This window comes from Epinephelus moara, chromosome 5 (assembly GCF_006386435.1).
Source record: "Epinephelus moara isolate mb chromosome 5, YSFRI_EMoa_1.0, whole genome shotgun sequence".
Classification (NCBI taxonomy): domain Eukaryota; kingdom Metazoa; phylum Chordata; class Actinopteri; order Perciformes; family Serranidae; genus Epinephelus; species Epinephelus moara.
Genome location: NC_065510.1, coordinates 28,007,044 through 28,078,614, shown reverse-complemented (window position 1 = coordinate 28,078,614; position 71,571 = coordinate 28,007,044). Strand labels below are relative to the sequence as shown.

Genomic DNA, 71,571 nt, shown 5'->3' with positions numbered 1-71,571 from the left:
GCTGCTCCACAGACAATAAATGAGAGACTGATTTTGTGGACCCGCCGAATATTTGTTTTCTTTTTTATACCCAAATGAGCTTCATTCTATTGTAGCATTCTCAGCTGTGCAGCCATACACTCAGAACATTCCCCTGTATGCTCTCTGTGTTGTCTATACCATCTTTCACTATTCATTGTCTATGGAACAGCTCCAGACATTATACCCTATGACATCACAGCTTTGTGTTTTCGCACGTTTTTGGATTTGAGAGTGAATTGTTAATGTTAACTAATATTTTTGGACTGTCTTAGACCATAGGAATAACATGTATGAATTTTGAAAATGGATGTAGTTCCGCTTTATCAACTTTTCATATTTTTTATTCCTGCCACATATAGTCATGATCAACATGTGTAAATGTTGCCCCCAACAAATAAAGAACTTGTGTCTTGAGCCAATCAAATTTGAGGCTGTCTATGCAGCAGAAAGACACAAATACGTCTGAAATTGTTGCTATATGACCAGAGAAAACAGAGAAAAAGGGCCGTGGCATTCGTATTTGTTCAAGAGGTAGAAAACTTACAACTACTACCAGAATGCACTGCCCTGCCACAGAACCATAAATGCTCCCATTGGTGGGCAATGTAATGTAGCTTTGTCCATTTTGACACAGAAAATGATATGGCTGCTGACTGGTAAAAACAAGTTGAACAGTAAGTAAATATGTAAAGTATGTTTCTGAAACCATTATAGGTGTGAAAAAGGCAACACAGTAAAAGAATCTTGGTTCATATAAAGTCAGCACTGCTTAGTTTTACCGTTTGATCCCAGTGTTATTACAATACAGGAGACAGTATGGCTCTGACTTATTCCTGTCAAAAGAATTCTCATATCCAGCCAAACAGTGCACTAAAATATGTTTCTGGAGACATTTTAGGTGAGAAATAGGCAATACAGTAACAGAGTCTTGGTTTATATTTGATCAGCACTGCCTAGTTTTACAGTTTGATCAAAGTTTGGTCTGCCTTTGAGACAGAAAGAGAGAAATGGAGAAACATCCCCCTGCAGAGCGGGAGAGCCACCGTTTTAGATGTGCCCATGTGCGAGTACCAGAGTCTCAGTTGTATGTTGTACAGAGAGATGGCTAAATACATATTTTAGATCGTTGTAAAAAAATAACCTTGCGTTCACAATTGCTTGTTTGAAGCAGAAATAGAAAACTTCTACTACCTAGTGCACTGGCGCACTAGCTCGCTAGCTAACACTGTCTCCTCATCAGCTTCTTAATCCAATAGAGAATATAGCAACTTTCACCACAGTTCGTTTTAGGAGGACCACTCCAAGGTGGACACGAGGACACTTGTTTCTGGCTGCTAGCATTAGCTAGCTGAAAATGACTGACAGGTACCCCACCCTCTCGAGACCACGCATGCGCACGTCTACAATGGTGGCTCTCTGGCTCTGTAGGGGGATGATATTGGAGAAAGGGGCGGCTCTCTCTCGAAAATGTAACATCCAATAGTTTGAGCTGGGAGATAAGCAGGGAGAGCTGGGTGCTGGTAAGATGGAGGGAAGTTTACCATAGTTCATTTACACATTCCACCCACACTGTTATGACACAAAGCTGGCTGAAAACCGGCAAAGTATCCCTTTAGAAATTCTTGAAAAACATGATTAACTTTAGAGTGAAACAGAGGACAAGCCAAAAACACTGCAGCTGTAATGGATCCTCTCATTGAAGGCACAGAGAACAATGCATGACTGATGGAGAAGAACTTCAATTACTTTGCACTTACTGTACAGAGAGTTTCTCATCCGCGTCAGCTATGAACATGCTGCCCACCTGTGGACAGAAGCAGAATCAAGCAATCACATACACTGTGGGAAAGAACAGCTGCCCCAGTCAGGAGCTGCACATCAAACTCTTTGTACACCAAATATATGCTGATGGAAGAAATAAAAATATATTCAAAATAGATCTACTGTGAAGTAAGAATAAAATCCTACCATACTGGTGAGGGTAGAGAAGAACCCGCCCTGGTTCTCCTCCTCTTTGTCTTTGTACTGCCTAAAAATCAAAAAGAAGGACAAAGACGGAAAGAAGTGACTAAAGGAAGTGGAGAAAGTGACAAATAAATTGAAGTCCGGTAGGACTGCACAGCAGCAGAGGCAGAGATATATGTTCTCACTCAAACATAGCACTTGTAACCTAACACACATTCACCTAACATCTCCTTCCACTCCCTGCAACGCATTATCTAAGGGACACTCGCTGTATACACAAAAACAATGAACTGTATGGAGCCACCATCCATCACTTTGATTTGTCTGTCGACGCACGCAGGCGGACGAGACCTCCTTCACAAACAGCATTTTAATTCCCAAACCTTGACTCATCCAAAAAACATTACCGGCTGCCAAAGAAAACTGTCAGATATAAATAACTAAAAGTATAAAGGGCCCTTTTTTTCCAGGAGAATAGAAATAGCACATTTGCGGGAGACATCAAACTAAAGTGATGACGCCAGTGGCCTCAGCACATCGTGAACTGCATCATTAAAAACACGTTTTCGACACGCGGACATTTTTAGATCTCACCTGTTATATTCTGTCAGAGCCTGGTGGACGACCATACCCATTCCCTGGAAGAAAAGAACATCCAGTGTGTCAGTAAAACCTTTGATGATCTGCTTGACGTGAAGGCCTACATCACACTGGCTATGTATTATTCTGGCGTTAAAAAGAGACAGGAAGTAAACAACATACTTACATCTAGTGTTGGCTCATCGTCCACAATGGAGAGCTTCACAATGTATGGATTCACAGACTGACAAACAGAGAGAATTAGTGAAGTTAGAGGCAGTTTGTCAAATACTTGACAAAAAAAGTTAATACTTCATGACCCTTAAAAGGAAAGTTCTCTTTTCAGTTTTTCCCCGAGCTCAAGGGGGTCATCTACAGATGTGAACATGCATGCATGGAGATCAGCTTTCTTGTAGACAAACAGGGAAGCACAGACCATGTGATCCTGGATCATAAAACAACTTTATTTTTATTAGTTGGATTATTAGCAGTATTTTTCATGTACCTAAAATGCAGACTGTTGCAGCACACTTCAGCCAAGTCTTCTGCATTTTACTAGACTTAATTCTCCTTGTGTCGCTGCCTGCTTTGCTGACATCACAGGGTGCATCCAAAAACCTCACTCCTCTTCCATTTATCCCCTCCCACGCCGCAACTCTTATCCTTCCAGGAAATAACTGGAGAGGGGAGTGAATTGGAAGTAATTTCAGAGAAAATGATTGCTTCTCTCTCATCTAAATGTAGGACAAGTGCGTCTTTGATACCTGACCTGATCGGGTCAAAGTTTTTATGTTCATCTGGTGCCAAATAGAGATGTCATGTTCAGCTTCAACAAATAAGCTTGTTGACGTGTTCATGGATGAATCAGTGGCTCAGACTACAGTGATTTTACCCATCTGTGCTTTGCAACATTCCCTTTGTGAAAATTAAAACAGAGCAATTAAATCTTACACTCTTATTATTCTCTCGTTTCCCTTGGGTGTGGTGCAACTCAGAATTAAAAGACTTCCAAGTGACAACACCTGTACTTAAAGGTTGGGCTGGTGTAAAAACATTCAAACTGGTTTGATATAACAACAGCAGACTGGAGCAGTGAACCAAATATGACTGTGTCGGACTTGGCTCAGCAGCCGCTCCCGAATGGACCATAATGACACTGTGGCCCAACAGCAAATGAGCGTCCAACTATCATCTAACATTGGAACTCTCTGTCCACACTGAATCCCTTAAATGTGCACTTCTGTGACATCCCCCCCCCCCCCCCCCCCCCCCAAAAAAGATGTGCGAGTAGCCTACTTGCCATCTTTCTATGTTTGTAACGTTACTTTTTTTTAAATCAAAAAACACGTTCTATGTTGTGATATTTACTGTAAATAACATTTCATACAGCCAACAGTAAGGACAGTAGGTTGTTATGCCACTGTGTTTTGGTTTTTGTCGTAAAATATGAAGGTGTCCGATAATGCCTTGTCCACTGCGGCGCTTTCAAAGCGAGCGACAGGAATAAATAGAAACAGAAACAGAGTCAAAAATGTTGCCATAATGGCACAGTTTTAGTTTTCTTGAGAGACTAACTCTCCTCGTCTCCTCTTGTCACCCCAAAAACACACATGACCTTTCTAGTAAACAAACACAATGTGAGCCACTCTGCCCCTACCACCTCTACTGAAATTTGATCTCCATGCAGCCATGCTCACGGCCTGTCAGGCTCCGTTAGTCAGTTTATAAAAAAACTTAATATGTTAATCACATTCTTATACAGCTGGTTATATTGCTATACAAGTTGGATTTAGCCCCATGATGATTAACATGATTCATGATTAACACAAGGTGCTGATGTAGGCTACTGTTGTAATTTTTCTTGTCCATTTGTATGAAGGATGCTCATACAAAATAGGTGCTGCTGGTTCAGCAATTTCCCTTGGGATGAAGGTCTACCTTATTTTATCTTTATCTCTTTATATTCATTTTCTTTAAAATCTTCACATCAATGAATAAGTTATGTGCCTCAAACTCACTGACACTGCTGCTTTGCTTTACTTTTACTGCTGTCATCTGATCCTGAGGGCGTTTTCATATCAGGTACGACTGATTCACACTGTGCCCGAGTACGACTGCCCATCCTCTCCACTCTCCCGCTGCTCAGGTTTGTTCTGTGCCCAAAACTCACATCATCATCTACGTGACATTTTTATTGTGCTGGAGGATGAGCAGCTACTGTCGGGTGTGGAGCTCTCTGCCTAACACCAGAGCTCAGACTCAGACACCAACTCTGGTGTTTATACCTGATGCGTACCATACTACATGATCCACACTCAAGACCATCTTTTCAAGTGGACTCGGGCATGGACTGGCATAGCAAGCCCGGGTAAGGTACACAGTGTTTACACTAATCAAACAAACTGGACTTTGGGGTCAAGCGTACTCAGACCAGGGCCTAGGTGAAACCCCCCTGAGTCAGCCTAATCATCATCCGTTACACACACAGCACAAGTTTTTCTCTCATCATCAGCGCTGATCACAGGTCTTTTAGGATCCATTCCGGTATTACATATAATGATAAACTGACCTGTAGACCCATGAAGACCTCTGCTGTGCATCCTCTACTAAAAGAGACTTATAGAGCTGCTTCTGTTGTATCCTCTACTGTTGGGACAGCAGCATCGATATCAGTTTCTGACTCGTGGCAGAAAGGAAACACAGTGGAGGACAAAAGGACTGATCTCTGGAGATTTGGGATGCACTTCCAGCATCTATTGAGTGACACCTTAAAAGATTTTATTAACCAGCTTATTAAAGCTTACTACAGCTCCCTGCTGCTCAAAAAGCTTTTCAAATCGACAAGTACAGATTCCTGTGAGTACATGTACACACCTCGTACTTCCTGTAGTTGACCAGCAGGGCCAGGAGGACCACAGCATCATAACCATGCTGCCCTCTACTGGACACATCGGACAAAATCTGAGGAGGGGAGCGAGGGAGAACACAGATTTGTTTGTGAAATAAAAATCCCTAAATTACAGTAGACATAGTTTTACTCTAATTACTTACCTGTAAAATGGCTTCGAAGATGCTGTTGATCATCACATATTCCAGGATGGTGTTCTGACTAATATTGTCCGTTACCTGTAAACACATTTTTCATATATTTGTGATGTTTAGACTGCAGGATGACTGTCACATTACAAGTCATCTTCATTGATATGTTTTGTCTCACCGTAACCAGACACAGCAGCAGCTTGAGACAAAGGCTCTTCAGACTCTCTGAGCCGTCTCCACAAAGAAGGCTGTCCAGTCTCTCCATCAGGTCCTACAGGAAAAAAACAAACACAGGATAAATATAAATCATTTCTTTCACTCCTTTTTGTCCCCCTCTCAATGTACTTTCAACACACCTTCATCCTTTGCTCAGCCTTGTCAAAGCCCATGAGCATGTTGATGATGTCAAAGCCAGACGCAGACTTGTTCTTCTGGTGGACCCCACGGAAAAGTGCACAGAGTGTCTGTGGGGAGAGGCAGAGGCACGTAAACACACACAAAAAAAAAATCATCTTTTTAAATGGCGACACAAAACTGAATCCAGGAATCTGACAAACCAGATTACAGTAACAGGATTATCAGCATACTTCAGGTGCTGATAATCAGGTCCTTCTGAGCTTTTGGTTTGGTTTGGTTAAGTTCAGTTTGGGACAAATTAAAATGGTTATTTTTCCTTTTCTATTGTGAAAATTTGTTGACGGTAACAATAAAACTTTTCCCTACCATCACCATTTTTCATTACCCCCCTGTTAGGGTACCCAGCACACAGATCTGGTACTAAAAGGTGGAGCTGGACACACTGCAGTCCGTTGACTGGTCAACAGAGAAGCGTCACCATTGCTTCGGCGTAAGGTGCGGCTGGTTTCGAAGCTCATGTAGCCAATGTTCATACCGTGGCAGGTGTTTGACACATTACTTATCTATAACTATAAAATGAAAGGATGCTTTGCTGCCTCTAGCAGCAGCTATAGACTGACAAAAAATAATTTAAATCACCCTGCTGTTCAAAGGCTACTGTCAGCAGCTACTAGCAACTTTTAAGGTGGAATAGTCAGTGCATTATGACTTAAATCAATGATGATTTGTTGTTACTGCCACTCTTGAATTACATATACTTAGGCGATAATTGGATCTCAAAGTGTTTAAAAAATGTTGAAGAATTTCAACTGACTTATTTGAACCGCAAAATCTATTTCTTCACTTCGACAAAAAACATGGCAGAGCATTGTTCCAGTGGCTACGGCAGCACTACACCTCTGCTCTTTCTCAATAAGGGCTCAGTGTACAAACCCGCTGTTGTTAAATATCCCATCCGAACGGACTCTCACTCCAGCCTGTTCTTTTTTGTTTTCAAAATGTAAGCGTGCCAAACCTGTTCTGTGGACAATGAACAAGGTGCAGACGTTTCTCTGCATCACTGGAGAAGAGGAAATAAAGCAAGAACTGAGCAGGGCAGTGAGTAACAACAACCCCACCTTCATTTAAGAGTACTGTCTGCAGTGGAAATGCTAAACTGATCTAGGGTCTGGGGTACACTTTCTGTTCTAAAGGTACTATACCGAAAGTTTTGGTACACATGCGGTGTTAGTTACCTGCAGGGCATTGACGACTTTAATCTGGTGCTCCTCTCCCAGAGCCTGAACACAGTGGTGGAACAGAGAGTTGATGTTGTCCTGGATCCGCTGAACTTCCTCCCCATCTACACTCTCCAACTTGGACTCCAGGTACTCTAGGTTCACCTGAAACATAATAGGACAGAAATAAAACAAAAAACACTGAGTGAGGAAAACATTATTTGGAGTGAATAGAAAAGGAAGGATGGTAAACATGCATTGGAGTGGAGGATGATTAGGACATTATTAGGGAGTATTTGATTGACAGTTTAACAATACCCTTTTGTCAAAACAGCATCATCTTAGCCAATTAGAAACGTGGTGAAGGAGAGCAGCTTCACATGCAAATTAAACCACTGGATGACTTTCACAGTCCTATGCTGTGGACTAATCTGTGCAGTACTTGTTTGTACTGTATCTGATTTATGCACATCACTACTTCCTCTTTTTCTCTACATATGGTGTGTGCTGTCTTCAGCCACAAAATTTGTCACGATTATGAGGCTGAATGTGACCACAGACATCAGTGTCATTTTTCTGTACATGTTGCCAAGATGTCTCCATCTGGAGTTTTTAAAAAGCTGGACTTCTAGTACTTACAGGTTCTGCATGTATTATCAAGAACACTCACATTTTCTGCACATAGGTAGCCCCCTCCCTTTAACGAATTAACAGATTTATGCACATATAAATACAATAATGTCAGTTTTTCTTTGCATTGCAGGCTGCACACATTTTTCATTACTTCAACAGTTTTTGGCAGACTTTATTTTGAAGAGTATTACTGATATTATCCATATGTTTCAGTTAGTGTTACTGCTACCACTGCTGAAACATCATAATAATACACTGAGAGTTCTTCTTTTATGTAGAACACATGTCAACAAGACGTTCTCTGTCAAGTATTTTTCTCTTTCACTTTACCTTCATGAGAAACAGCTCATCCCAGAAGCGGGGGTTGTTTTTGGCTGGGTCTTCTTTCTAAATCAAAGAAACAGACAAGACTTTGTTTACACTTGCACACAATTTTACTTGTCTTTACTTTCCATTGCCGACATTCCCCCATTGTGATACTCACTCCGAAAATCTCATCATACATCAGCACCACCTTCTCTTTCAAGGGTTTCTTAGAGGACGACGTCCTCCTCAGCAGCCCTGCCTTCTTCTCCACCTGAGACATGATTAAGTCTGAGGAAAGAGATGCAATAGGCTCAATGAGGATGCACATGAATGATGAAAAGAAATGACATAAATTACCTTGACTTCCTATGGATAAGGATAAGGTGAGCAATATATATTTATGTTACACTCAACAACAATGTGTTTGTTAGTCTGACGTTTAGTCATTTCCAACTACCCCAGCCTGTGTGTGGCTCACAGCCCCAAGCCCAGGGTTGAGCATTATGGAGAAAATCAAATACTACAATATTTACAACCAAACCCCTTGATATTGACATTGCAGTGATTTTACAGGGTTTACTATTGGTGCTTTTTTCAAAATATTTACACAATGAGATTTTTTTTATATGTTTTACTTTATTTTCAGATTTTAACACAAACAACACAAATAAAAGTACAAGTCAATAAAAGTACAAAAACAAAAGAAGAAGAAAAAAAAGCTCTTATAGGTAGCATGATCAGCAAGAAGTTCAGCACCAGCTACAGAATGATGTATGTATATGCATATAGTACGAGTAAGATTACAGAGCTGAGGGACGCATTGTATCTAGCTGTCTCAGTGTGTTACAAGTTGGTGATTTCTGCCAACCAGGTCTTAAAAGAAGGCACACCCTCACATTTCCAAAGAGTTAAAATATTCCTTTTGGCCACAACCATGCCGAATTGTATTGTCATTTGTTGCAAGTGGGATATGGCTAATACACAATGAGATTTATGATGAATAATCATCAGTAATGTGGACATAATGACGAAATGGGTAAAAGCCAATAATATAACACCTCAAACAGTCTGGTAAGTTCAGAAAATTGCATCACTTTACTGTAATTCAGCCTTTAAAACTAGGAAAAGACAACACTCATGATACTAAAATATTGTCTCATATCCCTGTTATTGAAATTATATCAATATATTGCCCAGTCCTACACAAGCTAGTTGTTTCCTAATAAGACATACATCTTAAGAAACTGGCACAGATATATAGCTTTATATCTAAATAAGTAAATAGTAAATAGTGTAGTAAATAGTGTGTTTGACCAGAACTATTTTCAGTAAGGGATTTGGTTCACAACAGAGTCCTTTACAACACCATGTGGAGTTGACTGGAAGTTAACTACAGTGCCCATGTTCATCATTAAGAAGAAATATGTCAGCCAGCACAACAATGTGGCTCATTAATGTGTTTTTAGTAGTTTCTGGACAACAATGAAGGTCTATGAGACAAAGGAGTGAGACAAATAAGGCCTTGGCTGTGCAGGCAATACTTGTTAGTAGTATCAGTTCATTAATGCTTGCTTACTCATGATCACTACAGTCTCTCCAACCTCTTCTGTTTGCAGCAACAGATTGAAACTCCAGTCATGACTGCTCTCTGAGGGAATAACTCCTTAATTCATAACCTAATTTGCCAGGTCCCCAGAGGAAGACGTATCTAGCATTAATGACTGCTTTACTATTTTAATTTGCTCAGAGTGACAGATGAGCACTGTGCTTGGAAACAAGTCTAGTAACACACAACATGTATAGTAAAGTTAAACTGGCTAACAGATTTCAGTCACAGTGGCATACCGGTTTGTGTAAAGCTAGTTAACGTTACCTGCTGAACGTAAACATTTAACGCAGCACTTTCTCCTGTCATAAATAAAGTCTGGATAATTCAAGTACCGGTATTACGTTATCCAAGTAATTATCTGCTGGCATTTGCTCAAACTGATGGCACATGATAAAACAGCTAACCTGGGTAACTCAAGTGCAAGTTGGGATGGGCTGCTAGCTCGTTAGCTCATATTAGCTAACTCACCTATCGTCTGCTAACTGGGTTCGACTGGTTAACGGCTAACGGCGACGTCGTCACGTTAACTAACTGGTTTTGTATTGTTTCACAGTCACCACACGAGGAACACTAAGTTTATTAGAAGTTAGGTCACCAAGCGTAAATATACTAAACGGTTCAGTCTTCGCAGCTAATGCTAACGCTACCCACAGCTAGCTAATGTCTGTCAGACAAGGATCGTAACGTTTGTTTAGCGTTAGCTATTTAATTCACGGTGCGATTTTAACAACGTTGCTACGTTACATGAGCTAGGTAAGTATAGCTTAGTTGGCAGTGTGGTTTGTTCTTACCTCAATAAAAGTATTAAAATCTATGATGTGAATGTAGTTCATGAATCCTTGTGACAGCACTAGCCTCTGCTAGCATAATGCTATCAACAGCCTCTCACTGGTCCGCAGGGTCCTAGCGCCCCACGGATACCCCTTCTGTCAGGGTCATCCTCAGTGTTCACACCCTGTTAGTACAATAAGGAAAAGTATTTTACATTTGATCACTGGGGAACAGTAACATGTGTAATGTGATTATTTAGACGTCACATGCACAGACCAGTAAATTAATAAACAAATAAAAACATACTGCAAAGGCAACAGCTCAACCCTTCAGAGGAAAGAAGCATTTAAAGGGCTTGTTGCTGCAAATTGTTGACCAGCACTGAGGTCATTTTCCTAGACCATAAGAAGAGAGCCTGTATTTGTGTTACCAGCGTTACCAAATGAAAAAAATAATGAAAAACATAGCCTTCTAGATGACACACCTATACCTTTACACCTATACCTTATTTTTTTCACATATACCACAGGGAAAAAAAGAAATCAATCTCTTATCTACAATAATTTATTTTATATGTTGAGAAATTAAATCTCTGTAATGAAAATAATTTACACTTGCTTTTAACACAGAAACACACACACAGGTGCCCACAACAAACATGCATGTCTCCATACTGAAGGGCAGTGTAAATTGAAATATATCAATATAAACTTAAATATGTTATACTGGGATGATTATTGTTTCTACTCTGTTGAAAGCGTTTCATTCAGTGCATCACTGTGTCTCCTTTGACAGTCTGAGCATCAGAACTTCTGCGTTTCATTGTTAAAGGAGGGTGTACATCTATATTGCATCTGCATCATCATGGAAAAACAGACCTCGAGTGAGAAGAAGTCTCAGCATTTAAAGGAGATAGTTTGGCTTCTGTCTAGAGTAGCCTGTTGATGTTTAACGGCAACAGGCCTTAGAGAGCAAAGTGTCGGGCCCTCTACATTTCCATTAACACTGATGATTAAAGGTGATCTGATTCCAGTGGAGAAGACCTTAGGCTCAAAATAAATGAGTAACAAAAGAGAAAGAAGCCATCTGTGTGATACTGAAGAGGTGCAATGATTAGTTAATCCTAGACGGGATCAGCAGGGTATGATTTGGTGTCATGACATGACCTTTGACTCCGGTGACTGTTGCCACATGTTGCTGATTTGAAGCACATTGGAGGTAGAGGATAGCAGATATTTCTATTGCTGCTCACTTCCTCACATATTTACCCACAAGTTACAGAATGTTTTTAGATATATCTTCAATAGATTAAAATGACATCTCAGATGTGTATTTTTGCATCAATTACAGTGTTTTAATGGCAGTTTTCTGTCATTTTTACATGGCTGCTTCCTGATCAACCACACAGAGGAAATTAGACAAGTCAGTCAGATGCAAAATAACTGCTTTTTAACGACCGCAGATTGTTGATTCACATTTTTCAACATTTGTGAATGAGTAAAAGACTGCAACCCTCTCCAGTAAACCCGTCTCTCTGCACCTAGATACTAAATCACACAATGGTTTTGCCTCCAATTTAAAGCAACAGTTGATGCTTCCATGTTTTGACCTCATGAGTGTCTTGGTAAATTAACTTTACCATCAAGGGTCTTGTATTTCTGGTAAAGACTACATGGAGCGCCTCAATTTTCAGACCAAATGAGACGAGCTCTGCTTTTACCGTGTCATTAGACAGGGAAGGAGATGAGGCAGGAGAGAGGAGGGAAAATCAGAATATAATGAGAGAGGTAGAGGAGGAGAACATCAGCTGAGGGGGAAAGAGAACATTAACTGACACACACAGACAGGTGGGTCGGCGGAGTTACACACTAACTGTCTGGATTACTGTAGCTACATCATGTTTGTGTGCACTAAACCTGATGAATTACAGTTGTTGTCAGCTTTAATACAACATTTGGGGAAGCACTATTAAGTTTTAGATAAACTGTCTATAAAATCTTGGTTTATTATTCTTGAATATGGTGATCTGAGTGAACACACTTTGTTGTGAGGGAGTAAGTTACATCTCATATTTTATCACAGGCTATGCAAGTATCATTAAATAAGAGTTATCATAAAGAAGACAGCTCTTTAAATATTCTCCCCGATGTGCACTGGAGTGTGATTTATGTGCTGTGATTTTCTTTTAGAAGAAAACACAGAAAAATGGAAGACCAGTGTTTCCAGAGTTTCAATACATGCTCATCAGAATTAAATACATCGCATAAATCTTCTCTAACAACCACACTTTATTGTCCAAACATGTTCGCCTTTTTAACTTCCACTGGATATATCATTTAGACAGTATCAGCAATACATTCTCCCTTATCAGTGCCTCACCAATCAAAAACACTGAAAGATCATGAGACTAATAGTTTTAGTTTTTCTTCAGCATATCACTTGATGTCTGTGAATTATATTTGTGAGTTAATCAGTCATGGTTGATGCAAAACATTAACATTTTTACTTGTGAAACATGACAGACAGTCTGGGAGCTGCATGTGTCAAGTGGCTCAACACATTGTTAATAGATGACTATTTAACATGGTTCACCAGAGTACAACAACAACATAGCTTGATACTTATGGATTAATGGACCTTTGCACCATACAATATGATGTTACTTTTATGTTAAGTGTCAAAGGCCACCCATAAAGGAAAACTTTTTATTAATTAATCAGCAGCTGATTCAGGTTATTGTGATTAAATCAACTGCTGACATTTTTATGAAGGCCTCTGCTGAAATGACAAGTGGGCAGTTTGAGTTGGAGATGGGAGAATAAGTGCTGAGGGACAAATAGGGAACAGAAAAGAAAATAGGGAACAGAAAGGAAAGAGCATGGGAGGACAACAAGAATGTCCTGCAAGGCAAGACAAGTTTTGACAGCACCATTCAGACACAAGGCAATTCAAAGTGCTTTATAGGGGCATAGAAATGCACTCACTTTATTAGACACACCTAGTACCGGGTTGGACCCCTTTTGCCTTCAGAATTGCCTTCATTCTTGGTGTCATAGACTCAACAAGGTGCATTCCTCACAGTCCATACATTCCTCAGAGATTTTGGTCCATATGGACATGATAGCATCACACAGATGCTGCAGATTTGTCGGCTGCACATCCATGATGTGAATCTCCCGTTCCATCCCAAAGGTGCTCTATTAGATTGAGATCTGGTGACTGTGGAGGCCACTGGAGTACAGTGAACTTATTGTCATGTTCAAGAAACCAGTTTGAGATGATTTGAGCTTTGTGACATGGTGCGTTATCCTGCTGCTAATAGCCATCAGAAGATGGGTACACTGTGGTCATAAAGGGATGGACACGGTCAGCAACGATACTCAGGTAGGCTGTGGTGTTTAAACCATGCTCAGTTGGTACTAAGGGGCCCAAAGTGTGCCAAGAAAATATCCCCCACACCATTACACCACCAACACCAGCCTGAACCATTGATACAAGGCAGGATGGATCCATGCTGTCATGTTGTTTACACCAAATTCTGACCCTACCATCTGAATGTTGCAGCAGAAATCCAGACTCATCAGACCAGGCAACATTTTTCCAATCTTCTATTGTCCAGTTTTGGTGAGCCAGTTTCTGAAATACTCAGACCAGCCCGTCTGGCACCAATAACCATGCCACATTCAGAGTCACTTAAATTACCGTTCTTCCCCATTCTGACGCTATAGTTGTAGGTTAAATAAAATGTTATGCTATTGGAAAGCCACAGTGAACAATAATGTTTTAAGCCCTGATTTAAACGAGTTACCAGTTTCAGCAGACCTCGGGTATTCAGGGAGCTTCTTCCATAGGTGGGGAGTGTAGCATCTAAAATGCTTCACCTGGATTTGTTTTGTTCCTGAAAATGCTGAGTAAACCTGTCCCAGATGACCTAAAGGGTCTGGATGCTTCGTAGTATACAAGTAAATCAGAAATGTGTTTAGTCTTGAGACTGTTCAGTACTTTATAGACAAGTAAAAGGATTTTAAAATCCATCCTTTGACACACACAAAGCCAGTGAAGTGATTCAAGGACCGGTGTGATGTGCTTCACTGTCTAGGTCTCTGGCAGCAGCATTCTGGATGAGCTGCAGCTGTCTTATTGATTTTTTTACTAAGACCTGTGAAGACACCATTACAGTGGTCTAACCTTCTGGAAAATAAACGCATGAACAAGTTTTTTGTATCTTGTTTAGACAGATGGTAGTGATGTCATTACTGTCTTTATGTGGCTGTTGAATGTGGCTGCAAAAGCAAAGTAAGCAACTTGATCCTGAGCTATGAAATATGTGAATGCTGCTCTTTTTTTGTGACATTTTTTTTACATATCCACTCTCTTTTTGCCTTTTTGGGGCTCTCAAATACTGCTGACTACCAAACAAAGAGCTTGGCAGTGTCAGGTGGTACAACAGCCAGAGTGAGGACAAAGACTGTCTGGTCTTCCATGGAGGTGAGAGTTTTCACTGGATTGTTACAGCTTTATTTTAACCCCAGGAGACACTCAGTGTTTCAGCTGGCTGCAGGCTTTACCGACAGCCTTTACAGCTCTGCGGGTACAGTGTGACACGGGAAGTGGAAGAAATGTCTGAAGAGAAGGAGTGTTAGTTGGCAGGCAGATGTGTGAGTGAGGCGGCGGATGTGCCACAGGGCTTTGCCGTGCAGACCCAGTACTTGAGAGTCTGTGGCCCTTTGCTTCTCATTCTACTGATCTGATTTCTGTCAATATTAAAGGGACACAAACATATCGCAAATACATTAAGTGTTTTACCGTTTGAAAATGAAAAAGCTTTTGATGCAGACAGGATAAAGAAGGCATTTGCCAACATTGATTTGACTCTCCCCTGGGATGACCTCACCAACCATGGCCTGTGTGCTTTCCTGGTTGTTACAGGAACAAAGGATGGTGAGGTGTTGTTTACACGCACACAAAAAAGTTCCCCATTCATCTACTCACACCAGCCACACCTTGCTGCCCTGTTATGACAGAGTTGTTTTGTTGCACCAGCCGTGACATCAGTTAGTTGTTTTATAATAGGGAGAAGCTTATGTTACCTTAGCCAAAGTAAGTCGATGGCAAAGACTAGCAGTATCATAAGTTAATATGAGATCTGCTCCACTGACGAGGCCTTGAAGCTCTGGTCTGCAATCAGGTCCTTGGGGGCTCTTCCATCATTCCTGCCATTTTCATTCAAGCTGTCTATTCAAGGACTGATGCAGACCTGCATCAACAGGTGAGAGCAATTAACCATCCTGTAGGATAACATAGCAGTAAGTTAAACTTCACTGACAGGTTACAGCAGTCAGACTGCAGAGGGACGGGACGACCCAGAGGAGGGGTTTGATTCAAGGTGAGAGGAAGAAGAGAGACGTGCACCACAGCAGTCAGTCAAAAGGAGGGAGAAATGGGAAGGAGCTTTATTTTTATCTGTACATCTTCCTCTCTCATTATGATCACTCAGCCTTTGAAAAAACTTGATGTCATCGGGGTCATCTCGGCCTTGGCTTGCACAGTACACATTTTTAAAGGCTGTTTTGCAGGCTGGTGGATGTGAATTGTGCAGGACATGGACAATTACCAAACATGATACACTGCACAGTTTCATTATGGGATCTGTTGGATCACAATTTTGAAGCTTGATCAATACAAGTCTGGTTATCTCAGCTTGTGCTGCACCACTTCCTTGCTCTTTTTTTTTTTTTTTTTTAAATCTGTCATTCACTGACAAATACAGAAAACACCTGTTATTTCCACTGGTTAAAGGTCCAGCGTGGAGGAGTCAGGGGAATTTATTGGCAGATATGATATATAATATTTGTAACTTTGTTTTCATTACTTTCTCATGCAGCCTCACTGCTAGATGAAACTAAATCCTACAAACTAAACCTTAAAGTCAATGTTCTGTCACAACCACATAGCAAAAACAAAATTTCATAGTTTAAGCATTCAAATTATTATGAACCAAAAAATGCAAAATGTATTAAATTACATGCTTAAAAACTTGCGGATCTTGATTTTAAAACTGCACAGATAATGTACAGAGCAAAACATCATATGCTTTCTAACTGTACTCAGAGGCTGTTTGAAATTACGGAGAGCAGGTATGAATTCAGGGGAATAGGTGGATCATATATCGCGGTGATTTCAGCGGTAAAGGACAAACAAAGAATAGATGTGTATCTGTCAAAGTGGCTTGCAGAGTGGTTGTGACAAGGAATCAAAACTTTGTGGTTGACTTGGTAAACAAATATAAAAGTGGGGTGTGATTGTGCATGAAATGTTTTGGAATTTCGATATCATTTCTGTTTTATTGTTGTTGCTGATTGTTCTTTTCTATTGTATAACTTAAACTTAGCAGTAAATAAGTTAGAGGAGAATGTGCTAAGTAAAAAGGGTGCTTATAAAACTACACCTCTTCTATTTTATTGATTGTTTTAATTCAATGCCTTGTTATCTATTCTTTAGTATGTGCATTCCTTTTGGAAAATTGTTAACAAGGACTGGAAGAAATTTCCAGTGAACTAAACTGGGCAGCTCAGTCCTGTTTGTGTGTGTATTTCAGACCTGTGTATATGTTTATGACAACGGAGTGGGAAAAAAAAGGAATTTCCCCTTGTGGATTGATAAAGTAAATGAAATCTTAAAAAAAAAATAAAATAAATAAAAATAAAAATAAATACCAGTGGTTCCCAACTGGTCCAGCCATAGGGTCCAGATTTTTCCTTAGTCATTAGCTCAGGGTCCACACAGTTTAATACATTCAATGTCATACTTTTGTTAGGCCATGTGGTTGAGCTAGTTTGCTGTCTCTGTCAAGTAGCTGTCCATTAGTCACTCACTCTACAGCAGAAAACAGCACTTTAAAAGAAGAGTCCTGTGCTAGAAATTAACTGTACTTAAAAATAAATTGGAATTATTACAAAACAATCTTTTAAAGTGAAAATGTATCTTTTTATTGGTACCATACATTAATTATCAAGGGCAGAAACTAACCAAATCAAAAAATATATATCAAACAATGATTCTTCTACAGGGATTGAAGAAGGTACAAGTCACCATTCAAACTCAGTCATAACTGTTGCTGGAATCAACTGTAACAAAATGGAAATGTACAAAACAAACGGAGCGTCAGCTGTTTTTAATCAGACTTCACAGACTCAGCTTTGCTACTCAATATGACGGCTGAACTTAATGTTAAGCTGGCTTTAAGAGATGTTTGGATGACTGATGGGATCATTCTGTTGGTAATGACAGACACTGCACAAATAAAGGCAATTTAGCCAAAAACTATTTTTTTAAAAATCTGTTTTAGCCAGTGATGAAAAATGAAATTCACCAGGTAACTAAAATTCAGTGAGCACATTCACTTGACATCAAGTTGAAAGTTGCAGTACACAAAATTGTGACGAATGTTAAGTGAAGAAAAAAATCACTTCCTGTATAGATGAAACACAAGTGTGAATTTCTAAAATTTCCAAAATAAATACAAAGAAAAAAAATCTGAAACAGTAAAATTATCACGCCATGGTGCCATTGTACCCCCGGGGGTTTTTGTAATTTAATTTACACAAGTTTTAAAAAAGAGGGAGGAGGAAAGAGCAGGTGGGAAGATAGAGGGGACGGGTTCATGAGTGTTTTTTCTCCTTTTTCCTATTTTTGTTTCTTTACATTAGATCGGGATGGCTTTAGGTAAATCTAAGTAAGAATACATTTTATTACAGTCAGACAGAACTTTGCTACTACCTTAAATATACAAGCACAAATACACAAAAATTTAAATCTCCAAAAAAGGAACGAAAAGACAAAATAAAAACATCCACACTAAATTATTTCTCTTTTATAAACATAAAAGATAAAAACAATATATTTTAGAGGGGGGAGGGATAAAAGTCCTGTGTTGCTCCTTGGTCTGTAGCTTTTCAGTATTGGTAGAAAATAAAAAAGTAACAATTGAAATGAAGGCGTTTAATACAAATTAAAAAACATTCTAGGGAAATATATACTGTATAAAAACTCTTAAAATGTGTTACTGTGTGTATGTGCATGTGTGTGTGTCTGTATGTGTTGTAAATGCTCTCTGTTCGAAAGACTGCATCCATTGTAGTCTAATCAGAGATGGCTCTGGCACTAGGGGACTCAAAATCCTTCAATCATTATGTTTATTAGTGTGTGTATGTATATGTGTGATGTTTCCCTAGTGCCACATTTCAGCTCTCCTACGAGTGTGTGAATTTCAATGGTTTTATAGACTGGCTCTAAATTCTGCTCTGTCGGCTTCGGCAAAGCCACAAATAAGCTCACGCTGCCTCTTTTCTCTCCTCACACACTTCTCACACACACACACGCGCACACACATATACTCTATTAACAAACATTACGAGCGACTTGTGCGTCACCAGAGCAGACCAGAATTGAGAGCCATGTTTAGAGGACGGGTGGACAAGTGGTCCCTAAGCAACTCGCCACCATCTTCAACCCCCGATGCCACCATCCCCTCCACCCCGCCCCTTCCTACATGTGGACTTCGGTATGGATGGTTTAGTGTGCACAGTTCTCCTCTGGATTAAATCCCTGCGCCTCCTCGATCGCATCTACCCGGTCGCTGTCCGAACTGAAAAGTAGCGAGAGCAGATGGGACATTTTGAGTGTGAGATGAGGGAAAGGGAGACAGAGGTGGGACGCGGCGCCTAAATGTGGGGAAGTCACAGCAACAGGCATGTTGATCTCCCTGCGGCCACCAGTGTGTGATGGATCAGAGCTCTATAGTGACGTCTGGGTTGGTGAGCAGGCGATGGACTGTTGCTGTTGCACTCGTGGCTGTCGGGGTGGGGTGGAGTGGGGTTCTGAGGAGTGGCAGAGAGGGGTTTGTGTTGAGGTTGCGGGGATCTGGGCTCTACTGCGATGCCTGTGAGGTGGGGTTGTCGCTCTTGCTCTCCTGGCTGGAGGGGGCCTTGTTGTTCCAGGGCGAGTTGGAGCCCAGCGCCGGAGAGTTGTTGAAGCTGTCCTCGTCGTCGATGCCATTGGCCGCATCGAACTGTGTGTTCTCCAGCCGTGTGATCAGACGCTCATCTTCGTCGCCAAACTCCCCTCCCATCAGTGTGGGCTCTCCCACTACCATCACATCCTGCAGAGATGCAAAATAGAAGAGCAATCAGTGTACTGTTGTAGTGCGGAGGAATGGGTGTAACAGCTGTCTTGTCAAAGAGAAGGTGAACTAATCTCTTCTTGTGCACAAGAACAAACTCACCCATCCCCATCATGGAGCCTGTTGGTGCCGCCACATTGTAGTGTTCCTACTGAAGTGCATTTACTTGGCTTACACCAAACAGTCTTTACCATCACAGCCAAAATGCTCACTTTGGTCTCATTAGACAGTGTAACTTTCTTCCACTTAGCTTCATCATCTCCCACATGCCTTCTGTCAAAAACTAGCCCAGATGTCATGAGTTTTTTTTTTTAAACAGGCAATGTGTTCAATGCCTCTGAAAGGAGTAATTCACCCACAAAATGACCATTTGTAAATCAATCAGTCATGCTGTGCTACCATGAATTAGTTAAGAAAACATTTTTCTTGCATGCCTCCATGGGAAATGGCAAACATATTGCTTTATTGATTGATTGGGGGCCACCTTTAACAACAACAACACTACATCCAAACATCTGATTACAAACTCTTATACAGCTCATGCAGTGTAATCAAAGTCTCATTTATCCAGTCATACGATCAGTACTTCCCAAAAACATTAATTATGAATAAAACCCATAGAGTTGGAGTTTAAAGAAGTACGGTTTTAGTGAAAAAGTGTGTTAGGGAAGTACTGAGCATATGACTGCACGAGTTATGTGAGAGTTTGTAAACTGATGTTTTGATATAGTTAAAACCAACCCCAAATCAACTAATAAAACAACATGTTTGCCATTTACCGTGGAGGCATGACAAAAAAAAAAAGTTTTCTTCACGATTTCAAGGTAACACAGCATGGCTGATTGGTCATTTTGTGGGTGACGTTTTTCTTTGAACTTCCCTGTATTCTTTCCCTCACTAATGCTTGCAAGTTTGTCACAATTTTTTGTTTATGATGTAGTTTTTGCATGATATTGACCAAATAACTGTTAGACCTTAATGATACAGGTGTATTTATCGGTAGCCCAGCCATAGAAAAGCTCTTGGACGCAACTGTTTAGACCCACAACCAATCAGAGTAACAAAAGATGTGACCTAGTGCTGCGCAAGGGACAAATGTACACAGACAACAGCATGCAGAGTTGAGCTATATTAGCAAAGCAACGATACATCTGACTACAAGTGTTGCCGTTTTTGTCATCAGATCTGCAAGTTGTTACTTATTGTATCTAACCCTCCCTATATCAGATAACGGGGTTGTGATTTGACGAATTTGGGCCAGATAGTTGGGAAAATTGTTCGAACATGAAGGGGGCCAGACGAATCTGCCAAGCAAATAAAACATGAACTCATAAATTCATCCGATTCACTGGCTAGAATTTATTTTTAAAAAGGCACTTCTTTGGAGGGTACTGTGACATGTGAACTTCCCTGAATTAATCAATGCAGCAGTTTCTCTCTGAACATAGTGGTACTGTTTCTGTTGGAGGTGTAATAGCACAGTGCTGACACTAGATAGCAGCGATGTACTTACTGGAACTTGGCTGGACAGAGGGAAGCCACTGCCTGGGCTCTTCTTTTTGTTGTTGTTGTTGTTATTAGTTCCTCCTCCTCCGCTGATAGTGCTGCCACCTGACATCTTACGCTTCCGCCGTTTGTTTGGCGCCTGTCTTGATGGCTCAGCTACAAGGAAGACAAGAAGACAGACAGTTACAGATACATCTGTTATGGGTTTATGTGGTTGGGAGTGTCTTTACTTGTTGTCTATGTTGTTCACATACCTGGTGGCGCCACCATCCTTTGCCATTTCTGGAAGAGGCAGGTCTTGAGGCAGTCTCTGGGGCTGAGGCTGTATGTCTTGTGTCTGGACATCAGCTCCTGCATGGGCTCCAGAATCACACACAGCTGGAGGAGGGAACAAAAAGAGGCAACAGGTTAAAGATTACATGTTGAAGATAATTAGAGATGCTTTGATAGATCAAACACCATCATCAGCTGGTGTTCCGCTCAAATTACTTCATCTATGACTTGAAATTCTCAGATCAAAAAATAACTATAAAATACTGGAAGCAAAAACATAAACATGACTCGAGTGAGGCCAATTTCAACAATGACGTCTACCACTTCTACATTTGCAGTAACTTGTAACCAAAAACACTGAACCTGCAGTTCCAGTCCAAACAGAGTGGCCTTCTGTGTATGTTGGTAGAAAACAAGATATAAGTGATCACGTATATTCATCATTATCATAAAAAACATTGCTCTTCAGTGCCAGCATTGGTCAAAAACTCTGCCTCATCGAAAACAAAGTCCAAAATTTTGATGTACTGGAGCATCATAAAGACAATCTAAGGCAATGTTGATAAAGCATGTTTCATCACTCTCAACAGAGTGTCATTGTCATGTAAAATGTTTAAGTCAGGCGCAGCTACAATTTGGAGACGTCGAAGTTGCTGTGTCTTTGTTTCATAATAGCTCTTAGTTAACCATGATTGGACCAATCTAGACACACTGTACAGGTGCAAGACAGGATTTAGATTTGCTGTTTATAAACTGATTTCAAAACCGCAAAACTGAAAGTGAAATGGTCACAAGGTAATTTCAATTAAGCTTCTGTTGTTTTCAGTGAGCTCAGCATTTTCCCTCTTCTCTTAAGGCCCGAACATACTCGGGCGGAACGTACAAGGAACGGACTCAAAGCGGACGTCCGCAAGCCCTGTGCGCACAAAGCTCAGATTTTACGACCGTGCGGACTCCGCTCCGCGCACCAGTGACTGCTCGGCATGTATTTTTCACATCACGGGGAATTTTCACGGACATTTTTACAGGAAACCACAACGCGGAAGTGCGCTCAACTATAAAAGCCCGAATGACTGCGGACATTCCTCGCGGAGTCCGTTCCGCATACGTTCCGCCCGAGTATGTTCGGGCCTTTAGGCTGTTGCAACAAGCAAAATGTTCTGCTACATCATAAGTAATGTAGGTCCATTTTAGCCAATTGTTAAAACGACTGTCTCATAAATTAGTCTCATATTCCAAAACAAATCCAATAGCAAATTATTTAATTACGTTGTGGTTACAACAGTATTAGCCATGCTAATATTATCTCAGCATACACAAAATGGAACCATTAGGGGCTAACTATAACGTTTAGTTAGTTGGCACTGTGGCTGAGGACTGAGGAGCTCAACGTAAGTTGTAATCGTCTGCAAAATAGTGATGTTACTAACCTGAAATGAGTAATCCCAGAGCGCTTACATCAGTGACATCATACAAGTGTAATTTAGAACAAGTATGCTAGCTAACATTAGACTCCATTCCATGTAAATTAACACCTAACGTTACATCTAAAAAGCACAGATTTTTGCCTAAAGGTGACAAATGTTCAAGATCAACATCACTTTAAAGCTAAGATGTGTGCTTCACTCACTCGGAGGTAGTTAAGGGTGGAGTTCGACAGGCCACATCTTGTTATGTTTTTGGACAGCTGATCCAGCATCTGTGGGTCCTGGGCCTGAGGAATCAACAGGGGACAGATTACAAAGCAGACACTCACACACATTTATCATATAAGTCCATGAACTACATGTAGCCATTCCCAGTCCCGCCATATCCACTCACATGCATGGCCAGTATACTGCGGGGGATGAGTTCACGGTGTTGTCTGATGCTGAAGTGCCACGTCTTTATCCTCATCATGTCGTCAAACATGAACTCCAGGTACAAGCGTCCTTCTACACAAACCTGCAGCAGTTCAGAGGACAGCAGAGACAGTTAAAAGCTGCACCGCTGCCCACAGATGTAAAGCAAACATTACATGTTCAACACTAGGGTTGTGAGTCAGGGTGATCACATTGCTTAGAGGGGACCTATTATGCTCATTTTAAAGGTTCATACTTGTATTTTTGGTTACTCTAAAACATGTTGACATGCTTTAATGTTAACAAAACACTTTATTTTCCTCATACTGTCTGTGCTGGATTGCCTGTATTCACTCTCTGTCTGAAAATCTCTGTCCTGGAGCAGATGACCAGAGGAAAAATGAAGGCTGATGTAGGCTTGTCTATAAAGTAGATAAAACATTGGAAACCGAGTATTCAGACGGTCTGAAGCCTGACGTTTTTGCTCACAAGGATTACTTTTACATACGTTTACCTCATTAACTAAAACTTTGGGCCACATTTCATATAAACATCCATCACTGTAACATTACATATATATGACAGAAAAAAGGAAAAGCATAATAGATCCCCTTTAAGAAATGCTTACAAATTATCAAGCGGCTTGCAGCCATCTTGTAAAGAGGCTTAGACTTGGGTTTCATTCCACAATGACCCTTCAAGAATATAAGTAACTATGTGGTAAGGTGAGAAAGTTAACAACCATTTAGAAACAACTTCAACTGGCTTTTTTAAAACATTTGTTGCACACACCACATTTCCAATTTTTCAGTTGTTTTTGTGAAATTGTGTGCATTGCTTCTGTTAAAGAGCCACAAGCTGAAAGGTTTCTATTCAACTATATCTACGTACAAGAGTTATTTTCTAAGCTGGTTTTTCAAACAAGGTGGGGACACAGTAACAGTTCGAGCTACAGACACACACCTGTGTGAACATGGGCTTTCCATTCTGGGTGACCATGGTACACTGATCACAGTCAAGGGAGACAAAGTTATTGTGGAAGGACTCCTTGGGATGTTTCAGCACATAGTAGAGCTCAGTGGCACCGCCCTCGAATATACTCCGGAAGTACCTTGGAATCAACGTCCGGCCAATTGCTTCAGGAGAAGAGAAAACACAAGGGGCGTGAGACAGGAAGGAATTGGCAAATTACAGTATGAAGTCCATTTGTGACTGTAGGAGGATTAAAGGGGCGGTTTATGGATGAGTCAGAGAGGCAATGTGTTCCAGTGACTTACTGTAACGTTTGGGTCCATCCTCCAGACAGAAAGTAATGGTCAACATGGCGTCATCTTCAAAGAACTCCGTAGTAAATGCATCCCACCACAGGTTATCGCACTCCTACAGGGTGCAGAGGAGGAAAAAAATTAGTTACCAACACAGTTATTGGATAGTTTCTGAGTGTGCATGTGTGTTCCTACAAACCTCTGTCCAGTTCTGTAGCCGTTTGTTGAGTTCAAATATTCTGTAGTCTGTCTGGTTGCCATATGGTGTGTGCCTCCTGATCCATCAAAGAAAGACAGAGGGAGAAAACAGAAGGAGGACACGAGTCAGGAGCAGTTAGCTTGTGGCATTGTGAGAGATTCAAGCGAACTAAAAAACTCTTGTGGCTTTCCTTCCTTTTTTAACCAAAATTAGTACATATATATGGGAGTTTTTCAAATATAGAAAAACACGCTAAAAATAGGTGACAGGCTCCCTTCCCATTGCGAGTAGAAGAGAGCCGTGTACACGGCTCTGCTGTAGATGAGTCTGCCTTTCTGTTTTTTTTTTTTTTTTTTTCTTTTTCTGGCGTGGTATGTTTGATGTCACAAACACACCATAAAAACAGGTTGGTAAACAGTAAAAAGCAAAACGGAGTCCAAAGAAAATGTTTCCTATACATCTGTTACTTATTCTGCCGCTCTTTCAAACTCACTTTTGACTAATTTTGAACAGTGTTCGAGCACTGCTTGACGGGAGTCGGACGATATTTTGTGGCGGTGGAAAAGGGGTGAAAATTAGTGTGTCCACAGGGGTGTCACATGTCCACTACTGCCAATTGGAGCATGCTGGAACTGATAAATACCTGTAACTACTGCAGTCATTTGACTGGAGTGAATGCTGATTGTGACCTTTCCCATTAAAACAAAAGCCAGATGTTAGTGGGTGTTAGTGAGTTTTTTTTCCAGTGGGAAAGGAACTATACTTTTAAGGCTGTTTAACTACCAAGTTTAGCCTCGTCACAGATTGAATACAAAATCTCTTTTAAAAGCCAGATAAGAGCACAACTTCCCACAACCTTATCATTACTTGTGTTAATATTGCCACTTTCACACCAGCTAGAGATAATGGGAAACAATGCAGTCTTACCCTATTCCGGGCTCCAGGTATGTGGGAGGATACATCGGGGTGGGACTGGAGAAACAAGAGAAAGAGACATTATTACATTTAGCTATAGTGCTAATATGCCCTCCTCCAGGAGCTTGTCTGTCTTTACGACTCTGGGACTCAAGCCAAACATGGCACAAATTGGATGATACAAGGAGACAGTAAATAACAACACTTCTCTGATACACACAAACACACACACTCACCAACTGTAGCTGTTATGCTTACAGCAAGACAAGCTATGACGCACAGCACACAATCCTGCAGGGGTACACCCTCTAACTTCACTGAGCCACACAAGCCAAGACAAATCAATATTAGTATTAAATATTTGCCTCAAACAGCTGGTCCTCAATTTGCACTTTAGTCACTGTAACTCTACAGGCATTTACCTGAATATTAATGTTGTATCTAACCGGGATTATCACATGACAACCATGTGGCCAGAGCATATGTACTTAAAGATGGCGTCTTTATACATACAGACAAGTCTGAAGAAGTGCATTAGCTCTTAGCGTCGCTTGTGGATGTACACCCAAAAATGAACATTCAGCCATTATCTACTCATCCATATGCCGAGGGAGGCTCTGGTGAAGTTTTGGAGTCCTCACAACACTTGCGGAGATCCGAGGGGGGAGTGGGTAGCAGCACAACTGCACACCTAATGGCTGACGGCGACCCAGATTTAAACGTCCAAAAACACATAATTGAAACCACAAAATATCTCCATACTGCTCGTCTGTAGTGATCCAAGTGTCCTGAAGCCCCGACATAAAAAGTTGTTTGGAAAAACGTCATTTCTCTGTTTTTAGCCTCATTGTAGCCTGTAGCTCTAACTGCCTCTCTGTGGACCGTGCTCATGCGTGCGCGCTTGCACGCAAGACCAGCAAAAGCACGTGAACACACATGAAGGCGGTGCCCATGTCTCACAGTCTCGCGCAAGCGCACACACGTCAGCGCAGTGTACACAGAGGCAGTCAGAGCTACAGGCTACAGTGAGGCTAAAAACAGAGTTCAAATGACATTTTTCCAAACAACTTTTTATGTCGGGGCTTTAGGACACTTGGATCACCACGGACGAGCAGTATGGAGATATTTTGTGGTTTCAATTATGTGTTTTTGGACGTTTTAATCTGGATCGCCGTCAGCCATTAGGTGTGCAGTTGTGCTGCTACCCACTTCCCCCTTGGATCTCCGTAAGTGTTGTGAGGACTCTAAAACTTCACCTGAGCCTCCCTCGGCATATGGGTGAGTAGATAATGGCTCAATGTTCATTTTTGGGTGCACTATCCCTTTAAGGGAGCCACAGTGTGTAGAGCTTTCTTCATGTTGTTTATTTGCCTGGATAGTGGCTGGCTAAATTACACGAGTAAAATATATTGGGTCAAACTTCCACAATTACATGAGATTTTATTACTGTATGCTAGCACTTAAATTTAACATCTGCTCCTTGAAAGTAACATTATGCTATTAAAGCACAGCATGAGTGTATGGTCAGTGCACCCGAATTGACAAAGACAACACTATCCAGGCTATACCTGGATTTTATCCATAACTGGTAAAACCTGGCGTCTGTCCTTAAACATCGAATTTCAATCAAACTATCCACTGAAACCAGTTTCTTGGAAATTGTGCAGCGTCTGAATTGCAATATACATCTTCAGTGTTTGTTAAGGACGTGTGAAGCGCCTGAATAAATACAATCAGTCACCGCAATAAAAATTCACAATACAGCACTGCTTGTTGCTGCCACCATCTAAACTACTTTCTACAGTTTGCTGATAGGCCAGACTACCAGCTGCCAAGCCGAATCGATTACCAGTGGATGTTTTCCAGACTATCACACTGTTGAGGAAATTAAACTCATGATATTCAGGCTGGATTTACAAGGCTATGTAAACAGGGTATGCAATAACACAAACACCTGTCGAAGATCTTAAAAGGCTAGAAGTGCTGACTCCTCACCCAGAGCAGACGCACAAAACAAACAGAAAACATGCATAAAACTCACCCCACGTCTCTGTCCAGCATGGTGCCGGGGTGGAAAGGGGGAAAAGTGCTACCGTTGGGGGGCTCCTTGGGGGAGTACAGCTTGAATGACTTGGAGGAACAGCCTGGAAGAGAGCATAAACATTATTAATTTTTCTCTTATAGGTTGATAAGTTGAAGTTGATTGAAATGTTGAGGTTTCCAGATAATAAGCAAAAGAAATTCATGCTGGTCTGACAGCTAAATTAAGTGAAACATAATGGGTCAAATCTGGTAATAAATGCTGTACTTATTAATCCACTAATGTAACGATCGACAGCATATTGTTGGCCCAGCTGTAAATAAAGGCCTACATTACAATATGAAAAAGGACGGACATAAATGAAAGAACACAGTAGATGGTGTTACTACGCCCTTGGAAATTACAGTGGCACTTCTCTACCGATAGTTATTCACTTTTGGAGTGACACTTACAGAGAATGACTGTATCATGTGAGGGTGAAGGCACATGCAGCCTGAACTGGCCAGTATGGCCCAGTTTCAGTTGGCTGCACTCATTCACAGGTCATCCCCAATACACCAATCTTGTTTCATAAAGACACAACAACATGATGAGGAGGGAGCCTCCTGTAAACAATGCACTCCTACCACTCTCCTACAGAAACTGTTGCCCTCCATCTGGTCTCCATAAAAGAACTGTAAAATACCAAACACCAACTACAGACCAATACTGACTCTATTCACACCCACACGGAAAACAAACTGATGAATCTCTCTCACATACACACAGCTCCTACCGTTGTTCTACTCTAATTGCCCAGCTCTCCTATAAAGGCCATCCAGGCGTGCCGGCCTCTGGGTCACGACCCCTGCCGTCACCATGGTGAAGCCCCGCCTCATTAATGTCTCTCTGTCTTGTCTCTGCATATTAAACGTATCTCTGACACTCCAAGTGTGTGTGTGTGTGTGTGTGTGTGTGTGTGTGTGTGTGTGTGTATGTCTGAAAGAGATATATATCTAGAGACAGACAGGGAAGAATCAGCTTTAATTTAATGGGATGTTTTTAAGCAGGGAACATTGTGATATGAGAACACAGCAGCTATGTGACATATATTTCTAGTATACAGAAAGATAGTTAAGAGTAAAGATGCCTTTCTTCCGTGATAAAAGGTTTAAAAAAAGCAGACTTTTCTAACATTATGGATTCGTTTCCATGGTGTTCTTGCTGTATTCTGGTTTAAGATTTTACTGTAGGACCTGGTGATATGGAGACAATAAAATATCATAGTATTTTTGACCAAATACCTCAATATTGAGACAGTATTGCAGTGTTGACTTTTGGTGCTTTCACAAAATATTTACACAATGAGATTTTTTTTTTATAAATAACCATCAGTAATGTGGATATAATGACAAAGTGGGAAAAGGCAAATAAAACACCTGGAAAAGTCTGGTAAGTTCAGAAAATTACATCACTCGACTGTAATGCAGCTTTTAAAACCAGGAAAAGACAACACTTATGATATTATGACACCCAAACTCTGGGACGATATCTATCACACTATCAATACAATATCGATATATTGCCCAGCCCTACTTTACAGCAACATTAACATGCAGATACCAACAGGCAGACTGTAGTGAGATGGACAGACTGCCCGGCCCAACACCAACCTTAGGAGGCACACAAATACACATCAGGTTGGTGTTCTTAAATTATGTCTGTATCCATTTACAACCAGTCGTCTCTTAAATAACAACCCATTATCTCTAAGTTGAGGAGTTAGGCCTATATCTCTACTGGTTTATATTCTACTATCCTACTGTATGTCTAAAAGTAGCCACATACCAGTAGCCTACCACAGATCTTATAGACAAATAACAAAAAAGTTTCTTATCATGAGGATCACAGATCTTAAAATAAGATCTGCACCTTCAGCATGGGGATAAGAGGCCATACAGCCTCCATCCATTTGAAACCCTGCCTTCACTTTGTATAAAAACAAGTTGTTTACTGTGTGAGACAGCACTGCTATGCGATGGGCTGGATGCACCACCAGAGGAAAACAAATGGGCTTGATAAATAAATAAATAATCGATGGTTATGTGTCCATTAGTTGTTGAGAGCTCCATTAGCTCCTCTCCTCTCCTGTTAGTGGTTAATGACAGGCAGTCACAATCACATCAGCTGGACTCCACTTCCTCCACTGGGAATCATCTTCCTCTCTCCTTTACAAGTAGACACAGTGCACCATATACTTATTGTACATACATGTAGCTTCCTGGGTTGGTGTGATGGTGAGTCCACCCTCAGAGCAAATCTTATCTCAAATGTTGAGCAACACGGATGTCAGAAACATTGTAAACATTTGATTTCACTTTAACTCCAAACACAAAAATGATTTCAGCATTACAGTCTCCTCTAAATAAGAGTAACCTGTCGTGGTTTTGGACTCATGCCACTCCAGACTGCCACCATGATTGCTAGGAGGGACAAGTAACGTTAACGTTAGCCTGTCTAACCGCTATATTGACGACAGCTAAATACTGAGCCATTAACCTACGTTAGCAAACTTTTTGCAAAAACCGACACGAGCCTGGAGTTTTTATCAAGCTGTACTTTAAATAGCCTTTTCAACACCTGTGTATATCACAACTTTAACAGCCGAGGTACATTTGACGTGGAGTTGTCTGCTTACAAAGGCAATTAGAGAGGCAGCCAGCGCATAATGCTAACACTTATCTGTTAGCTAGGCTAAAACGTTAAACAGGTGATTTCAGGACGCGGGTGAACTTCACTATATTATGTCAACTTCCATTCAGTTTAACAAGCCAAACAGCGGTGGAGACGTAAACTAAACACGACCAATAACCTCGACATCTTTTACCACCAAACGTTGACTAAATACAACACTGCCTCGTAGGCCTGCATGCCAAGCTAACGCTAGCTAGCCTGAAAACAGTTAAAGTTAGCTGGTGTTAGCCGTCTTGCTAACGCCTTAGCGTTAAATCCCTTTTCAGCGAGAAAGCACCAAAATAAGACGAGAAATCACAACCACGGCAGCTCGTAAACCACATTTAATTGCCACAGCAGCTACACATTGCAGTCAAAGTGTGTGTTTGGGCAAAGCGACCCCTTTACCTGCAAAGAAGTCCAATCAGAAAATTGATGTTTACAGATCCGTGATGATAGACCGTGTGTACGCTCCGTGCGTAAAAACGGATAGGCCCGCTGGACGGCGGTTGGCTGGACGCAACGTACCAACACAATACGTCCCTCTGAATAGGATCAATGAAAAAAATCTCCTCAAACCGCGAGACTGAAACAGAATACGGCCTAAATTGCGGGAGTCGGTCGGTTATGTTTTGTCCCGCATGAGGCCTTGTCAGTGGGCTGAAGCCTGCTGTGGGTTTACATACGGACCCAGATGAGCCCTTTGTTCACGGGAGGACATGAACAATAGCTGTAGGCCCTCCTCCTCCTCTCCCTCCGCAATGCATTTGCTCCTCTATCCTCTGCCCAGCACCGCCAGCCGCCCTCTCCCCCTTCTTCTTCTCCTCCTCCTCCTCCCCCCAACTAATGCACAACTGCACATGAAGGTTGTCTGGTAAGCATTTTTTCCCTTTCCTTCCTCCTCCCTACATCCCATCCCTTCCTTGTAACTGACACAGATGAGAATTGGCCTAATGCAGCCGAGTGGAAGTGTGTGTGGAAATAAACATCATGCTGACTGCAAAGTGGTTTTCATGTTTGCCTAATTAGTGCACATCAGCTTGCAGCAAGCAGCTCGGCTGAGACAGTGACAGCCAAGACCCCAGTCAGATGCACTACACACCATGGGTCCATGCAGGTTGATGATGCACACACAGCTGATGCAGCAGTCACAAGTAGATTAAGATCTAATAAATTAACTTTCATGTACGTATAACAGACCTGGGCTGTTTGCAATTAATTGTGTCTTTGAGTTTGCACACTGAACTGTCTCCAAGGTAAAGCAGTAAATCCAGCACCACTGGGACTCTCTCTCTCTGCATACACACATAAACACACAAACACAGGAAGCGCTAAGCCAAAAGGAGAATCCCATAGGCCTGTAAATCTGCTTAAATCGCCTCAAATTATAATCAGATATTCAGATCACAGCCAGCAAGGACTCACCCATATGGCCAAGGTTGGGATATAAAAAGAACAAGCAGTATTAGGTCAGTAGTTTTTCATATATTTTATGCAAGTGCATGTCATAATATTTGCTAATTTGATATGAATTATTTATCCCTAAAGGATGAGTGGGACTCCCAACATTTTTGGCAGGTGATCCCATATCAAGGTTGAGAAATTCTTTCCTTTCAAACACAGAAGTGCTTTCCCCCGCCTCAATTATTTAGGGACGTTGCAGCCACCAGCACGAGCGTGGTTCTGATTTATACACTACCCATGTACACAGGGAGTGAAAACACAATGTTTCATTAATGATTTATTCACAAATTAAGCTGCTCCTGGGAGCTGCTCTGTGGAAATGGTTAACAGGCTTTCACAGGGGCTGCTGGGCATCGACACTGATAGGTAATATTATTACAACATATTTTAACTGTGTTTTGGCTCGAGCTGAATTATTTTCGAGGCACAATTTTAAACAGTATAACCCGCAGATAAAGTGTGTGTGCATGTGTTTATTTGAGTCTGATTCAAAAATCTGTACTCTAATCTGATTGTATGACCTGGATCAACTTTTTAAAATGTATTTTACAGATGATTCACAGGGTGCATTTCAAGGATCAGTTCCACAAGGTGTTGCAGCCGACAAATTTGGATGTTGTGAGCTTGATATATTAGATTTTTTTGGTGAATTATTTATTGCAAAAGCGCACATTTAATTTCCAATTGCCTCTATTGCTTACGATGTTTATATATATTTTGCTTTAAAGAAAAGAAAGAAGAGAAAAAAGGAACATACTACCAGTAATACTGAATTTCCCCAAGGGGGGATGAATAAAGTATGTATCTATCTGATGCAAAAGTATGACCAAAATGAAGATAAAAATATTAATAATGCATTCGTTAATTAAATACTCAGCTGTATTCATATATACATGATGAATGGAATGGCACTCATTTGATTTATCATCCATGTAATCATTTACTCCATCAGTCAAACATCCATTCACTTATTATGTCACTCCTATATCCACCACAGTCCGGTGGACATACTCCTCTCTAGTGTTTATTGTAATGTATTTTCTCCATCGTCTCTGATATTCTGACATTTCAGAGACAGTGAAGTCAGGCAAGGCTGTAAATCTGCGTTGAAAATTGGTGGAGACGTGAGGGCTCAGATTAACAAAAGCATTTTTTTAAATGGTCTCAAACATATGTGATTTTTTAAGCAATGCGATGGGGGGAATGGTTTGAGGTCAGAGTAGATAAATATGATGATTCAGGGGAAAAAATGCTTACCAGGGCATCAAAAGGGAGAAGCCTAGGCTACTGGCAAGTGCATTGGTTTTCTTTTAGTATTAGGTGGGACACATATGAAGCACAAGGTCCTCTAAACACCTAATTTCCTGCATTCTGGTCATTTTATAGGCACCAATTTATGATGGAAATGTCCTCACTTATGTAAAGAAAAACACAAATTCAGGCAGGTGAAAATTTGAAATATAAAAATATAACAGAATATAATGCAGTAAGGGATCTGGTGCTGCTTTCAAATGTTTATTCTCCTGTAGATCAACTTCTCTGATTTAATGTTATCCCCACTGAATCAACAGACATGTAGTTTCCATCCTTATTTGTTCAGAGAAGTAACTTCAATGACACATTCATTTAATCTAATTAATTTCTAAGCCCATGGACTTCAACAGCTCATGTGTTGTCATGTTCACATGGGGAAACTTCGTCAAGAATTTGTTAAAGTTATTGATTTGCGCTGCACGTTTTGAGGTAGTTTTAGAATCAGCAGGCTAGTGGGGATTTTTTTTTTTTATTATGTTATAGCTTTTGCATTTTTTTGGACAATGCACATTTGTTTCCTCTGTATTTCACTGTATGTTTTCTTATTGTGCAAACAATCCTTTCGCAAAGCCTTCTCATTTGTTAGTTAACATTTCTTGGTTAAAGTTTCAGACCTTTTTGACAAAGTATGCTTTGACAGAGTTGTGAGGACATCCCAGTGTCCCCGATGTAAATGACATCTATGAGGCCAGGTAAAATGATCTTAATATTATGTTTACTTTTCTGGCTGTGTCTTATCAGCTGCACTTTTCTGCTTTCTGTTGCTGCATTCTGACATATTTGCAGATCTTTTTCAGCTGGATGTTCAATCCTGGAACATCACTCCCTCACATTTGTAAAATGAAGACGACAGCTCAAACACACTCCTCTTTGCCGACTCTCGTGTTGGAAGAAATCTTGAGTGTGGTGTGAAGTGCAGTGCCTCCCGGAACCAGACATGTAGAGAGGATAAGCTGCTCTAAGGCCTGTCTCTCACCCGACCGGCAACAAAGATGCTCGGGCTGAGTTTATGTATATTGGTCTGACCATGGTAAGCTTGTGACATGAGCACTTCACAGCTCGCGAGGCTCCTGTCAGTCTTTTGGCAGCATCTTTGTGTGACTCCTACCAGGGGGAGGTGTCGCCGGTAGTAGCTTAGAGTGTCTGTTGTGGGTGACTTATGTGGATTTGCCTATCTTACATTCGCTGGCCCCTGTAGCCATGGCAACGCAAGCAGTCAGTTCTGTCACAACCGGAGCGAAGCTAAGAACCATCCATGGAAATGGACACACAAGGGTTAATCCTGTGTATGTGTGTGTGTGTGTGTGCCTCCAAAGCTCACCCATTGAAATGGTACATGACGGGGTTAATCCTCGCTGTGTGTGTGTGTGTATGTGTGTGTGTGGGGGGGTGATGGAGAGGAGGTGGGGGTGGGAGGTGTGTCAGGATAAGGCTTGAAGGGCTTACACACACCGTCTCTTTCGCTCTCAGGCATAGGGCAGGCCTTATCTACAACCAGCACCCCAACCAGCGAATCACACACACATGCACACACAGTACACACACACACAGTCCACACACACACAGCTGCCTAACCTTCACTTCACCAGCTAGCCTCATTTTCCAACTCACAGTCACACATTCACACCTAAAGCCATAAATCCATGTACAATAAGTGATTAAAGCTGGAGCGTGCGGTGGCTGAATAAACTCCCTAAAGTGCACTGTGTGATGTTTTCACAAAGCTTACACTTAAACCTACAAGTGCAACTTGTTTAATTCGCCTTTGTCAAAGTCACACAAAAAAAAGAAAGAGGGGAAGAGGGTTGAACTTGTACAGCATTTCTCTGAGCATCAACAAACCAGGAGTTAAATCCAGAAAAACAATAAGACATTTTCTTTCTCAGCTGCTTTGATTTGTTTGACCTCAGGGGGTTTTGTTGCTGAATCAGCTATGAGGAAGACAACAAGGAAAAGGTCAGAAAGAGAGACTTACCTCCCTCAGTTTCAAGCTGTTCTGACATCGCCATTTTGTCACCCACACATGCACTTTCACATACTGATCTAACTCAAAGACTTGGTCTGTGTTTTCATGCCTCTCCCTCGCTCTGATATCTCCCATGTCCAGACTGTCAGGCTCAGGGGCACAAGGAGGGGGGGGAGAAGGATGCCTACAGTGTGTGTGAGTGTGTGTGTGTGTGTGTGTGTGTGTGTGTGTGGGTGTGTGCACGCGCCTGTGTGTTCATGTGTGTGTGCTCTCATGCACGTGTCGCCTGTGTACGTGCAAATGTGTGCAGCCTGCCACTTCCACTCACTAGTCAACAGGAAACTGAGCGGCACACACATCTGCCAGAGTTCTGATAACAACCGTCCCAGTCACCCTCCCTTCAACACCGTCTTTAACACTGATCTGGAGACAGCCTGCTGTTGCTATGAGTGTAGAAGCAGCCCTTATTACACTGACCCCAGCTTACAGATGACAGCGACATCAGGTCATTTTTGTTTTTTTCCCAAACAGGAATAAAAACAGAGCCCCTCCTGTTTTCATAGATTAGACCACAGTTATGCTACAGATACAGTTTCATGGCACCACTTCATAGTATTAAAGTCAGACATACTGTAAACACATCACTAGCACATATAGTCCCATTCTTTTGTATGGAGGCTAGTTAAGTGTCTCTGGGGCTCTTCTCAGTGGTCACTGTCTGCCAGATTTTGTACACTTGGCAGCTCAGGCGTCTTTACTCTCTTATTGGATCAGATGGAGGGACAAAGATCTATCTGTGTGATTCAGCTTTGATAAAAGATCCAAAGGACAAGCTGCCACTTCTTTTTCCTTTTTTCGGAGGAATAAGCACTAACAGGGAACATTGGCCAGCTTCAGATTAAAGTCTGCGAGTCAGAATCACTGACACTTATCTGCAGTGGTACTTCACGTCCTTTTTGTTGTTTAGTTTTTACTTCTACTTCACCATAATTCACAGACAATGTTGTACTTTTATACTCAAGCACGTTTATCTGACATCTTTTACTGTTTAAGATTTTACAAATGTTAATCAAAAATGCTATTTACACATTAAGTAATGGCCGGGAGACCCTGTGTCCTCACATGAGGACATCGCATTTTGGGTTTACTTGACTATATACTTCATTCTTCTTAATTTACACCTGTTGTCCTCGTTAGTGGACACTTTTTTCTCCCATCTAGTGGCCCTTTCGTAGCCCTGAGAAGATGATAAAACTTGACTGTCTAGAGGAACTTAAAGTTGTAACAAGGTTTCTGTCAGTGAACATGCAGACGGATCATTTGCACAACCCACTAATCCATGTAAAAACAAGATGTCAGCCATCTCTGCCAAGTCAGTCTGCAGCTGATCCCGACACAAAAGTGGACAAGGTCCAAAACCTGATCACATTTTATGGTTACAACTTGTTTATTTAAGATTAATGCTGTTGGTAATTTGATATGGAATACATGTGTGACTAATTTTAGCAACAGTTACAAGTTAATTAGGAAGTATTTGTCTGTGGACACTGGGACTTTATTATCGTCTCATTTGAGGACACTGGGACTTTGTAATTGTTGACAATGTTTAGATTTGTTAAACTTATCAGGTCCCACCGATCCTAAATAGCTAGGACAAATTAAAATAGCATACCAAACAAAAGTTCGGGTCTCAGGAGGATATGACGACATATCTGTGAGTAAATACAATTATGTCTACCATCAGAGATTGTTGTCACACTGTTTATGGTGGTATTCTGTTATTAGCTCTGGGTATACTGGGCCTCAGTGGACAATATTGCAAATGAATGAGCAGGACTTGAAGGTCCAGTGTGCAAGATTTAGGGATATGTAGGGGCATATAGCAGTGAGGATTGCACATTGCAACCAGCTGAAACTTTTCCCGGTTAGAATTCCTGCATTGTTTATGAGGAATTTACCGGGAGCTGAATTATCCGCAGAGGTCTCCTCATCTTCATACAAATCATCGTTTTTCTGATCCTGCTTGTTGCAAACAGGCTTCTAATTACGGTGGCCAATGTGAAAACGCAAAAGGCCTTGTCTAGGGCCAGTGTTTGGTTTGTCCACGGTAAACATGGCGATCTCCATAAACGAGGACCTGCTCCCTATGTAGATAGAAATGGCTCATTCTCAGGTAACAAAAACACAATGACTCTTATCTTTATGTGATTATACACAAAAGAACATGTACTTATTGTAGTATATTTCATTTTGCCAATATATCCCCTAAATCCTGCACACTGGACCTTAAAGACTTTTCTTAATGATCCCTCATGAGGTTTAAAGACATGGTTACATATAAAAATTCAAGGAAGTGAAATAAACAAACAAACTTAGGGAGACTGGTAAACTCTTTTGTTCTTAGTGTAAAATAATGTTTAAAACGTAACAGTGCTTGGATTAATCCTGCAGTGTTCAATTAATCTGTTTCTTTCCTCCTCAAAACCAGAACAGCCTAATCTATAATGATACTCGTCACACTGGTGTACTGTCAAACAGTGTTGTAGTACCCGCTATTGGTCTCAAGACCACTTTTTGGTCTTGGGCGTATCTCAGATTCGACTGCATTTTTACTCAATCTTGTCTCGGTCTCAGACAAAGAGAACTTTGGGTTCTATTTCAAGACCGGTCAAGACCACAGCTGCAGGATTTCACTAAAGTGTTGAATAAAGATGGTGAAGTTGATTTCAGCTCCTTAGCGTTTGTTTGTGTCTGTTTGCTCGTAGAAAACAAAGGAAAATTACCAAACACAAAAGTCACCTCTGTGATGCCTTTTGATTATTTCATCAAGACATTTCTCACGGTTCACTTTCACATACACACACATACAGGTTATACAGCATGGCAATGAAGGAGGACTCTTCATTTGTTTGCTGTGGCGGTTTTATGGGAATGTGAATTGTTCAGATCAATTTGAGGAGTGCCTATGTTTTTGTGTGTTCCACATTTTATCGTAAAGTGTGGGACTCACACTGGTCTGGTCTTGGTCATGACTTGGTCTCAGTTGAGGTGTGCTTGACCACAATGCTGCTGTCAAACATAAAGAACAAAGTGTAGGTACGTATATACCAACACACTGAGGTTAACCTTAAATTTAACATATTCTGGAGTGATATCTCCACAGTCAAAGAACATTTTTTTTTAAATAAAACATTTCAATTTGGTCAAAATCAAGGGAAATCCTATACCTGGCTTATACATAAGTACAATCAGGTAGGCAAACAGCACTGGTTGTCTACAGGTGACCTCAGCCTGCAAGCTTTGATTATCAAACAACCACTCCTCTACTTGCTTGTTTGACACGTTTTGTAATTAGGTCATTAAAATTAAAAGTTACGTCTACATACTCACAGTCTGAGATGACTGCTTTGTGAGTGTATTGGATTTTTTAAAATGATTTTTGCTTGAATGTTCATTTGCCAAGACATTTCTTTTATCAATGAACATTTATTCTGCAGAAAATATACTATATAGCAATAAATATCAATAAATATCAATATCATTACCCTGCATATACCATAGTATAGAATTTTCTCCCCATTCCTTAGTTAATAATAATATAATAAATAAATAAATAAATAAATAAGTAATATCTAATAAGCACTCTTTTTTGCATGAGTAGTTTTTGAACTTTAAGCTGTAATGAAATATTTTGACATTGTTGTACTGCTACTTTTATCTTGCGTATGAGAGACTTCTTCCACCACTTCTTATATTTCAGACAGAAAATTGTTATTGACTCAGCTCCTTTGCAAGAGCAAATTAAAGCAACTTCACATAAAAGACCAATAATCAAAGCTGTTATGAAAATGTTCTTTAGGAGTGAAACTGTGTGCAGATGAGTGCTCATCGTCCATTTGTTTTACAGTCACCATGCATCATTACAGGGGGCAGAAATTAGAGCTGACCTACAATCAGAGGTTGTCCTTTGACGGCAGCTCCCCCTTGTGGCTGCAGTGAGCCGGTGTGTTTGTTTTCATGCTGCCCTACAGTATTTTCTCACTCACTGGGTGAATTCCCTACTCAGGATTTTCTCTGGCAGGCGAACACAGACTCACTGCAACAAGGGAACTTCAGCGGCGAGCACGTCACATGTCAGCACAGGCCAATGGATGAAGGGATTAAACCAGAGAAAAGGCTCTGTTGTGTGCCAGTTTGTCATTAATCTATTTCATCTGTGTTTATAACAAAGTGTTTCCCAATAAAAGATCTGCACATACATATGAGAGCAACTTAAAGATCTGCATTAATACCCATCATCCTCAGTTTTTCCCTCACACTGGCATTTGGCAGGTGGCTTAGCCTTTAAGAGAGAGAAAGTGTGTGTATATGTGTGTGTGTGTCAGATGTGTGTGGCGGCGGCTGGTGTCAGCTGACAGCTGTGTGAAGGGAGATGACAGTGCCCTGATGCTGCGTTCTCTGTTCTCTGGGAGCCATTTTGTCTGTCTCTGATCTCAGAGTCAGGTCTGCCCCCCCACCCCCCCAGCCAATCACGTCACCGCTCAGCCTTGCAGAAAACATAGAAACACAGTCTGATCTCTCTCTCACTCTGTCTCACCCTCTCTCCCTCCCACCCACTCCTCCTGCGCTCCTACGGTGCTCATCTCCCACTTGCCTCTCTTTTCTTGGCTCTTCTGCTCTCTACCTCCCCCCCCTCCCTCCTCCACCACCCCCCCTGCTCCGTCACCTCTCCTCTCTCCTGTTTTCTCTTCCTTGCCACCCTCCCTGATCCTCCTCCTCCTCCTCTTCCTCTCTCTTAATCCACATCTCTCCTCAGTATCTGTTCACTCCCTCTCTCTTCCCCTCCGTCACACCCTCCTCGTCCTCCTCCTCCCCCTCCTCCTCGTCCTCCTCCTCCTCTTCAGGCTCTCTTGTTGTGCAACCCGTTTCTAAACAGCTCAGCCTTTGTGCGTTTTTGTCTGTTGCCATTTCAGCCGGGCTGCAGTCTTTACTCATTTTCCTCCAATCAGGGACACCATGTGACTCTCTGCATGAGAGGGCACAGTCCCTTCCCCCTTCTCTCCTCCCCTCCTCCCCTCCTCTCTCAGTCTCTCCCCTTCTTCCCTCCTTACCACCCCCCCACCCCCCCTTCCCTCCCCTCATCTAGCCAGCCAGCCAGCCAGCCAGGCAACATACGCTAGCAATCAGGGGAGTCAAAGAGAAAGAGGGAGTGAGGGGAGGGGAGGGGGAGAAAAGGGGGAAGGATAAAGGTATATACACAGTGCATAGTGAAACACTGTGCAAAGGCTGGAGATAGGATAGAAGTGATGGAGCAGGGGGTGTAATGTCAGGTCTGGGTGGTTCAACACAGATTGACCACAAAGCACAAAACATCTGTAGCTGCACAGAGCGTACTGTATTGTAACTTCGTTCCCTCAATGTACTGCAGCCCTGAGCACATCCTTACACACTCCACTCCACTGTTTATGTCACCCACATGTTGGGGCACATGCTGCATGTGTGTATACGTACACACACACACACACACACACACACACACACACACACACATACGAACGAACACATGCACACAGACTCAGAGCCCACACAAGAAGGGGGAGGATCCCTCAGTGTTGAACACGGCTCTGGAATGTAAACAAGAGAGAAAGAGAAGGGGAACGACTACAGAGACACTTTGTAGTTTTACATTATGTTTTCTATAGTCATCTCTCTGGCCTCTCTAAGTGGTTTGAATGTACAACGCAAAGTGGAGAGGGATAACTTGGCATCAGTGTGCAAATTAACCAGCATCACTGTATAGGGTCAAGCTTTGGGTTCATCTGAAGTTGACACGAGTGAATGGAGGCGATTGTTCCATATTTGGAGGCAGTGTTTACATTGGGTTTTAGTTGCGTCATGTTGTATAGGTGAAGCTGTGCTCGCCACACACATTGTTTCAGGCCTCCAGGTTTGCATGGTAGAATATAAATGAATGACTTGCTGGTGTATGCAAAAGTTTTAACATTCCCTGTGCTGCCTTTTGAAAGTTAAAGACTCATTTAGACTCTTTACATGGCATCAAATACGATTTGAAAAGCAGCTTTGCTCTCCTTTTTCTCCTGTGAGCTCAAAAGGAAAAACAGAAAAAGGGAGAATCCCTAAAGCAGAAAAACTGAGGCGAAAAGAAAAGGGGAACACCAGAGAGAACAATACGGGAGTAAAAGTGGAGCGCACAAGAGTGCGGTCATAACGTCTTTTTGGAAATTTCCATGACCACGGTGATTAAGTATGCAATCTGACCGCAAGATAGCTAAGGCCGGTTCTAAACAAACGCTCCCGCCTCTGCTGTGCAGGCTTGTTTAACGGCTGAGGTGGCAGCGTTTGCCTTCATAGCACGGGGCGCTGCGCAGAGATTGAAAACACACGCGCACACAGACACACACACACACACACAAAAACTCCTGTGTGCATGCAGTCACATTTAACACTGGTACGCCACGTTTCCCTGTGCCATTGTGTGTTCAAGACAAACTGTCATCCGGTGTGTCTAGAGGGTTTGTCCTTGCTGATACCTAATCCGTCTGGTTTGATCACAGCACCAATGTCTCTCTCTCTCTTTGTCCACATTTCTACATCCGTCTGCTTCAATCATGTCTCGTTCCATCACCCATTCACCCATCTAAACACGACTGTAGAGGCCAGGATGAGTTGGCATTGTCTCTTAATTTGCTTTGCCTAAACTTTCCGTCTTTGAAATAATCCGTCAGCAACAGAGTTTCCAAACCGCAAGACATGGGACCAGTTAGTGTTTCCATCTTTCTAATGATTAAAGTCGAGGCTGGCAACGGGGAAATCTGATCCTGGATGCGTGGTTGGCTAAATTTCTGTATCCACATCCCGGCTGTTGGAGGGTTGACCACAGTGGCCACTGTGGCCTGGTGGTTCAGGAGAGAGGAGGCCACGTCAGGGTGATGTAGCACCACACACACACACACACACACACACACACACACACACACACACACACACACACACACACACAACTCTATCATACTTACTCCCTCCTTTCCTGCTGTGTATTGTATGGCTGTAGGTTCTGACTACATTTATCATGATTATGAATACATTTTTAGCTATAGGGTTATATTTCATGTCCTACACGTCCTATCAGGAGTGCAACATAAATTGCTGTAACACTTAATATATTGCCTGAGGCTCGGCGGCGCTGGGTTTATTTCCAGACCTTGATTCCTCTTTTTCTTTCCTCCTCTGTCTGATTAAAGCCAATAAAATGTAGAAGAATTATCTGTTTGCTGTCAGGCACTCAGCACCCAAACACAACAGTTTAGGGACTGCGGTGAGTTCCTCAGCCTTCAACAGAAGTCGCACACCTCTCAATATGGTGGTCTACTATGACGGATATTACTCCCTGCAGGTTGCTCTCGGTGGCTGAGCTCCCAGAAGCCCCGGGGCTGTTACTCAACTTTAACCAATTTTATTAAAAATAGTGACAAGCAAAACCCTGACTGCGGAATTGTTTTGTTATCATGTTGTCGAAATGAAACCCGGGTCGTCTGTCTGATTCCCAGCAGCGGGTCAAGAGAGGACAGACACGAGGGGCAGTAGATGTGATTGAAAGCAGCAGCAATAAACAAATGGTGATGCTATAGTGATTGGAACACGTGAGACAAGGTCAGAACGTCTCTGCCTTTCTACCTCTCACGAGTGCACTCGCTGACCCTCCGTGAACTCAGGAAGAAATGACTTCTAGGATGGAAAATAACAAGGCCATTATACAACGACGAGGGCAGGAGTGTACCACTTACAGCCAAACAAATGTGGTGATGCTGCATTTTCGTGTCTAAAACGGAATGAGAAGCGTCTGACTGTACCACCATCGCGCTCCTCATGCATCCTAAATGATATACTCCTGTGTGAGCTGTGAAACATCAAACATTCATTAATAGCTCATGTGGGAAGAGGTGCGGAATCAATCATGCAAGCCTTTGATCTGAGCCGGTGACCTTTGCCCTTTAAATGTCACACTTTGATCTTTCTTTTTTCTCTTTTCTCTTCTGGTATCTGTGCATGAGAGGCCCGTCAGCTTTTCACAGGACTTCCACTGTGGATAAGTGAGCGCAACATCTGTGTCAACTTTAAAAGAAATCTGTTGTAAACGCGGGCCATCAGTCAGAAATCAGCAGCAGAAGCAACAAGAATAAAAACAAACTGGCGGAGAAGAAGAAGTAGCATTAGTGGTGCCATAGCAACAACTTCATGCCCAGATGTCTGCACTGCCAACGAGCATCTTTTCCCTCTTAATTTCCAAACTAAACAAACAGTAAGAAGCACTTTGTTGTCACACTGACGAGGGAAAAGTCAAAATGAAACAGACTACATGTTGATCCATCTGTTCTAGTATTTTCTTTGCTCTCCATCCTCTCAGCCATCACAGAGGGCGACCTCCCATGAGCCTTTGCAAACAGAGCCCCGGGGCCCCAGGGCACCTCTCTCCCTGCCCCAGTCACGCCACGGCAGCGGCCACACTCGCCAACCAAAATACAACAACAACAACAACGACCAGAAAAAGTCAGCGGCTGGCAACAGCAGCAGCAGCGGCGGCAGTGGGGCTGTCGTTAACGGCAACCATCACCACGGCAGCTACTTACCGGGACACGCGCAGCCGCCCACGGACATCTTCTCACATGTCTGGTGTGAATCCGATCAGAATGATGGTGGTGGTTCTGTTATCCTCGCTCCTCTTCTCCTCTCTCTTCTCCTCTCTCCTCTTTCTCACCAGTCACTGCTGCCGCCACTGAGGCTGCTCACATGAGCGTCTGTTATCCCCACTGTTCACATACACACACAGACACACACACAGACACACAGACACACACACACACCACCAGGGAGCAAAGAGAGAGAGAGAGGGAGGGAGAGAGAGAGGGAGGGAGGGAGGGAGGGAGGGAGGAGAGAGTGACGACGAGGGAGGAAAAGAGAGAAAGAGGGGAAGAAGAGGTTAAAAAAAGAGCACAAAGGATCGGATTCTCTCAGTTGTAGCAGTACACTGTGAATCACACCGTGTACGTGTTTGTGAGTGTGTGTGTGTGTGTGTGTGTGTGTGTGTGTAAGTGTGTGTGTATGTGGGTGTGTGTGTGTTATAGAGTGAGAAGGATTCTGTTCCTGCCTCTGCTCTGCCCTCACCCTCATCAGCCCTGCAAATTACAGCTCAGGTGGGAGGAGAGAGGGAGAAAGAGAGGAAGAGAAAGGGAGGGAACGAGCGGCTGAGTGCTCGAGAGAGAGAGAGAGAGAGAGAGAGAGAGAGAGAGAGAGAGAGAGAGAGAGAGAGAGAGAGAGAGAGAGAGTGTGCGTAAATGTGTGTCTGTGTGTGTTCTAGAGCGAGGAAGGCAGAGAGAGGGAGAGAGTGGACTGTCAAAGTGACCTGAGAGGCAGATTTGAGAGAATAACAACCATGTGATGTGGGTCCTTTTTTTTCTCCTTTAAATATGTAGAGGCTGTTTTTCACCGCTGCTGCTACAATGACACACACACACACACACTTCAGCAACACACACACACACACACACACACACAAACATATATGAACACGTGCAGAAGTGCACACACGAAGGTTTAAATGATCTTCAGGAGATCTGGCTGTACATGTGTGCGTGCATGCGTGTGTGAGTGCCGCAGCCGTCTGAGTGGCTTGTTACCATCCAGCGAAGGTCTGCTACATGGCAGGGAGGGCAGGGGGAGGGAAAAGGGGGAGGAAAAGGGAGGAGGAAAGAGGAGGGGGGCGATTGACGTGCCTCGGCTCTCTCTCTCTCTCCCTCTCTCTCTGTCGTCTCCCTTTCTCGCCCATTCACTCTCTCGCTCCGTTAGTCTTTCTGTCTGCAGTGTGCCACACAGTGTTGCTCTCTCGCTTCACTCATCTTCCTGTCTACTGGGCCATTTATCTCTCCTGCCCTCCCCCCCTCCCTCCTTCCCCATCCCTCGCCGTCTCTCTTTTTTTCCTTATTACTCTTTCTTCCGTTCCACCTTTCCCTCCCACTGTCTCCATCGCGCTCTAATCTTTCCTCCATCACTATGTCATTTGTCTTTCTCTGTTAGATGCACAAGTTTCGTGTGTGTGTTTGAGAGACAGAGTCGCCAGCTGACGTGCTCCTTCTTTGCCATGAACATGGACACTGTAGTTAATACTGAGACCATCCCACATACATTGTCCTGCTGCTGGAAATACTAACTATAACTTACTGTAACACTGAAATGTGTATTGATCCACCGCTGGAAATAGTCCCCAATAAACACACTGTTTACACCTGTTTGAGTAACGTTTGCTCAAAGCTACAGTGTCCAGCTGTTTAAGGAAATGACCATTTATATATCCTTTATATTTTATCCTTTAAACCAGCGGTTCCCAACCTGGGGGACAGGAGCCCCGAAAAGGGATCGCAGATGATGAAGGAATGGTGCAACAATTTGGCAAATACGCTTACTTGGTTTCTTGATTGCTGAGAAATTGACAGAGGTGGGGTATTTGATTCACAAGACTTGACCCAAGTCAGACTCAAGTCGCACATTTGAGGACTCAACTTGACTTTAACTTGGTATTCATGATTTGAGACTTGACATAGACTTGAGACAGATGACTTGAAAGGACTTCTTATATTAAATGTTTGCATTTCTCTAGATGTTGAGAGGTTACATTTTGTTCTTGAGTCATGATTTTCATTATTTCTAGTGCAATGTACACAAACCTGGCAATCTACCAGGACCAAGCAGACCAGGAGAGGCCAATGCACGAGTCAGCAATCATGGAGGGAGCTGGTCCAAAAATAACAAAATTTGGATTCAGGGATAATGTTGTCGACAGTGATAAAAAAAAAAGGAAAAAAGCAGAACAAAAATCAGTTTTCACTTCTGTTTTCACTTTGGACTTGATTCGCATGACAGTAACTTGGGACTTGCTTGAGACTTGAAGATTAAGACTTGAGACGTGCTTGTGACTTGCACGTGACTTACGCCTCGTTTCCACCGAGCAGTACGGTATGGTTCAGTTCAGTTTGGTACGCTTTTTTTCCGTATCCACTGTGAAAAGTGGAAATTTAAGAGTACTGTTTGCAGTTGAAACGCTAGGGTCTAGGTACCATGTCTGAAGGGTTACTTTTGGTTCCAAAGGTACCATACCGAAACTGTTTGGTGGAAACAGGGCTTTACTCCCACCTCTGGAAAACTGATACCACTCAATGAGGCTGCCTGCCAGCACTTGGTTAGCTTAGCTTTGGAAGCTCCGGGAGTAAATAGTTTGGCACATAACGCCTCTTTAACCACATGTTGTTTTTACCCTTTTTTGTGGTGCTGGTAGCTGGATTTTGTTACCTTTGGGCCAGGCAAGCTGTTTCCCCGTGTTTCCAGTCGCTGAGCTAAGCTAAGCTAACCAGCTGCTGGCTGTCACTTCATATTTAACATGCAGACGTTAACTAATTCAGCTACGCAAAATTCTGTTCATTTTTCAGACAACTCCACACTCATTGCTGTTTTCTCATGAAATACTGGATCATTTCAGCCCTTCAGCCTTCCAAAATGTTTCAAATAAAACAATCTGGACAGGGAATTCAGTCTTAACCCATATCCTACTGTATTACACCTATGACAAGGGGTCACATGTAGACACTGCCTCATTTTAAGGGCACGGAGACAAGTCAGAAAGGTTGCTGACCTCTGCTTCAAACAATACACACAGTATCAAACACTGCTTTTCCAGAGACAGTCAAATCTTCAAACCATTTCAAAGGTCATGACCTCAACTGAGCCCACAGCACACCTCAAGAGACTATATACATACACATCACAGTACATACACACACACAGCTAAGACAGAAAGCTAAATGAAGGATCTTATACAGAGAGACACTCTGTGCTGTTTCCCTCCAAAATGACATCACAGAGTTTCGTTGAATCAGGTTCTCTCTTTACATGCAACAAGGAACACAAGACTACACAGATCGCCTCCTCCACATATTTCTACTTCCCTTTTTTAAGACACTTGCTCTTTGTCTCCCTCCCTCTCTTCCTCACCCTCTGTCTCATTAGGCAGTATCTCATTTTGAGGAGGAGAGTGTTAAGCCAATCAGAGAGGGGAAGAAAGAGCAGAGGAAGGAGGGAGATGGAGAGAGGAGAGAGACGGAGAGGTTGCAGGAGGAAGAGGGCAGAGATGAAGAGAGAGAGAGAGAGAGAGAGAGAGAGAGAGAGAGAGAGAGAAGGAGGAAAAGAGAGGGCGATGGATGGATGGATGGATGGAGGGGGGAGGAGGGGAGGGAGGGAGGGAAGGAGGGAGGGAGAAAGAGAGAATAAATAGCTCTGGCGCACTCGTCCCCCATTACCCCGGGAGGGCACTGTCGCCATGGCAATGTGGCAGAAAAAGGATAGCACAAGCATGATGAGCCTCTACACACACACACACACACACACACACACACACATTTACAAATGAAAACTGTGATTCACACATATATCTGCCCACATTAACAGTTTCATACAGACAGTTTTGACAAGTTCATACTTTCAAGCCGATGTGTGCACAAAGCACGCTGTCTTACACCTTACCATAATTATTTATATACACACACACACACACACACACACACACACACACACACACACACACACACACACACACACACACACGTCAACAGTAAGTCAAAGCCCACATAACACAGATAAATAACTGAGACAAAGGAAGCTGCAGAGGCCATGGGATGAAAGACAGACAGTACAAACAAATAAGAAGGTGAAGGAAATGACAAAGGACAACAGGAAAGCAATTTCTGGAGTGAATCAAGTCTCACAGCTTCCTACTTCTTCCCTCCTAAAATGTTTCCTCAGTGCTTTCTTGTTACTTTCCTTGATTCATGTCTGTATTTATCATAATGTTTAACCTGACTTTTTTTTTTTAAGCTTGATTTGGGGGCAGCACAAGTTGTAAACACAACTCTGACATGTTATATTACCTTATAAAGTTGTTAGGGGTAACAAATTATGGCTAACAAATGGCTGCTTAGTTACACTTCCAGCAGACAGCAACATAATTTTGGAGTCAAAGTGCCATATTTACTCTTTGTTTTAGCTCTGTTTTGGTCTCCACCATATGGACTATTGCAGAAAATAAGCTCTGTGGCAAACAAACATTTCTGATACTTACATGTTTTGTTTAGCAAGATAATCTTCACAAATAAACACAACTTTTAGACTTTTGAAGCCTAAATTTAATCGGCAGAAGTAAAAAACTAACATTGGGTTATAAAGGAACTACATTATGGTCAAATGATTTAACATCCCCACCACGATGATGCTGTGAAGCCGTGTTCAACGTGATGACGTTCTGTAGTCTCAATTAGCCACTTGTTAGCAACTGCCTTTTTAAAGACACATAAAAGCTTCAGAATTCATAAGTAGGGTATTTACTGATGTCTCTTATGCTGTAGAACAAAACGTGAAGGTCTCTTAAGCTTGTATTAACCACACACCTTATTTCAGGTATCTAACCAAAAACCCATTCAAAAACCCATTGACTGGGGGCGTCGGTGGCGCAGTGGATGGTGCCGGCGCCCCATGTATAGAGGTGATGCCTCGCTGTATCGGTTGCATGTTCGACTCTGGCTTGCAACCCTTTGCTGCGTGTTGTCCCCCCACTCTCTCTTTCTCCCCCATTTCTCGCACTGTCCTGTCCATTAAAGGCAAAACGGCCAAAAAAATAATCTTTAAAAAACAAAAACAAGAAAAAACATTGACTTTGAGACAAGGGAACTGGGAATGCAATGGTTTTAGAACTCATTCTTGAGGCACTCTATGCTCTACGATGTTCACCAGCTAGATGCTAAATATGTCTGTCTGCTGTTTGATGCTGGGCAGGTAGTGCACAGTGGGTTTTTAGACATTTTTCACTGAAAAAAACACCTGATGCTTGAAATAATGTTTCATAAGAATGGTGAGAGTGAATCTAAACAGTTAGTTGTAGGCAAGAGGCAACCTCCAGAGCTGAAAAATAAAGCCAGCACAAAAGTACCAAAAACTGCGGTTCATTGAACAGCCTCTTGAGACTGGCTCCAGACGCATTTCCCACAGACCCTCATGTTAAAATACCCAACAAATGGAGTGTACGATTCATAACTAAGAATCACTGTGTTGTTGTTACCTTAGAACTGGCTGTACGTATCTGCATACAGAGCGGACCCTCTTCCATGGAGTCTGCCATGTTGTTTCTACAGTAGCCCAGAACAAACAAACCAAACACTGCCTCTAGGTAGGGCCATTCACCCTTTGCATTTTCACGTTTTCATGTTTTCATCTTGGGCACCACAGTTCTCCTACACACTTGGCACACGGGAGAAGTTTCAGTTGGTTGCAGTCTGCACAAGATGCCACTAAATCCTACACTCTAGACCTTTAAGGCTTTATGTTACACACAATAAAAGGCATGGCCGCTCTGAGTGGCAAGCTGTCCTCTATGCACATGAGTTAGATCCACCTCTTGCTCCTCCACAGCTCCACCCTCTGGTCCAAATACGGTCAGTTCTGGCTCCAAAAATCCAAGCTGGTGACGGCCGAAATGCCAAACTCAAGGCTCTAAGATGGGAGTCTACAAACCAATGGGTGTCATCACGGTGTCTATAGTTACAGGTAATGATAACATAACAATGAGCTTAAAGATGCTAAACATAGTCTAGAGTCTCATGGTGGTGCTAGAGGAAAAGACAGGGCATCATCAAAGTCAATGGGATACGTCCTCCAGGGTTCATCACCATCTCTAACAAATGTCATGGGAATCCATCCAACATTTGCTGATTTATCTCACTCTAGACCAAAGCAGTGTACCAACCACAAAATGCCATAGGGCCACTCTGCTAGAGTGTTGTGTGCCAAGTGTGTTTCAGATTTTGATTTGGTCAGATTTATCCTATCTAGTCTATCCAAGGTAAACAGCAGCCTCTGCTAGACCCCCATGATCTCTCTGTGACCCCTGTGACCTCTGACAACTATGTGCTTTGGCTCCTGGCAGGTTTAGTTTGTTCGCAGCTGCAGAGACAAAGTTCAGCTCTCAGGTCATTAATGATGAAGGATTTCTACTTTGGCAACAAACTAACCATGCCTGCTACGAAACAACAGGCTTGTTTCAATAATGAAACTTCAATAATGTAAGATCCAGCAAATTAGGGACTAGTGGAGAAACACTACTGAAAAATGTCGCCCCGCAGAGTAAAACAAATCACCTAAAGTCAGTAGACTGAAGTTAAAAATGGCTTTGGCGTCGCTCTCGTGCCTTTGTTGCGGCACACACTTATCTCGAGAAGTTGTTTGGATGGCAAATGTGGTGGTTAATTAGCTTGAGAAATCTTGTGTGCATCCAGCCTGAGGGCAAAGCAGAGAATGAAAGAGGCTGTTCTGAGACAGCCAGCCCTCTGTAAACTCTTATGTAAGGCAGAATCTGCATCCTGTTTCTCTCGGCTACATTATTGATGCAGGCTTCTGTTACCACGCTGAGTGTGTTTGTGTGCGTACGTGCCCGTGATCGTGTACACCTGTAAGTCGCTACCTCTCGCCGAACGGTCTCTCACCTCTGCTGCTCTGTAGAAAGGGTGGTCTCCTCCAGCTGAGGTCTTGTCACTTTCTCTCCTCTCCTTTCCACCTCTCTGCATGCTCTCTTGCTCTCTTTCTTCACCTCCTTTCTTTTCCCCGCTTGTATTAATGCAAGTCCCCTTCCTCCTCCTCCTTCTCCTCTTTCTCTCTCAGGCCTTCATTTCTCACTAACAGATGTTCTCGGCACCATGTGGGAGGGCATTCCTCTTCTCTGCTCTGAAAGCGTAAGAAAAAGAAGACTTACTTCAAGTGAAGAAAAATCAAACAAGTACAACAGCAACACAACTCCCCAACAGTCTCATAGAAATGCTCGTGTGTCCTGCTTCACCCTGCAGAGATGGTGTCAAGTTAAAGATCAGAGTGCTTTTGCCTTTTTATAACACGCTGCCCCAAGCGTTACACAATATCCGAAAGGTCAAAGAAGTGCATGCATATACGCGCACGCAAACATTGCATGACTGAGCAGGCAAGACGACTGGGAGTCATATAGAAAAATGCTCACACATATGCACGCAGTAGCAGCGAGTGTGAGGGAGGCAGAGGGAGGAAAGCATATACCTGACTCCTCAGACCTCATGGGTTCTTTAAAAATTCAAACATGCCAAAAGAGCACCGTGGGAGTCCTCCTGCAGGTCAAGAGTGAGGGAGGGATGAGAGGCAGAGGGGAGGAGGGGAGTGATTCAGAGAGAGAGAGGAGTGAGAGGCATGAAAGAAAAATAAGAGAGAAAGATGTTTTTATTTCTTTACTCTTCTTCCTTTCCCCCCCTCGAGAATGAGAGTAAAGTCTGGCACTCTGTAGCGCTTAAGGGAATTAGGAAAAATGTCTGTTTATGAGTGAACGAGTGCGTTTTACATTTCCAACCAAAAACAGCCTGGAAAAAAGGGGACAGTAGATGGAGAGTGGGTTAAATGAGTGTGTGTGTTTGAGTGTGTGGGGCCATGTACTGACATGGTGGCTGGATGCTGCAGTAAGGTGACCCACTTACACAGAACTCCCCCCCTCTTCTGAACACACACACACACTTACACATGCCTCTGCACGCTCCTGAACACACTCACACCTCACCCGCTGGAGACTGGAGGATGCTTTGGCCCCATTTCAGACAGTAATGTGTTTCAAGAGTTGTGGGAGACGAGGCGGGAGGTGGTGTGTGTGTGCGGCGGGGGTGAAGAGAGATGTAGCAACAGTACAGAAGAAGATGTGGGATTAAGGGATAAAGCAAAGGACACACACACAAAAGACCAGATAGAGGTCACTGAGCAGATGTACTGTAGGTAAGACGTATATAGAACCAGGTGGCCTTGTGCATCAAAATAAATGAGCGGGGAATATGTGGTACCTTGTTAAAGTGTGCGTCTGTGCGCATATTTCACTCCCCAAATAATCTAGTACAGCCATTGACTCTGTGTACCGCCATGACATTCAACAGAAAGGTCAACTCCTCGCTGGTATGCAGGAGATAACAGGCCAGACACATCCGTAGTCCTCCACAGACAAACAGCGAGGTGATACAAGATAACGCCGCACAAATGAAGAGGTGATGAACCCGAGTTCATTATGCACCCAGTTCATTCAGGTATGAATATCTGATTGGCATCCATTGCAGATAGGTGGCTCGTTGGGAGCAATCAGCTCACTGGGAATTAACTCATTCACAACTTTGGAGGGCTAATTGGAAAGAGAGCAAAGAGCGAGCAGAAGTCAATGGAAGATGTGTAATATCGCCATCTAGTGGAGACAATAGACCACAACAGATTTATCTACATCATTACCACTTAACCAACAGGGAGCTACAGTAAAGAGGGAATTTGAAAATATATTAAAGTCTACACAGGAAGGCAACACAGGCACTCCAGAAATATATAAACGAGGGAGGAAGCTGTTATTACAGTGGCTGAATTATTAAACGAGCCAACATGTTTTGACTACTGTAGGTCTTTATCGGGGCTTTTCAAAAACAGACGACAACGGTGTGGTCTCACCTATACAGTAGCACGAACCAATGGGAGGCAATCACATGACTGAGATATAAATATGACAGGTGAAACAAATTAAAAACACAAAATAATGTGAGATGAGAATACATAGAGAAGAATAATGTCATGTCCATGTGTAGAAGTTTTTTTTCTACGTAAGCCGTACTAAGAGACACCTAAGGGACCGCCTCGCCTCCCATATATTTAAGTCTGTCATCACGCAGTATCTCTTAATTGCTGTACATCGTACATCGACAACAGCATGACAGCAGAGTACACACACACACACACACACACACACACACACACAAAGAAATGAAAACAAGCATGAAGCATGACAGGTCCACTACACATTGCGATCTTCTGCTCTGAGATGTGCACAACAACTGTCAACTACAACTATAACTTTGTCTTCTGGTGGGTTTCCCCTGACAGGCCTTCACAGTAAATACTCTTATGTGACAGCTCTCCTTAAACATGCTGCTCCCGGGCCATTTCAACAACAGTTCAGACCCTTAACTAGTGAAGTAAAAAGTTAAAGTAGTGATACCACACTGTAGACATGCTCTGTAACTCACAAGTGAAAGTCCTGCATTCAAAAAAGTCAAATGGCAAAATATACTTAAGGTATAAAACATAGCCACAGATATCAGGGGGAAGCAGGGGACACTTTCCCCTAAACATCAAGAACATGTGCATTTAAGAAGAAGCAATATGCATGGTTGAAGGAAGTAAGTATGATGACATTTCCACCATAAACTGATGCAGAAAAGGCACAAACCGGTGCATAAAAATTCACCAGAACACAGGAAATGAAGTGTTTGAAGCTCAAAATGTCTTGGAGGAGAAACCCCAGACCCACCACTTAACAAATGTCCCACCAAATAATGAAAAAAAACTACGCTCTTGGTATTAAAGTACAAGTACTCATCATGCAAAATGGTCCATTTCAGCATAATGTATGTTATTGGATTTAATTATTTATGCATTAATGTGTTCATCACCTCTGTGTTGCAGCTGGTAAAGGCGGAGCTAATTTGATTACTTTACATACTGCTGGGTAGCTTGTAGATTAATAAAGTTTTAAATTTGTCTTTAATTTATACTAATACAATATCCTGAGGTTTCTCCCATTTTTTCCCCAGTTAAAGGGTTTTTTGGGGGAGTTTTCCCTATCCGCTGTGAGGGTCCAAAGGACAGAGGGATGTCGTATGCTGTAAAGCCCTCTGAGGCAAATTGTGATTTGTGATATTGGGCTTTATAAATAAAACTGAAATTGAAACTGAAATATAATTTACTTGTTGATTAGATGCAGTTTTATCAACCAGAATCTGCACAGTAACTGGTAACTAAACTAAAGTCAATCAAATAAGTATTGGAGAGTTGAACATTTCCCTCTGAAATCTAGTGAAGTTGACGTATAAAGTAGCAAAAAGTTTAACATAATCTAGAAGTACCTCAAAATTTTACTTAAGTGCAAAATTTGAGTAAAGGCATTTAGTTACTTTCCAACACTGTTGAACAAAACATCCACGTACAGTACTGCTACACGCTCACACTGGGTTGAGGTTAGTCATGTTTCTAAATTAATTGCAGAAAATGGCAGGTGTGAAAGAAAACAAAAATTAAATTTCATCCAAAAATGGCTGCATCATGGGAGTGCATCCCACTTAAAAGAGTTAAGATTGTTCACATTATGGCTCCTCTCTCAGGGTGACAGAAGAGCCAGAGTTTCTAAGCTTGGACCCAAAGAGTCAGGATCTCTCTGTGGAGTTCTGCAGTGTCCTAAAACTGAGACCAGACTGGGACCTTTTTGTTTTTACAAAATTCTGACTCAATGGAAGTGCACCAAATTGCCAGAAGGGCTTTTAGAATGAGTCAGATATTTTGGAAAATACATTTTTTAAGATAAGAAGATTCATACCACTATTGTATCTGTCTGACTAATGTGAAGTTGGAGCCAGCAGTCAGTTAGTTTAGCTGAGCATAAAGACCATAAACAGGGGTAAAAATCTAGCCTGGCTCTGTCTGAATGAACAAAATCTACCTACCAGCATCTGTAAAACTCAAGCGAGTAATAATGTGTGAAATAATGGCTTTTAGAAGTACTGGTAGCAGATTTTGTGACATTTGGACAAAGCCAGGCTCGCTGTTTCTACAGGGACCAGAGGGAACAATCATCAAATAAAGGAGGATTCAAATGGAGATATTTTTTGTGCTAGATTTTATTTCACACCATCAGAAGTTTTAACAGCTACTGCTCAGCCTCGCCTGGTTAAGGTGTGGCTGGAGGTGTCGTGTGAGGTGAAAAACACGATGTCAGTTGGTCAGGGTGGACTGGTACGACCAGATTCATTAAAAGACAAACACTCCAGCTCCTGTACAAATGATTAACAGTATGGTGGAACAACCTCAACATCACCGCACAATTGGAAACAGGGTAGTGTAATGGGTACTACAGTACGTGATGAGAGGAAAACACTTGGCTGCTGTACTGAATATGTAAATGTAATCAACCATCCACAGACCATCATATGATCTGTCAGTGGAGCATGAGCTTTGAGGCTGCTGTGGGTCTTCATCAATGGAAACCACAGGGGAATATACTGCTTTAGACAGCCGTGGTTATTATTCAGACATTTAGAATAAGTATTCATCATATATCAGGTAGCACAGTGTGGAGCAGTGCAGGGTGAAGTGGAAACAAAAAGGAGATTTATAAGGAAATAGCACTGGTTCTGATTCATGTGACTGCGAATACAAGGCCTCAGCATGACGGTAAGTCATGTGAACACCAGCGATTCAAATGTATTCAATCATAATGATTTAGTGCGCAGGACGAATGCTTTCTGAGGCCTGAACATTTTAATTAATGCAAAGACTTTAAACCCGGACCGCTGTAGGAGCCATTTGAAGCGAAACGGGGCGGTAACACTGTTGTTAGGCCCTGACAGCAAAGCCACGTCAAGGTGGAGGGTGTGTACACACATTAATCAGCAGAGTCAACACATCAATATTGCACTGTCTGAACATGCAGATAATCTGTGTTTGTTCTGGTGATGAGGCAGGCCACAGGAAGCAGATCCGCTCTTTGCTTTGCTATATGACACCACTCCACGCATTGATTCTACTAATGCTACTTATTATTATGTCTACCGTGCTTTGATACTGATGTTGGATGCACTGATGATTCCAGGATGTTCTCAGCGATTACAACATGGAAAATAACAGAGCACTTGGGGTGAATTTAACAGCTTTACAGAGTGGTCTTTCCAATTTCAGGACAACTCCCAGTTACACTATTAGCGCTCTCTCTATTAAAGCCTCCAGTCATAAAGGGGAAAAACAGATCCAAACTAAGCATTAATTTTACAATGTGCGAGGCAGCCTGGGCAGTATGAACATACTAATTTTGCTGAGATGCTTCATTTTTAATGAATAAAAACACATAAATAACATGATGCCTTTGGCCTACTGCTTTTAACTGCCTCTGCTTTATTAATTGGTGACTGTTTTAAATCACAGGGTGGGACTTGAGTCATATAATTTGGACTCAGGTTAGACTTGAGTCACACATTTAATGACTTGAGACTCGACATAATCTGTAACACCAATAACTCGTGACTTCACTTGATATTTGATATCTTCGTCGAAGCCCAAAGATGAAAAAGTATGTTTTTAAAAAAGTGTGCCATGAATCAATTAATTTCTCTTTATTTCCTGAGTCAACTAATGTTAACGTTATTCATTCCCAGCAAGTCAACATTTAATTCCCCAGACAGACAGACAGACAGGTAGATAGATAGATAGATAGATAGATAGATAGATAGATAGATAGATAGATAGATACTTAGTCACCCCGTGTCAGCGTGGGTTTTCTCTGGGTGCTCCAGCTTCCTCCCACAGTCCAAAGACATGCAGGTTAATTGGTGACTCTAAATTGCCCGTAGGTGTGAATGTGAGTGTGAATGGTTGTCTGTCTCTATGTGTCTGCCCTGTGATAGTCTGGCAACCTGTCCACGGTGTACCCTGCCTCTCACCCAATGTCAGCTGGGATAGGCTCCAGCCCCCCCGCGTGACCCTGAATAGGATAAGCGGTTGCGAAAAAAGATGGATGGAAAAACACACAGCATTGAAATGATAGTCTCATCCCAGGACTACTACAGATAGCTGTAACTACATTAGATATGCTTATAGTGCAAGCTTAGGTGATTGACTGTGCAGGTATTGCAATGCAAGGTGATTAAATCAAAGCATAAGAGCCGTACAGAAGAATTTAATACTTTGTTATGGGTAATATGAATGCAATTTAAGAAAAATATATGTACAATTCTTTTCCTTTTTTTGTTGAAGGTGCTTAAAAGTAAAAAAAAAAGAAAAAAGTAAAGACTATTAAATAAGGAATGCTGGAAAAATAAAAAAGCACAGAAGATAAGATATGAAATGCTAGCCGAGGGTGAATATCTAAATAGATCCAAATGCTGATGATCCACTTTGAACCAATCTGACAGCAGCCAGTCAAGTTACAGGAGAGAAGCTGAAAAATGAATGTTAGTAACTGAGCACCAGTTGGAAAAAAATATATTACAGATAATTTTTTTCCTGCACAAAAACTACATGGTGGTGAACACAAAAATAGTTGTAGGCGCAATAAGATGACGAGCGCTTTGCAAATGCAAGATTAGGACTTGGGACTTCACTTGTCACTTGTCTGTCTTGACTGGGACCTGAATCGGGATTTAAGTGCAAATACTTAAGACTTTTGACTCGCAAAAAATGACTTGGTCCCACTTGTGGTTTTTGGGGGTCTTTGCTGCCGCCTGTCGGGTAGCCTATCTGTCATATTGGCACTTGGACGCAAGATGTCGCTTTTGAGTAATGAATAAATAAATAAAAATGTGTTTTAAAAACTGTATTAAATGTTCTCTTTGCAATAATTCTGATTTATATGACTAAATTGACGCCATTAATGTGATGTGAAAGCAGCTCAAACATTAGTTACATGAGGTATTTGTCACAGAGATGTTTACAGTCGCCCCCTTAATCAGACTACTGATATTATCCACCCAATTTAACAATTACTTTATACAGAAACAAAGCCGACCAATTAATTTCGTCGTCGTTGCAACAAAATAAAGTGTAGTTCGTTTTTAAGCGGAAACTAATTGATAATCAATGAAGACCCTACCAGAAACATACAGCTGACCTTGGGTCTGTTCTCTACCCTGGTCCTGGCTCTCAGTTATGGACTAGATGGCGTCAATCTGATCCCAGGTCGGTTCTCTTTTCGCGCCTCCACGCGGGCACCACGTGTCTCTCTCCGGCCTGCCAGTGGACCATGTGGAGCAGCAAGATGGCGGCGCGGTGGAGGGGGAAAGACGGGGATTTAAATGCCGGCAACAGCCCCTTTCTGGCCACCAGCACACCACACGAGGTACTGGTTTACTCATTTTAGCTGGGTGACATCAGAGTGGCTGCACGTGAGCGGGTTTTGGTGTTTGAATAATAGGTGTTTCACCGGTGCACGAGGCCACATGCGCGCATAGCGACACGTGGCTTGTAGTACTACTAAGATAGTGACCAGGGAGTTGGCTCAGCTGGTCGATTAATCTGCTTTTTGACTCGTGTAGCGACGGAGACAGTTTAATGCCACGTTAGTTCATGTCATTACCGTATCAAACACGTTAACGACAGTTCACACCGGGGAGGATTGACGGGTGAAATCTGACAGGAACACCGGTTCATTCCCTCTGAAGTACATGATGTTCAGATAAGGCTGCACCCTCAGCACTCTCTTGCTCACTACACTGTACCCCGTACTTATTTTTTATGCAGCAATACTTTGCATTTACTTTGCTGTTTAAAGCTAAATTTAAAGTTGTGTCCATTTACTAACAGTGATAAACTACTCTACTGTCACCTGAGAGCAGATAAATGCCTTGTTACAGTAGCACAGGCCCTGAGAGCTGCTGTTTCAACCTCCCATTCATACTTATGATATGTCCTGCCTCTGGGGCCACTTGTCCCCTCAGTGTGCCTCCTACTTACTGGCACACCTCTGTCCTGATATGACTCTGTGGACCATTGCTCAGTGACATCATCCTTCTGCATGCATGAGTTGTACCACCAGTATAGTTTCACACTACACTACTGACAGTATGTTCAGATATATCTCCAGCTGCTTTCAGTTTTGTAGAGCTTAAATGATCACTGATCAAGGAATTAAATAAAGCACACAAAATGTATCTGTAATCATTTCGTTGTTTAGGTCCCTTTTGAGCAAAAATGCCTGAAAATCACAGGTTCCAGCTTTTTAAATGTCTCCAGTGATAGTTATGATCTGCATTTTTCAATTCAATTGAATTTCATTTTTATTTATAAAGCCCAATATCACAAATCACAATTTGCCTCAGAGGGCTTTACAGCATACAACATCCCTTTGTCCTTAGGACACTCACATAAGGAAAAACTCCCCCAAAAAACCCTATTACAGGGATAAAAATGGTAGGAACCTCAGGAAGAGCAACTGAGAAGGGATCCCTCTTCCAGGACGGACAGATGTGCAATAGATGACGTACATAACAGATCAACATAATAAATGTACAGCATAAATTCTAGTAATAATATTATTATAATGATAATTACAGTAATTGTGGTACAATATGTTGTAAGTATATATAAACATATGATAGTATATGTATGTGACAATAATAATCATATGTGTATAATGACAGTAGAAGTATGACTAATAATAACAGCAGCAGCAGGAGGCATCAGGCAGGACCACGGCAGCAGCACAACCACGACACACTATCCAGGCGTAGCTGCGATATGAGTTAACCTGCGAGACAGTGTAGCGTGAATACTCGAATAATCGATTAATCAAGAAAGTCGTCATTAGGGTTTAAAATTTTCACAGTACAACAACTGTCTTAGAAAGTATGTGTGCCATATATGGTCTCACAATATTACACAATTTTTGTCATTATCAGTTAAAATGGCCCTTAAAGGAATGAAAACAGATGGTCTCTTTTCGTCTGGGAAATACCAGAGGATCCACACTACAATATTATCACTATACATAAGTCACAAATCAATATTATTGCGATTTTAAATATGTTGCGATATTCTGAATGCTGCGATAAAATATATTGTGATTTATTACCTGTTTTTTTTAACTGTAAATTATGTCCCCAAAGAAAAAAACATCTGTTTTATCTAATAAGATAAAGTTTTCAGTCTGTTCACCTCACTTTAAGCCATTTTTTGCAGCAGCAAGATGTATGTAGTGGACTTAAAAAGGAACTGATTATATTACGCAAGTAGGCTACCTAAAGTATAATTTGTATATAATTAAAAATTGATACCCGGCACTGTGTAACGATATGATATTGCCACACAAAAATATCTTGACACTATGCTGTATCAATTTTTTCCCCATCTCTTGTTTCTTTTGGGTTGAATAAACACTTCACTACAATCGGAAGTTGAGACCTTTTTTAAAATTGAAGGGAAAAAAAGGTGACATCCTCCATCTGGTTGGAGGATTTTCCCATAGAAATTTTTTTCCCCCATTTTTTTCCCATAGAAAATACCATAGATAAGCAAATGTACACGGTATGATAACCATTAATTGTTATGCTATGGCATAGCGTGAAACCATTTTACCACTGCAGCCCTAGTCTTGAGTAGTCATTAGTTGCAGTGCAATAATTTAATCTTTTATTTGTTGAATGTAATTCTAATAACATCAAGATCTCGCCCTAAAAATTCATTTATTGAGCTCAGTTCTTTAGAAACATAAGTTAAACATCCGCTCTGCCTCCCTGTTTTTCCACTGCTGTGTTTGAAGCGTTGTCAGAATTGGCAGCTCTTCCTGTTTATGCTGAGAAAGTTAATTTGGAGCTTATTGTGTCCTGTGCCTCAGCTTCTGGTCACACCCAGAGGAGGGAGCGTATTATAAAATTGCCGGAGGTAGGAACAGACCAGACACACATGGGTGTGATATAATGTTTGTGTCTTTGTCTCTGCAGTTGGTCCTGAGTAGATGTGATGTAGACGGTGTGGAGATGGACGCACAGTCCTGCATGGATCACTCAATCCTGGCCATATTTGAAGACTCCGCTGTTGCGTCAGAGGTCAGATAAAGCACATCATCACAGAACACAGTATCATAGAAGTTTAAAAGAACAAGAATGACACTCTCAACATGTTGGTGGAAAATAAATTTGCTAATAAATGAATAAATCTCTCTTCAGGATAAGAGTGGAGCGGAGGAAGAGAGTGAGACGCTGCTGTCAGCCCTCACTGAGATGCTGGACAGTGTGGAGGATGATGATGATGTGACTCTGTCTCCCTTTGACACACTGCCAGACACCAAGCTCCTCACCCACCCAGAGCGCAGGGACAACTCATTGGTGGGTGCCCACTCAGGAAAACATCCTAAAAATAATTTACTTGGAAACAATAATGTGGTCAAACTTCATTACCCCGAATCCAGACCATTACATATCAGTGGTTTTCCTGGTTACACAGTTGAAACACAGATAAACTATGAGCCCAACTCATCGGCCACCTCATGATGATCACATGAATTTGCCTGATAGAAAGCTGCTTTATTTGGACTCAGATCATAGCTTAGATAAAGAGGAGCGTCCTGTGGGATAAACAGAACTACACATGCATGAACACAATAGTCAAGTGTTCTGTAATCAGAATAAGAGCTCTATCAGAGTAAAGATGCCTCATGTAACCACCTCAATCAGAAGAAACCGGCCCGATCCGGCCAGATCAGAAGGAATTTTGAATCAGATTAAGAGGGGTGGTGTAGACTTCTGATAATCTGTTCAGTAGGAACAGGTATAAAAACACTAAACCCGATAGTGTCTCTGTGGTTGAAGTAAATATAGTCTCTCTGTGCATGTTGGTCCCACATGGAGGTAACCTTAGCTGACGTAGCTGGTGCATGTGCTGCAACAGCTGTTTCTACAAGCCTCCCTCTGCTGATTTTGACAAATTCAGCAATACAAAACAATATATAGAGCTCTGCTAGAGATAGGTTTTTAGAAGAGTGCTCTGACTAATAAATTCTTTGATTTTGAAACAATAGCCTTATATAACGTTGTTGCTACAGGCTGAAATACTGCTGGATATAACACATGTCTAATGTTACCAGTAGCAGCAGCCTGCTCAGGAGACGTTTGGGGAGCTTTGGTAAATTGTATCGTCTACTGATAGTCTGCATGTGAGATGTTTAGGGAACGTGTAATTTGTAGCTGCAGAAAATTACCTGGGTTACACTTACCTTACTTAATACTAAATTTTATTAACAGGAGGAACCACTTAGTCTCCCTTTATACTTCATTATTAAATATATTGATTTTCTCCATGAAGATGGGTGATTAAATTCCTCTGTTATATTTCTGGCAGGGTAGACGCTTCTCAGTGAGCAAAACCACTTTTCTCAGTTTTTAAAAGTTATATTCTGATTAAATGCTGTGGGGCATGTATGCACACATCTTATTGGATCACATATTTAGTGTTTATGTAAACAGTTCATTTGAAATCTCCAATCAGAATGATGTTAATCAGGCTGAAGGACTATTGTCCATGTAACTGCACCCAGTGGCTTGTATAAGACATGTAATCTCCCATTATTGACCCTTTCTGCTGATAAGAGTCCCAACATCTAAATGTTTATTTTCTTTCTTTCTCTCTTCTCTTTAGGAACTAACTCTTGCTGACAGACTTAGACCAAGATCCAAACCACCAAATATAACAGTCACGATAAAGATTGATGGAGAAAAGAAAGATGAGAGCAATATGGAGAGAAACAGCCCACCACAGCTGTTCAAACAACAAAGTCAAACATTGTTTCACTCCAAAAACAAGAATGGAGAGGCCGAAGTCGAGGTCTTCAACTCGGCTTCTCTCGTCAACCTGGTGAAGCTCATGCACCCCTACTGCCTGAAGCTGCATGTGGAGGAGGAGGAGGAGGGCGATAAGCAAAGGAAGAATCACACAATATTCTCTCAGGAAGAGGTGTGGAAGTATGAGAGACCCAGTGAAGAGAGCGATGAGGAGATAAATGTTGTGTCTGATGATGAGGTAACTGTGAAAGACACAAAGGAGGAAGATGAAAAGAGAGATAATGACTACCTCTTAAAAAGCGTGCTGCTGAATGGAAGCTCATCCAGAACGGCACCATCCAAAGAGAAGAAAAGGGTGAGCTTTGGCCCCGTTCAAGTGGCTTCATTTGATGATTCAGCCGACGAGGGATTGAACAAGAAAAATCTAACAAGTGGGCACGCAAGTGAAACTGTGTCCGATCCACTGAACAGCACAAAAACACTTGAACCCAGAACAACTTTCTCTGAAATGAACAGTGACAAGGCAGAGGTTCTGCCACTCAAAGGTGAGACGAAGGCCAAATCACTCAGCCTCCAACAGTACAGGCAGCTGCGCCAAAAGAGGCGGCCCCTGGTGGAGAAACAGGGGAACTACACCACTAAGTGGCCCTCTGTTTCTGAGCCCCCGAAGGAGCTGACTCCCATCTTCTGTTTACAGGGACAAAGGCAAAACAGCTGTGGACCAAAGGCAGCACACCATTATCCAGATGGTGGAAGAAGTGGCGCTGATAAGCTCCATAGATCTCAGAGTCACAGTCACAGGACCCATCGCATCTCTTCTCCGCATAAACCTCACCCCTCAGAGGCCAAACCATCCACTAATCCACAGCGCAGTGCATTAAAGCGCCCAAGGACTGAATCTGAAATCATCTCACCTGCTCGTCTGCAGCCAGACATCACAGCTGATCCAAATATCACCGTGCCTGAAAGCAAAAAAAGTCCAGTAAAGAAGCCAGCGCTGCGCAGTAGTGATCCCCCAAATCCTGTCCTCCTCCCCCTGCCACTTAGACAAACAACATCACCGACCACAGAGCACTCCTCACCAGAGCCCATAGTGGAGTTTCCTAACAGAGACTCCAGCCCTGACAGCACCAGACACTTTCCAGAAATCCAAAATGAATCCTCAGGCCATCAAAGACAGACCTCCTCCTCAGGGCCGAAGCCTGAGGCGCTGTTAGAAAACCAGGGCTTCACCACTCTACTTCAGGACATTAAAAACAAGCTTACAGAGATAGCCTCAGGTGTCTCCCACAGATCTCCAGCACCGTGCACGACCACAGCACAAATTGAATCCTCTTCGGAGTGCAAGGAAATACACCCCCAAAGATGCACCCCAACAAAAGAGGCCGAGCTGGAACCAAAGACTCCCATGTCCCCAGGTCCAGATACAGTGACAACAGATGACTCGGGTAAGCTGGTGAGACAGGGCTGCCTGTGATTTTTGATAAATTGAGTTAAGAGAAATGAACTACGTCGCCTTAAGCTTCATATCTGTCTGTTTTTCTACTCCAGGAATTGAAGCACCTGATCTGACCAGCCTGCTGGAACAGTTCGAGGAAACACAAGGTGAGAAACAAGATTTCTTAGAACACTGTAATATTGAACACTGATGTGCGGTCTCCTGTAACCTCTTTTTTTATTCTTCCTCCTCCAGCTAAAGAGGAAAGGGTGTGTGAGAACGAGCCGGACCTACAAACAGAAGGACACATGGACAGAACTCAGCCTATAGGAACACAAAGAGCCTCTGTGGAAACACTCGAACCTCTAAGCACTTCAGAATCACCTGGGAATCCAAAAACCGTCATGAATCTTCAAATGTCAGAGGGTGCAGACATCCCAGAGCCCTTCGGCACTGAAATCATCCTCAGCACTCAACAAGATCTGCCAGCAAGACGTAAAAATCCTCCATCCAAGGCCATTCAGATAATTGACCCCCGTCCTTTACCGTCCAAGAAGACACACAGTCACTTGTCAGAACTCCCTGCTGCTCTCACCTCTCCTCACCTGTATTCAGCGGTGTCCTCAGATCACGATTACTGTGGCACCATAGACCGTTCACTGTCAGGTGCCGCTCAACGAAACAGAGTCTCTAAACTCAAGGATGTTGCTAAAACCTCTGAACTGCAGGTGACTAACGATGACTCTGCAGCTGAATGCAAAAAACAGACCTCCACCTGTGAGGTTAGCACCACCATCAGGGCTGCTGATACCTCTGCAAAGTCTGCGGTGCAGCATCTCTCAGAGCAACCATGCAACATGTCCGCAGACAAAGTTCTGTCGCCCTCAGACAGCGCTGCCACAGAGCAAAACTGCGGTCGTGCAGCAGAAGACAAGACAGCCCCGTGCACTCTCCCCACACCTCCACCCAGTCCTGCCAGAGGGAGGGAGAGGAGAAGGTATCGGAGAAGATCCCCTCGTTCTGACTCCAGCTCCAGCTCTTGTTCCTCGTCGTCCTCATCGTCCTCCAGCTCTGCCTCTCCCTCTCCAAAAAGACGAAAGTAATCATCTTGTGTTATGTTCAGCTTCAGCCTTTATCTGTCCTCTTGGTGCATCGCAGCTAATTCTCAGTTTGTCCCTCTTGTAGACACCGCTACAGGCGTTCAGAGAGCAGCTCATGTTCATCGTCATCCAGCTCTCCATCCATTTCCCGCTCCCCACGTCGGCGCTACAGATGGTCCTACACTCGATCAAGGTGTAGCAGGTCAAGATCCAGATCCTGGTCCCGGTCTAGGTCACCATCCAGATCCCGATCACCATCCCCGCGTGTTTACCGTAGCCAGTGGGGAGATGTTTACAGGTCAGTTAATGTTTGAGTTTTCCAGGTAGACATTGGAATTTAAGTGTCATTTTTCCATGCACATTTTTTATGAGTGTGATCTAAGTCTCTGTCTTTTTCTCATCCGAACGCTTCATCCCGACAGCGGCAGAGAGTCCAGGAAGCTCAGGAGAGAGCACGAGATCAGGATACAGAAGCTTAAAGCCATAGTGAGTAAAAGATGACTGATGCGTTTGTGGTATCTTTTTTTTTTTTTTTTTTGGTTGGTTGAGTAATGAGTGGTGAGTAATTATAAAATCCTCTCATACAGGATGAGCGCAGGGTGGTGTACGTCGGCCGCATCCGCAAGTCTATGACACACAACGAACTGAGGGAGCGCTTCTCTCAGTTTGGAGAAGTGGAATGTGTGTCGCTTCACTTTAGAGACAGAGGGTGAGTGTGCACAATTAAAATGTATGCTTTTTATTATGTTTTTTTACTGTACACTGTCTTTGCACCATTAATGTGCATTCATCATTTTAAAACCCTGCACCTTTGGTTCCCATAGCGACCACTACGGCTTCGTCACGTTCTACAACATGGATGATGCTTTTGCAGCCATCGATAACGGCAGCAAACTACGGAAGCCTGACGAGCTGCCGTTTGACATCTGCTTTGGTGGAAGAAGACAATTCTGTAACTCAGACTACGCTGACCTAGGTGAGACTCAAAACCAAAAAGTCAAGTACAGCGCTGCAGTTATGGCAAACAGTTTCCTTTGCTTAACTATGTATGTTGTAAAACTTCAGTTAGTCACTGTTGTTTTTGCAAGCTGCACCATAGAAACCACAATATAATATTCCTGGTAGAATTTGAATTAATTGATTCGGTCATTATCCTAATGTCCATCCAGATGTTACACAAATTTGAAACAGATTTCCAGAAAAGCACCAAAAGAAGATGTATTTTTGAATGTGGAAGTCATTGAACAAACTGAGCATATAAATGTCTCTCTCTCCCTCAGACGCAAACAGAGATGCAGAGCCGTCTCCTGCCAAGAGCAAGTTTGAGGACCTTGACTTTGATTCGCTGCTGAAACAGGCCCAGAGAGGATTAAAGAGGTAGCAGAGCTGTGTGGGAGGACAAGAGCACCAAGCTGGATGTGGCAAAGATGAAAAGAACATATTTTCATGAACCTCAGAGCGTTATGCTCCGACTTTATGTAGCAAACTTTTGTATGTTAGTAGTTTTTACATGTTTTGACTCTAATATGCATGCAGTTTCTGATGTGTACAGTTAATACATACAGATATGTAGCACTGTTCAATTTGATAACATGTTCAGTGGAAACCACTTCACAATGTTTGTTTCATTCCACAAAAATGATTTTGTATATTTGTATATAACAAAATAAAGGCACTTATTTGTGATTCCTAAAGAACTTATTTGGTTTATTTTGAATCCAAAGAACTATACATGTAAACCATACCAGTGAGCCAACACGCACAGTACCATGTAGTCAAACTGTGGACTGACACAGCACAAGGCAGTCTGTAGCTCACCTGATTTCTCAGTGGTGAGTACTGACCCTGAATCCTGTCTCTCCTTTAACCTCTGTATCTTGCTGGTGTCCTTGTGTTTCAGTTTCTTATTCCTGTGGTTTTGCTGGCTTGCAATCTCAAAACATCCCTTCAGTTTGTTCTGCAGGCCCCTCATCTTAACTTCAGTATCATACTCTTCTTAAAAATCTAAACTGTTTACACATAAGCTCAAAGTCTTTGTAGCTTGTTTTTATCCGCCGTCCTCAGATCCTCAGCAGCCTCTTTATCGTCCCTTGTGGAGTCAGCAGCGTTGTTAACACTCACATCAAGTGCGTTTGGAAGCTTGAAACAGCTCCGTCACAAATCAAAGCAGTGACATCAAATGTGGATTGAACTTGGGTGTATCTAACATCTAACGTTTTCTGCCGCAGATAACTTTGTTAGGTCATGCTTTAATTCCTCTGCTCCTTAAATAGACCTTTCTCATGGCAGACATCATAAATGATCAAACACGGGTGTAACCAGTTACATTAATTAAACATGTACTCTAATTAAGCTCCACTTCAGGCCCTTGTTAGGTCCCCACTGTCTCATTTTCATGGCTTTCTAGAGCCATCATTAATGATGCTATTATAGAGGAAGATTTCAGGGAGGACGCAGGGGACATGTCCACCTCAGTATCTGCCCCCCACCCCCAATAAAAACATGAAAATGGTAGAGCACTTTCAACTTGACAAAACTACACCATAAATTGATGCAGAAAAGCCATAAAAGGTGCATAAAGATAAACCAGGATGAAGGAAATCGTGTGTTTGATTCTCAAACCTCCCATTTCATGTGTGTCCTTGCCAAACCTACAGCGTTGTTGGCTGCACCTGTGCTTTTCCTGTAATGACATGTTAAAATGTCTTCACATCCACACCCAACCTCCCACGTTCCCTGAGCTCAATTTACAAACATCATTACTTTTTTGAGTGTTGCTGAGTCATCATTGTGCTTACTCACTTTCTTGGCTCCATCTTCAGATGTACAAAGTATTTATCCACTGGGGCTTCTGACTGGGAACCACTTGATCATGTTAGTATGATTTTAACAATAACAGTGACAACAGTGACCTTTGAGAGGTGAGAGGTTCAAGATAAGCCAATATGCCGCCTTACAATTAAGTACAGTGGTCGTTTAAGGTCCCCGTCCACTCAAAAATGTGTTTGGATTATTATTACTCACTCAGATGTTTGAGCTTCACTGTTCAGGATGATCTATGTGCAGAATTTTTTTAAACGTTTGTGACGTCTGCTGAAGGAGGAAAGTTTCTTTGTGCATACCTGTATGTGCAAGCATGGTTTTGTGACTACACAACTAATTTAGTTTGGAGCTAATAATGGTCCAATATCCAAGTTTATACTTGAAGCTGCATACACACTAAGGATGGACCTTCCAGTGAAACAGGAGACACCTTGTATCTATTAGAAATGAACATTTGCCTGTCCATAGATTTTGGAAATATCCCATTGACGGAGAAGGAGTACTGAGGAGCAGCTGTGAATCAAGATAATTCTTTATGGGGTGTCGGTGGCTTAGTGGATAGAGCAGGCGCCCCATGCACAAGGCTGTTGCCGCAGCGGCCCGGGTTCGACTCCAGCCTGTGGCCCTTTGCTGCATGTCACTCCCTCTCTCTCTCCCCCCTTCACACTTGTCTGTCCTATCAAATAAAGGCTAAAAAATGCCCCCAAAAATATCTTAAAAAAAAGATAATTCTTTATTTGTCCCACAGCAGGGAAATTTGCAACATTACAGCAGCAGAGGGATAGTGCAAACAGGGAGCATCAGTGCAAAAATATACAAAGCAAAATATAAGTATGTAATATTTTGTAATATTTTTCTTACCAGGCAATTCTCGTGGAAAAAACACACACACACATATAAAAGATAATTCCATGCAGTATTTTATAAGCATGTCTATAAACACTTGGAGGGGATATGTAAGCTGATAATACACAGATTTCACATTCATTCATTTGGAAATGTTAGGCACCATTGCACTAGAAAATTTTGCATAGCACAGATTCAGTTCAGTTCAGATGTAATGCCATTAACAATGGTGCAGCCCGATAGTTTAGCACGTGTGAATGCAAAGACTTGAGATTTACTTGGCACTTGCAAAATCATGAGTTGTTCCCACCTCTCTGCAGAACTATGATGAAAGAAATCCAAAGTGTTTGTTATTTGAGTGCTCCTTTCGTGTTTTCAGGTGGGTACAACTGTCCCTTTAAGACGTTGAGCCGTTGGTCAGACACGTTGACGTTCAGTCAACAGTGAGCACGCGCCTGCCTGCCTGTGTCTGAGCTGAACTTCAGTCATCACAAAATAAGAGCTGTTTTTTATTCGCTCTCAGTTTTTATTACAACCTCAGACTTTAGACCATGTTAGCATCATGCTGCGCGATGCTTCCGGTGCGTAACTCCGACCGGTCTGCGCAGGCGTGAGAGGACGGTTCAATAAAAGTCAATCAAATTAAAGACTGGCATACAAAGCTATGACAGCGCTGTCAGGGGAGCTTGTGAGTGAGCATTAGTAAACAGGAAGAAGAGACCGAGAGACACACGACAACTCAACACTAAACTAAACACTAAACCATGTCAAAGCCGGGCAGTACCGGGGGGCGACCCCACACTGGTAACAAGCGGTTCATCAGTGGAGTCGTGGAAGGTGAGCAAACTGGGAGCAGGGGCCCAAACTGGAACACCACACCCCAGTGTTGGGCAGGTTGGAGTACAGCACCTCAAACAAGATGCAAACATCCAAGTTAGGCTGCAAGCTAGCAGGATGAAGTTAGATTTATTCAGATATCAGTCATGTATTGATCGCTTCTGGTAAGGAGACACATTTGGTGCAAACTTGACCTTTGCTTGATGCAGGTTTTTATGGGCGACCATGGACTATGGAGCAGAGAACAGAGCTGTTCAAAAGGTATGTGGCTCCTGCTGTGAGTGAATGAAACAGGAGAATGAATACACTTAAAAAAATCAGTCACATGAAAGCAGAGCCTGTCCTAAAAATGGTATTTGCTTCATATTGAGTGTTGCCCTGTGCTGCTGTTTATTAGATATCCACCTTTAGTTGAGGACACTTGAAAGACTGCCAACACTGGACCATTAATATTTAACACGCATGGATTTGTTGTCTCCCTTCTAACACACAGAATGATCCATTGTACTCAATCATTTCTCATCATTTCCAAACTAACTTAATACTTGATGTAATTGTTGACTGCTGGTGTTGGGTTCCACAGGGAGCAGAAGTGGGGTTTGAACACGTACCTGTACGCCCCCAAGGATGACTACAAACACAGGATGTACTGGAGGGACCTGTACACTGCTGAGGAGGCAGGTGAGTTTCACCCCTTCACATGCTCCCCTTATTCACTGAATAAAATCCCAAATCTTATCTGACTCTTAGACCTGGAGGATGACCTGAGATCACCTGGTAACTAGAAATGAATGACTGTAAGATAGACTCCGAGCAGACAATGAAACTCTTTCCTTTTTCTTTTTTTAATTTAAATTAGATGATGTGACAGATCTGACAATACTACTCAGGTATCAATATTTTCACCCATCTCATCAGGGATAGCTTTCATCTCCCTCATGCATTCATATCCAATGAAGTATCTTGTCTGCGCACACTTGTATCGAGACAGGTGCAAAATTAAATAGCTTCGTTTTGGTGCAACAACTTCCTAATTGTGTACAATGGATTCAATAAGTTTAGATTAAATTTCATTCCCACCTCTGAATTTCAAAAATATCCTTCATACTCTATTGGCGGCATACATAAAACACTAATGGACGCTAATGTTCTGGAAAGATTAAAATAGTTTCTGAAACTAAAAATATCCTTAACTGGACCTGTATTCACATTATGGAGTGCATGTTGGCATCATGATCCTAATTCACAAACTAATGTTGTCAAAAATATAAATTTTTCGAAACATATTGCTGCGCTTTCTTGCCTCTTTTTATTGTGAATGCCTAACAAATGTCATGCTATAGCTTATTTATATGTATATTTTTATAAAAATGTAAAATTATATGCCCTCACTGTCAGTTTTTTCCCCATGGTACTGAAAATGCTATCGATTTTTCCAATTCAATTTAATTCCAGGATTGTGACAACACAAATGCAAACTGAACCAAAAACAATAACACACACCCACAAACTCAAAGGATGTGGTCATTTCTAAACTGTAGTTATCAACTTTTCTCATTTTATGTCAGTGTCATACCAAAGTCCCTCTCTGAGTCATCATTATCTCCTCAGAGACATTGTGTAATTGCTCAGTTTGGAGCCTCTCCTTTGTTAATTAGGTGCATCTTATCAATAATGTTACTGAAGGGCAGTGACGATTTATCATGTCCTAATGACTCCAAGCGTGTATCAAAACATACACTCTCAGTGGACTTTGGGCCGTCACTTATCCCTTTGCAAATATTCAAGGCGTAATAATGTTGGATGTGGGGTGAACAGAACAGCTGATTTAAATTTATTGTGGTGTTTTTGATGATCACAGACTTGAGAATCTACTCTTGGGTAGCCCA

At 42.2% G+C, this 71,571-nt stretch overlaps 4 protein-coding genes across 7 annotated transcripts in view; 2 read left to right on the top strand and 2 right to left on the bottom strand.

Moving 5' to 3' along the window:
• armh3 (armadillo like helical domain containing 3) overlaps nucleotides 1-10,638 on the bottom strand; it is a 36,854-nt gene extending 26,216 nt beyond the window's left edge. Inside the window, exons 1-12 of the mRNA XM_050044806.1 lie at nucleotides 10,518-10,638; nucleotides 8,296-8,405; nucleotides 8,142-8,198; nucleotides 7,197-7,343; nucleotides 5,961-6,068; nucleotides 5,783-5,875; nucleotides 5,617-5,691; nucleotides 5,440-5,526; nucleotides 2,753-2,809; nucleotides 2,581-2,624; nucleotides 1,990-2,050; nucleotides 1,779-1,825 (exon numbers count right to left, since the gene is read on the bottom strand). Coding sequence (XP_049900763.1) covers nucleotides 1,779-1,825; nucleotides 1,990-2,050; nucleotides 2,581-2,624; nucleotides 2,753-2,809; nucleotides 5,440-5,526; nucleotides 5,617-5,691; nucleotides 5,783-5,875; nucleotides 5,961-6,068; nucleotides 7,197-7,343; nucleotides 8,142-8,198; nucleotides 8,296-8,397 — 878 coding nt within the window. The 5' untranslated portion in view covers nucleotides 8,398-8,405; nucleotides 10,518-10,638. The remainder of the gene's footprint in view (nucleotides 1-1,778; nucleotides 1,826-1,989; nucleotides 2,051-2,580; nucleotides 2,625-2,752; nucleotides 2,810-5,439; nucleotides 5,527-5,616; nucleotides 5,692-5,782; nucleotides 5,876-5,960; nucleotides 6,069-7,196; nucleotides 7,344-8,141; nucleotides 8,199-8,295; nucleotides 8,406-10,517) is intronic.
• Nucleotides 10,639-17,462: 6,824 nt separating this feature from the next.
• On the bottom strand, nucleotides 17,463-43,963 carry ldb1b (LIM-domain binding 1b). Of its 3 annotated transcripts, none has more exons than XM_050044809.1 (11): nucleotides 43,823-43,963; nucleotides 27,719-27,821; nucleotides 25,690-25,734; nucleotides 24,763-24,838; nucleotides 24,576-24,678; nucleotides 24,262-24,434; nucleotides 23,279-23,401; nucleotides 23,088-23,171; nucleotides 21,439-21,562; nucleotides 21,192-21,340; nucleotides 17,463-19,657 (listed from the first exon to the last, which is right to left on the bottom strand). In XM_050044809.1, exons 1-11 carry the CDS (start codon nucleotides 43,848-43,850, stop codon nucleotides 19,427-19,429), a joined length of 1,239 nt encoding a protein of 412 aa, XP_049900766.1. In that variant the 5' UTR covers nucleotides 43,851-43,963; the 3' UTR covers nucleotides 17,463-19,426. The 3 variants fall into 3 exon arrangements, with proteins under 3 accessions (XP_049900766.1, XP_049900765.1, XP_049900767.1); XM_050044808.1 differs by lacking the exon at nucleotides 43,823-43,963 and adding an exon at nucleotides 35,184-35,306; XM_050044810.1 differs by lacking the exon at nucleotides 43,823-43,963 and adding an exon at nucleotides 30,839-31,214.
• A 14,107-nt stretch (nucleotides 43,964-58,070) lies between these two features.
• On the top strand, nucleotides 58,071-66,867 carry LOC126390478 (peroxisome proliferator-activated receptor gamma coactivator-related protein 1-like). Its single transcript, XM_050044804.1, has 11 exons — nucleotides 58,071-58,203; nucleotides 60,803-60,907; nucleotides 61,028-61,186; nucleotides 62,496-64,086; nucleotides 64,190-64,243; nucleotides 64,332-65,175; nucleotides 65,262-65,474; nucleotides 65,599-65,662; nucleotides 65,764-65,885; nucleotides 66,001-66,152; nucleotides 66,457-66,867. Exons 1-11 carry the CDS (start codon nucleotides 58,108-58,110, stop codon nucleotides 66,555-66,557), a joined length of 3,501 nt encoding a protein of 1,166 aa, XP_049900761.1. The 5' UTR covers nucleotides 58,071-58,107; the 3' UTR covers nucleotides 66,558-66,867.
• A 2,342-nt stretch (nucleotides 66,868-69,209) lies between these two features.
• The window catches only part of ogal (O-GlcNAcase like), an 8,552-nt gene continuing 6,190 nt past the window's right edge, over nucleotides 69,210-71,571 (top strand). Inside the window, exons 1-3 of one of the 2 annotated variants that reach the window (XM_050044225.1) lie at nucleotides 69,210-69,682; nucleotides 69,892-69,943; nucleotides 70,266-70,363. In XM_050044225.1, coding sequence (XP_049900182.1) covers nucleotides 69,610-69,682; nucleotides 69,892-69,943; nucleotides 70,266-70,363 — 223 coding nt within the window. In that variant the 5' untranslated portion in view covers nucleotides 69,210-69,609. The remainder of the gene's footprint in view (nucleotides 69,683-69,891; nucleotides 69,944-70,265; nucleotides 70,364-71,571) is intronic. The other variant, XM_050044224.1, reaches the window with a different exon arrangement.

Bases quoted from the DNA above. Each gene is read 5' to 3' on its own strand.
- LOC126390478 (XM_050044804.1), top strand. From the start codon at position 58,108: ATGTGGAGCAGCAAGATGGCGGCGCGGTGGAGGGGGAAAGACGGGGAT. The intron at 60,908-61,027 runs GTCAGATAAAGC...ATCTCTCTTCAG, and splicing joins ACTCCGCTGTTGCGTCAGAG to GATAAGAGTGGAGCGGAGGA. The intron at 66,153-66,456 runs GTGAGACTCAAA...TCTCTCCCTCAG, and splicing joins CTCAGACTACGCTGACCTAG to ACGCAAACAGAGATGCAGAG.
- ldb1b (XM_050044808.1), bottom strand. From the start codon at position 35,217: ATGGCGATGTCAGAACAGCTTGAAACTGAGGGAG. The intron at 24,435-24,575 runs GTAAGTCACTGG...CTTCTCCTGAAG, and splicing joins GGATGGACCCAAACGTTACA to CAATTGGCCGGACGTTGATT. The intron at 21,341-21,438 runs GTATGTGAACAA...TCTTCCTTGTAG, and splicing joins AAGGATGGTGGCGCCACCAG to CTGAGCCATCAAGACAGGCG.